Source organism: Mytilus trossulus, chromosome 13 (genome assembly GCF_036588685.1).
Source record: "Mytilus trossulus isolate FHL-02 chromosome 13, PNRI_Mtr1.1.1.hap1, whole genome shotgun sequence".
Lineage (NCBI taxonomy): Eukaryota > Metazoa > Mollusca > Bivalvia > Mytilida > Mytilidae > Mytilus > Mytilus trossulus.
The window spans coordinates 38,178,901-38,250,989 of record NC_086385.1 but is presented as its reverse complement, the minus strand read 5'-3'; the positions used below and the strand labels follow the sequence as shown (position 1 = coordinate 38,250,989).

The 72,089-nt window shown below is 31.3% G+C and overlaps 2 protein-coding genes and 1 long non-coding RNA gene across 6 annotated transcripts; all 3 read left to right on the top strand.

The window, feature by feature from the left end:
• The first annotated feature begins 15,679 nt into the window (after positions 1 to 15,679).
• Positions 15,680 to 19,945, top strand: LOC134694363 (uncharacterized). Its single transcript, XM_063555367.1, has 4 exons — positions 15,680 to 15,770; positions 16,783 to 16,859; positions 18,377 to 18,691; positions 19,743 to 19,945. The coding sequence occupies exons 2-4, from the start codon at positions 16,805 to 16,807 to the stop codon at positions 19,943 to 19,945; spliced, it is 573 nt and encodes a 190-aa protein (XP_063411437.1). The 5' UTR covers positions 15,680 to 15,770; positions 16,783 to 16,804.
• A 363-nt stretch (positions 19,946 to 20,308) lies between these two features.
• LOC134695197 (uncharacterized) lies at positions 20,309 to 32,076 on the top strand. The gene is made up of 5 exons (XR_010102729.1): positions 20,309 to 20,426; positions 22,983 to 23,031; positions 23,633 to 23,658; positions 25,095 to 25,132; positions 31,436 to 32,076. It is a non-coding gene; the product is annotated as an uncharacterized LOC134695197 (long non-coding RNA).
• Positions 32,077 to 37,658: 5,582 nt separating this feature from the next.
• Positions 37,659 to 57,944, top strand: LOC134695175 (uncharacterized). Of its 4 annotated transcripts, none has more exons than XM_063556381.1 (7): positions 37,659 to 37,893; positions 48,967 to 49,123; positions 51,271 to 51,344; positions 54,092 to 54,178; positions 55,394 to 55,810; positions 56,924 to 57,046; positions 57,873 to 57,944. In XM_063556381.1, the coding sequence occupies exons 3-7, from the start codon at positions 51,278 to 51,280 to the stop codon at positions 57,935 to 57,937; spliced, it is 759 nt and encodes a 252-aa protein (XP_063412451.1). In that variant the 5' UTR covers positions 37,659 to 37,893; positions 48,967 to 49,123; positions 51,271 to 51,277; the 3' UTR covers positions 57,938 to 57,944. The 4 variants fall into 4 exon arrangements, with proteins under 4 accessions (XP_063412451.1, XP_063412450.1, XP_063412452.1 ...); XM_063556380.1 differs by having other exon boundaries at positions 53,867 to 54,178; XM_063556382.1 differs by lacking the exon at positions 48,967 to 49,123.
• Positions 57,945 to 72,089: the final 14,145 nt, after the last annotated feature.

Genomic DNA, 72,089 nt, shown 5'->3' with positions numbered 1-72,089 from the left:
GAGTCTTATGTAGACGAAACGCGCGTCTGGCGTACTAAATTATAATCCTGGTACTTTTGATAACTATTTAAACCACTGGGTCGATGCCACTGCTGGTGGACGTTTCGTCCCCGAGGGTATCACCAGCCCAGTAGTCAACACTTCGGTGTTGACATGAATATCAATCATGTGGTCATTTTTATAAATTTCCTGTTTCAAAACTTTGAATTTTACAAAAAAACTAAGGATTTTCTTATCCCAGGCATAGATTACCTTAGCCGTATTTGGCACAACTGTTTTGAATTTTGGATCCTCAATGCTCTTCAGCTTTGTACTTGTTTGGCTTTATAAATATTTTGATATGAGCGTCTCTGATGAGTCTTATGTAGACGAAACGCGCGTCTGGCGTACTAAATTATAATCCTGGTACTTTTGATAACTATTTTAACCACTGGGTCGATGCCACTGCTGGTGGACGTTTCGTCCCCGAGGGTATCACCAACCCAGTAGTCGACACTTCGGTGTTGACATGAATATCAATAATGTGGTCATTTTTATAAATTTCCTGTTTACAAAACTTTGAATTTTACAAAAAAAATAAGGATTTTCTTATCCCAGGCATAGATTACCTTAGCCGTATTTGGCATGCACAACTGTTCGGAATTTTGGATCCTCAATGCTCTTCAACTTTGTACTTGTTTGGCTTTAAAAATATTTTGATATGAGCGTCACTGATGAGTCTTATGTAGACGAAACGCGCATCTGGCGTACTAAATTATAATCCTGGTACTTTTGATAACTATTTAAACCACTGGGTCGATGCCACTGCTGGTGGACGTTTCGTCCCCGAGAGTATCACCAACCCAGTAGTCAACACTTCGGTGTTGACATGAATATCAATAATGTGGTCATTTTTATAAATTTCCTGTTTACAAAACTTTGAATTTTACAAAAAAAAATAAGGATTTTCTTATCCCAGGCATAGATTACCTTAGCCGTATTTGGCACAACTGTTTGGAATTTTGGATCCTCAATGCTCTTCAACTTTGTACTTGTTTGGCTTTAAAAATATTTTGATATGAGCGTCACTGATGAGTCTTATGTAGACGAAACGCGCGTCTGGCGTACTAAATTATAATCCTGGTACTTTTGATAACTATTTAAACCACTGGGTCGATGCCACTGCTGGTGGACGTTTCGTCCTCGAGAGTATCACCAACCCAGTAGTCAACACTTCGGTGTTGACATGAATATCAATAATGTGGTCATTTTTAAAAAATTCCTGTTTACAAAACTTTGAATTTTACAAAAAAATTAAGGATTTTCTTATCGAAGGCATAGATTACCTTAGCCGTATTTGGCACAACTGTTTGGAATTTTGGATCCTCAATGCTCTTCAACTTTGTACTTGTTTGGTTTTATAAATATATTGATATGAGCGTCACTGATGAGTCTTATGTAGACGAAACGCGCGTCTGGCGTACTAAATTATAATCCTGGTACTTTTGATAACTAATTACTTCTACTCAAAATCAAGTGCAAACTATATTTCAGTAGTCGAGATGTATATTTACTGAATATATATTAAGATGATGAATATATATTAAGATGATGATTTATTAAAAGATTATGGATCACCAGTATTTTGATCAGAACAAAAATCACACACAATTGGTTAAAAATTTGAAATCATCACCGACATTTAAAGTATGCATAATGTGAAGGTTGGCCCATGTTAAAACGTTTTAACCTGCTGCATGTGTTTGCACCTTTCCAAAGTCAGGAGCCTGTTGTTTCGTGGTAGTCGTTTGTTGGTGTGGTTCTTAAAGGTTTTTCGTTATCGGTTTTTATATAAATTAGACTGTTTGTTTTCCTGTTTGAATTGCTTTCCAATAGTCATGTAGAGACAATTTATAGCTTTCTGTTCGGTGTGAGTCAAGACTCCGTGTTGAAAGTCATACTTAGACCTATAATTGTTCTCTTTCCTTGTGACTTGGATAGAGAATTGTCTCATTGGCACTCGTGCCACATCTTCTTATTTCTATATATCATAACGGATATGAACGTATACGTAATAAATTATAAAGGTTCACATAACAAGCAGCAATTTGATCAAAAGTCATTAATGACAAAAGACAAAACAACCCAATTTGGACGTATTTACGAGTAGTACGATGACATCTGTCTTTGTTTGCAGAATCTGTTTATACTTTCGGAGCACTTGCTATCATCATTTTTTGGGGGAGGGGTAATGTTGCTCTTTTTTCTTGTTATTTTATGAAGTGTATGACAGATTTGAAGTAAAGAGAAATTGAAATGAGTTTTTATCGTTTGTATTTTTTTATATCCACGTATTGACCTTTTTATAATATTTTTTTACATTAAAAACTTCCTGTTTAAAATAGGTCATCAATTATCTAGTTTGTTGTCAGTTCATTTTCGATTGATGAGTGTGAATGTCTGTCTGGTATCTTTCGCCCCTCAACTTTTCTACTTAATCTCTTCGTAATCTTTACTTCGAAAATACAGAAGCAATTTTGTGATTGCCTTTAAGTAAATGTTTTACACACACTGTTGTTTCCAATAAAGATGCTCGATCCTCTTGGTTTTCAATGTTTGTCAGATATTCAGAATCCTCTGGTTTTAACGTTGTAATGCCATTTACAATTTTGACAATAAAGCCCTACTTTTCTCCTTTTTTTTATTTCATTACATATAAATTAAAAATTGATACATGTATCTGAAAATCTCATAAAAAAGATTTTTCATAGTTTTAACAAGAAAAAAAAGTGCCAATGTTAAGTGTAAGAAAATTCAGAGAGTATCATTTCCAAACAAATTTTCAATGGCCAAAAAACAAGCATACGGATCCTATTTTTTCTTCTTCTGCTTTTTCAGTTTTATAATATAAACAGACTTGTATAATCAATTTAAATAAGTCTTTTAAAAAACCTTGTTATTTTGAATCAGAGAAAACTGTAGCAAAAATCTTTTAAGAAGGTATTTTCATTTTTGGAATACTAGGTGTGTATAATAGAAGAAACTGATAAAATTTCTATATCACACAACATTGATTGGTTAACGATATATATGCGTATGTCTTTGTTTTGAAATCGAAATGGAAGCGAAGTGGTAAATACATTTCAAAAATATGTATTGCACGATATTTTTTGGTGTAAACGTAGTCAAACTGGCCCTATTTTAAATCTGTGTTTTGAACATGATTGAAAAAAAAACCAACTGACTGTTGACTTATTTTCCATAGGAAGTTGTTAATGTAACACAACGATACAAAAAGGTCAATAGGCGGAAATAAAACAATACACAATTTAATTATCAACAAACGACAAAAACTGAATTTTCAAATTCAATATAGTCTGCCTTCGTGTTATGAAAAACCTGTTAAGTACAGTCAACACGGAGAAAATACATAGACGACTAAATGGTAAAGTACATAATATACTAGTTAAATATGGTTATAATATTTATCGAACAATTTGTATTGTGCCGTTGTCCCATTTAATTTACGTCCCTGCATGATATGTTATGGTCTCAGGGGGATAAAAGAGGATCAAAATATACCAGAGGGGCAGCCAAACTCATAGACCAAAAATAAACTGACAACATCATGGCTAAAAATGAAAAAGACAAACAGACAAATAATAGTGCACATGACACAACATAGAAAACGAAAGCAACGCAAACTATATCAAAACTGAGGGTGATATCAGATAATTTTTTCTTGTTGTAAATCTCTAACTAAAAGTTCTTTGACTAGTGAGTAATCTAGCAAATATTTTTAGTTTTAAACCACGGGAGACTACATTTACTGTTTTTTCTTTGTTATTTTTTGTCTAAAATATCTTTGAAGAGACATTGTATGTTTTTGCAAAACATGTAACTGTGTAATTGATTTGGCCTTTCAATTGCTTATATTTAAGTATGATGAAGAACAACTCTAATATTGGCCACTTTGATTCTTCGGTGATATCAAAAGGCGAAATAATAGAACATTTATGCACAATAGACACAACGTGTCGATACAAATACACGATAAGAAGAATATTGACACAATCATATCATTGATTTTTGGATCATGATAATTGCGAAGAATAACGTAATTTAGTAATGGTATGTTTTAACAGTTTTGAGTTTGTCCAATTTCAATACAAATACCTGAAACATTTACTGAAAAATCTTTTACAAATGCACCATGTACTACAATTACTACAATTACTTTTAACTAGCTTGAATATCTTTCTATTAAAAAAACACATATTTTATGGAAGTAGTAACAAAAAAGGACGAAACTGCAACAGTTTAGTATTGCATTAAATACAAATGTAAAATGTGTTGAATACAAACTACTTGATTTGCATGTATTCACTGCTTACCACGTTTCTAATCAAACAGTCCTTCTGATACATATTAGATATTATGAACTTTGTTTTTCTTTCATTTTTGGAATATTTGCTTACCTGCATGTTATAAATACAGTAATTATTGATTCCCTTTTGAAGACATAGCTTAGGAAAAGTGCTGCAAAATGTCATCAATTTTAACTTTGATGATCATAACAGTCTATATGGAAATAATACCAGGTAAATATAACATTAGATTAACATGAATAACATGAACAAGAAGGCAAAAAATTGCAAATACAATTTCAAACAAAATACGAACAGATGCAAAATAATATGGGTGATATTTGGCTTTGTTATCGCGTCAAATAACTTTGAATATCACTTCTTGCATCTCGCGAAAATGGAGATATTCTCTATACATTGCAAATCCGACTTTCAGATTTAAATATTCAATATATGTCAGGCCTGCGTTCATAAAAGTGTTTACGACTCTAATTGACTATTATACATAAACAATACTAACGATCAATTATTATTGTAATATTTTGTTTGTGAAAACGCAGAACCCTTCTTTTGACTATGATCTAATCTAATGATTATCATTGGTGGTTTTATAGGAAAATAATATACAAAGTAGTAGATTTCGACCATTATCCTTTCAGATCTAAAACTAGTGATACAAACAGGTCAATCATAGATTAAGACTAATTGAAAAATTCAAACATAACGTTAACAAACAACACATATACAGAATAGAAATGAACAATCAAACACCATATAACTACAGAGTAAATACAGAGTATTAGAGCAAAATTTAAAAAAAGAATACACACTACAAAAAAAAACATACAAATTCAGCAATAAATGGGGAAACAGTGACAGAGATGTTTTTTAAATGATCAATCAAATTACTAATTTATCATGGCACCCATTTTGAACAGATATATCTTGTTAAGGAGGGGTATTTGCGAAAAATACTAGTCGAGAGAATGTTAAATTTTGCGAGCCGTAAAGCGAGGGAAATTTCATTCTCAAGACTGGTATTTTTCGCAAATACCCCTCAAAAACATGCTATAACTGTTTAATTACACCGAATGTTAACGTTCAAAAACGCATTGATGATCGTGACGTTAAAAGCGTCCGGTCGGATAGAGTATTTTTGGCAAATACCACGATAGAGAGGGTAAAAAAGGCATATCCTTTTTGCATATTCCCCGGCGGCGTTAAAAAATGAACGATATTCATTTGATAACAGTAAATGGGTGAAAAATACACTGGCTATCAACCAATCAAAACGAAAGATTCTTACATAAGGTGTAATTAAGAATGAAATACTTTATAATTGCGAAATGAAACAAGCAAAATAGTTATCAAAAGTACCAGGATTATAATTTTATACGCCAGACGCGCGTTTCGTCTACATAAGACTCATCAGTGACGCTCATATCAAAATAGTTAAAAAGCCAAACAAATACAAAGTTGAAGAGCATTGACGACCCAAATTCCCAAAAGTTGTGCCAAATACGGCTAAGGTAATCTACTCCCGGGGTAAGAAAATCCTTAGTTTTTCGAAAAATTCAAAAGTTTTGTAAACAGAAAATTGATAAAAATGACCATATAATTGATATTCATGTCAACACCGAAGTGCTGACTACTGGGCTGGTGATACCCTCGGGGACGAAACGTCCACCAGCAGTGGCATCGAACCAGTGGTGTAAATAGTTATCAAAAGTACCAGGATTATAATTTTATACGCCAGACGCGCGTTTCGTCTACATAAGACTCATCAGTGACGCTCAGATCAAAATAGTTAAAAAGCCAAACAAATACAAAGTTGAACAGCATTGACGACCCAAAATTCCCAAAAGTTGTGCCAAATACGACTAAGGTAATCTACTCCTGGGGTAAGAAAATCCTTAGTTTTTCGAAAAATTCAAAAGTTTTGTAAACAGAAAATTGATAAAAATTACCATATAATTGATATTCATGTCAACACCGAAGTGCTGACTACTGGGCTGGTGATACCCTCGGGGACGAAACGTCCACCAGCAGTGGCATCGACCCAGTGGTGTAAATAGTTATCAAAAGTACCAGGATTATAATTTTATACGCCAGACGCGCGTTTCGTCTACATAAGACTCATCAGTGACGCTCAGATCAAAATAGTTAAAAAGCCAAACAAGTTACAAAGTTGAAGAGCATTGACGACCCAAAATTCCCAAAAGTTGTGCCAAATACGGCTAAGGTAATCTACTCCTGGGGTAAGAAAAACTTAGTTTTTCGAAAAATTCAAAAGTTTTGTAAACAGAAAATTTATAAAAATGACCATATAATTGATATTCATGTCAACACCGAAGTGCTGACTACTGGGCTGGTGATACCCTCGGGGACGAAACGTCCACCAGCAGTGGCATCGAGCCAGTGGTGTAAATAGTTATCAAAAGTACCAGCGTTTCCAAAAAAACAGAACATAACTTGCTTAGAATCAAACTATACAAATCAATCCCAGTATATAAAAAAGAAGATGTGATATGATTGCCAAAGTTCAAGTGAGGGGATGTTGGCATTAATTAACAACCCCAAAGCCTTCAACAATCAGGAAAACCCATACCACGTAGATGGCGATAAAAGTCCCAGGCCTGAAAAATATGAAGCAATTCAATTGAAATTAATCTAACTTATAACAAAACAATTTGCGAAAAAAAACAATGACAGACTCAAAAAATCTTATCGACAATTGCTTTCGTAAATATGTTTTTTTATACCAAAGTTTATAGATAGACATTTACAATTATATACACCTTAACATTATATTCTTATGTTCTTCAATCTCAGGCATTCTGAATGATATAGTCACAGTAAGGGTAACAAAAGGAGAAAGAGTTGTCTTCAAATGTTGCGGTTCTGGAGATGTACGAACTTGGTTGGGACCAGACATCAACAATGCAACGACAGGAAATGAGTTTTACTTTCTAAATAATGACACAAACCCGAAAGTGGACTTGTCCAACAATATCCTTCAGATAAATGACAGAAACTATGATTTGATTATTTTGAATTTTCAAAACAAGAATACTGGTTTGTATGTATGCAGATTTTTGAATAACGGAGGATTTCATGAGACGAAGTTTAACGTCATTTTGAAAGGTTTGTATGCAATATCCATAATTATCGATGAAGTCCATAATATCAGTAATACTTGATTACATTTAATAATTTTACAATTAATTTATGTGTGTAATAAATGTACAAATAATTATAACACGAATATTAATGAGACAGATTCATATAAGTAATTGAAATGTCTCTATACCTTATGTTCCTAACTAAGACTTTACCAAAAGACAACTAAAACACAAACGTATGTTTGTCGACTAGCTTAATGCTTGTCTATTTTCTGAGCTGCTGATTTTATTAAACAAATATGTACAAACATGTAACACCAATACACATTAAAAATTGTGGCAATCATAATGACATCTAATATCTTCTACTAATATCTAGTTGTTTCGTGGCCGTCCAAGAAAAACTACTTTTAGAAACATGTGTCCTTTTGCCAATGCCAGGCGAAATCCCAAGTGTTTGACCGCACTCAAAACACATTTAAGAAAACATTTAAACTTTACTGAAAATTAATCTTAAGATGATTGTTCACATAATTGTTGATCGTTATACGCCAATGCAAAGAGTTAGTACTTTGTGCGCAGTCTCCATTCAAACAGATAACCGCCTCTTAACGTCGTTTGATCCTGCCATAAGTCGACTAGTTTGTTGATAAGGTAGCAGCAACCATTCCTAATGAAGGGCATTGTTTATTTCATGACGTGTTTGAACTGGGGTGTCCTTTCGCGCACTTTACGCCGAATATGCTCGATATGGTTCAAATTTGGGCTACGATCCGTCCAAGGGAGATAAACAAATTCCATTGGAAGAATGGATCTACATACACGATGCTTATTTCCAACTTTTGCGAGCTCTGCACTACGTTGGATACGAATAATTGTGAGTCTGTTCGTAAACAAAGGTCTTGAAGTGGTCTTATCGCACGATAACCAGTAGCGATGAGTCGATCCCAAACAGTTCTTGTTTAAAGGCTCCTGTATGGCCACCACTCTTTATTTGGGATTGTATTGTATGCAAAAAGTTTCCTTCTGACTATCCTTCATTATGTTTGATCTTTCCTAGCAGATAATTTAGAGGGTCTTTTTTTTTTTTTTTTTCTTTTTTTTTATCTCGGAAGGTCTTTAACACCGTGTGTAGCCTGATTTTTATTCTTAAAACGACTTATAGAGGAATTGTGAAATACAACAATACGTGCAATTGTCACAGCATCATACCTGCTTTTTTCATGCTCATATTCTGCCATCTTTGCTACAGTTAATTTGTGAAGGACCTATTACATGGTGTCAATTACATAACTTTAAAAACTTGGTCATTTAAAGTGTTGAAAACAACGAGGATAAAACATCTATTTTGTTGTTTACGGGTACAGTAGCTGCATGTACATATAAGAACTTATCAAGTCGATATGTATTGATTAAACTCAGATGATATTTAAATAACGTTTAACTAGTTCTATTTCAACAAATTTTTTTTTTCAATTTTAATTTGGTGTGGCAATACTTTTTTCCATGTGTATATAACAAAAGGTTTTAACTTTAATGCTAATTTGAACATACTTAAAATATTTAAAAAACGTTTCTTGACGTACAGGTTTTGATTTTAACTAAGGCAGGGCTAGAAATGATCATAAATACATCTATCATTTAACACAATAATTTTTCCCGCCTATAAAATTTATACGCCTTCGAACTACTACGTGAGAAGACCATTAATTTCCGTTACACTACGTGCCACGGCAACTAGGAAATACAAACATGAAAAAGGTTATTGCCATTTTGATATTTTTTAATGATAATTTGTTATATAAGATATCAACTGTTATCTAAAAGACAGAACATATGGTAATTTAAGTTTCAGTAAACATGTTAAATGTTATATCTTATTTTTTTATTTTTTTTACTTCAGATACATCACAAAGTACATTAAGTACAATAGTGTACGACGAAGGACGGAATTCTGTTCTAAAAGCTACTAATGATTGGGAAACAAACACAACACAAATTACAGAAGGTGATGAAAATATTTGTTTCTGATAAAACATACACCTTGAAACTGTTTCTTTGCACTTTACATTGAAACAAAACATAATTTGTTATTTATAAAAAAAACCTCGAGCAACTTAATTATATCGAAAAAACAAATGTTTAATTTTTTGTTGAAATTTTTGTATCCACTAGCCTCCTTAACAGTGAATATGTAGAAAATTAAAGTTTAAGGAAATATGTAAAGACTTCCAATTAATTGTTTTAGTTTCATTTCATATGTTAAATGGTAACACACAAGTGTCAAATGTTGGTCTTACATCAAAGGAAAGGATAAAAAACACAAGAAATAAATGTATTAACAAAACAGAACAAAGTTAGCGGGATTTCAATATTTAGTTAAATGCATTAGAACATTTGTAGAAACAAACTATTAACAAATGATTCTATAACATATATCACAAAAAATTGTTTTGTCAATATGTTTTTTTGATCGCTGTCCTCTATTTTTTGTCCTAAATCTTAAAACAATTCACCCAATTTTTTTTTATAAACCATCTACATGTATATGTATAAGCCATCTATAAAAGTTTTACAAATTTTTGTTATTTTTAATAGTTTTTGAAAACTTACACTTGTCAATGATTACGCTATAAAAATAAAGAACAGACATTTTCCCGCCAAAATTTCAATGACTCAGATTTCAAAAACAAGCACATTGACCTTTTTTTTGGCTCTTTCAGTTCTTTTTAATCCCTTTTCCATATAGACTTGTTTTATAAAAGAGGGACGAAAGATACCAAAGGGACAGTCAAACTCATAAATCTAAAACAAACTAACAACGCCATGGCTAAAAATGAAAAAGACAAACAAACAACAGCACACACGATACAACATAGAAAACTAAAGAATAAACAACACGAACCCCACCAAAAAACTAGGGGTGATCTCAGGTGCTTCGGAAGGGTAAGCAGATCCTGCTCCACATGCGGCACCCGTCGTGTTGCTTATGTGATTAAAACTCCGATAAATAGTCTAATTCGGTAGGTCACATTAAAATGCTTTTTAAATGTGAGTAGCAAACTTCTTAAATTGACATCGGAACTACATTGTTTGACATGTTTAGATGTTTGATGAAAAGATATGATTCGGCAAAATAGTCTTCTTATCAGCTGAGTATTGGTGTGTTTGTTGAGGTTTTGATTTTTCCGGTTTAAATATGCCTTGGAGCTCAGTATTTTTGTGGTGTTACTTTATATAATTAAAATATTCACGCTATCTTCTTTCAGATAATCCTTGTTCATGTAACTCCATACCGAATTATGAGTATTGGAAGGTATCAGGCGGATTTGTAGCAGGAATCATTGTTTGTTTAATCTGTTCAAATATTTATTATTACAAAAAACGTAAGAAAGCATCGAAGGATATATCCGAAGTTCAAAGAGAGGTTCAGTATGATGAAATAGGTTCCATGAACTACAATATTGTTAATATTGGAACGTGGCGTGACGCCACAAGAGATCGTATGACTGTTATGCATTTGTCTGGGATCAACATTGATACACTTTCTAGTAAATCACCAACTTTAAGCTACAGTTCTACCAATGATTCCTTATCAAGGAAAACAGAAAGATCTGAAAACACATACGAATCAATAAATCTCGATGAAAATCATGAGTTCAAAAAATGTGAAGCTAGCACCACAACTTTAACTAGCTTATATGAAAATACTGTGGTTTTTCCTTTAAGAAGTGAAAAAATTAAAGGAGATGTAAATGACAAAACTCCATGGCTATTTATCTACAATCGAATGGCACATGTTGAACATTCGTTATGAGTAATAACAAACAATAACATGTACCAAAAGAGAAAAAGGAAGACATTTTATTATGTAAATTTATATTTTGTTTGCCATAAATGCGTATCAAAAGGGTATTCGAAAAGTCGAAAACAGATCAAAGAGGAAACTTTTGTTAATACGGTTCATGTCAATATATAGACGAGGTTAATTTCTCAATCATTTGTGATGCCACACATTTTCGTTATATAGATACAACATGCATTATATATGAGAGGATCTTTATAGTACAACTACTTTACTCATAAGCGGTTGTTGTGTGTTAATTAAAGTTGGTCTGTGTTGTTAGATTTTTCGTATGTTTGAACGTGTCGTAAGTCGTGTTGAATTCCTTTGATGTATGTTTACACAGTTTGCATGCTAGATCTTAATTATGTTTACGTTTACCTATCATGTTTGTTTGGATTAAATACCCGAATTTGCAAATATAACGGAAATGTAAACAACTCTCATACACATGAGGGTTTTGCTAGCTATAACACCAGGATTAACCCACTAGTGTCTCCGGCCGACCGTTCGAGGGCTGAAAAGCCAATCAAGGTCGTTAAACACTTCCATATATATATAGTGTCTCCGTAAAATACTTGTGCCAATTCTGGAAAATAGCAGACATTTCCATTTGTTCCGTTGATTCAATGCGTTTGAATTTGCCACTTTTTACGGAAGTCCTTTAACGAATATTTTGTATCATGGCAATGCATTTCGTTTATGAGATATCAATTATTGGACGATTAAAAAACACCAGTAGTTTATCGATGTGCTCATCTAACAGATCTGTTGAAAATAAATTAAAACACAACACGATTAGATAAGCATTTACGACTATAGTGGTCAATTTTGTTTTTTTCTTATAATTGTAGTTCGTCTAAGCTATGTAAAGTATAGTTCTCAAAATAACTATAAAAAAGGCAAAACAAATATGGTAAGAATGATAAAAACTCAAAACACTTAGGGAAAGGCATACACTTCACAGTGAGTTGTTATAGAGCAACCGCATATGATGTATGACATGCCAGATGTAAATGGGATAGTGAATGGTGCATTAGAAATCTTGTCTGCTTTGTTTATAATTAGGTCTTTCCACTTTTCTGTGGAAAGACCTATTGTTTTTCTTCTGATTATTTTTTTTTTTTTTTTTTTCTTCCGCCTAATTTTCTTCTTGCGATAAACATTTGTTTCGCAATATGTCGCTTAGATATTTGGTATATGATATCGAACAGTTTATGCGCTTTTGAAATTTACCCTGCGTAAACGAATACTTTTCTTTGTAGGAGTTATCTCCCCAAACACTGTTTTCCTTGTTAGCGCATCTCCTTCGCAACCGTAAAATATTATGACAAATTTATTTTACAAAATTGCTCGTTATATCCTTCGCATGATTTGTCCTATTTTGACCGAAGTGATATGAACGCTCCATATGAGAGTTATTTCCCCTTATGCATTTGATATAAGTGATATGCATTTCTATCTTGAAAACCATAAGTGCTAGAGACCAAGGATCTTTTGATTTGAGGTCCTTGGTCCAAAAAAATAAAAATTAGGTCAAGGTCAAAGGTCAAGGTCATATTCTAATTTTTGAATTTGGCTTATTTCCACTAATTTCCAGAAACCGTATAAGATATCGACATATTATTTTTTCTAAATTGTTATTTGCGACATGTCGTAATACATAAATTTTGATTGCAAGAGTACGTTAAACGTAAAAGTGAGTTTTCTCCCCTCTTGTATTTAAAAATACGGGTTTGGTGATATAACTGATTAACCAAATATTATTAAGACCTATGGTCTTTTGATTTGAGGTCCTTGGTTTATGACCTTGAAATTGATCTCAAGGTCATAGATTATTTTGACGTTCTAGTTTTTGACCTTTGCTTTCAGCTCATATGTATACATGATATAGCCATGAGACTTGACTTTTGGCAAAAGGTATCAAACCATTTAACCTTGAAAAAAACAACCGGAAGTGATCTTGTGTAAACCGGAAGTAGCTATTTTTTGTACTTTATTAATAAAAAAGTATATAGAACCAGATCATTTTGGAATCAGTGTCAATTAAATATTCAAATATTATCGGAAGTAACATTTTTCAAACCGGAAGTAACAAATTATCTCCCTTATTTAAAACAATATTGTATAGAAACCATATATTTCTGGAATCAGCGTACAATAACCTATCAGTTGACGATTGAAATGACGTTTTAAACTTAATTTTACAACTTTTATATTAAAATACATTTTTTTCAATGGAAAGACCTTCAATTGTTCTCTGAACAATTGGTTTTTAATTTCATTTTGTTTTATAAATGATATATTGAAATTCACAATTCCCTCATGTATTTTTTTTGTGACATTAAAGTTTCTTATTATTTCACAGTGTCTTTTTTTTCATAACAACAAATATGTAACCACTGTATCTTTATATATAACATATCATTTAATAGTTGATTCTAAAACCGAAGCGTGTTTCTGCCAATTATAACCTTTTAGACCCAAACCAGGAAATAAAACACAATTTAATTTAGAAATGAAAGCTAAGAGAACTAAGAAACATTTGAACAACTTTCATTGATAGGATTGTTCGCCTGTTGGCACTTATCTAGTGATTAAGGGATGCAAGTAAATCTGAGATAAAAAAAAAAGATGTAAAGGAAAATATTAGTTTACTGTCAAATAACTCAAATATCTTAATTGTAACAAAAACAGTATATATTTATATAAATATATTTATAAGAAACGAAGTTAACAATATCCTTTAACTTTATTTTCCTATATATAGATGCTGTTCTCTGACTAAATAATTTACAATTTGATGACTATGTTGAACGCATCTATCCCATCAAACTAGAGATAAATGATACAAAGTTTGCCTCATATCAGGACTTATTTTTAGAAATTGACAATTAGGGTAGGTTAAAATCAAAATTTACGAAAAAAAGATATGATTTCAGCTTCTCTATTGTAAACTATCCATTTTTATGAAGCAACATTCCAGCAGCTACTGCATAAGGAGTATGCATCTCCCAATTATTACGCTTTTCCCGGGCTTGTATTTCCTATCATGATTTCCCTGATAGAGGGTTACTGATCACAAGAAATTGATAAAACCAGGAGTTCTACATGGTTACGTTGAAATTATCCCTTCGTTAATTTTACGGATGCCAACAGTTGGTTGACTGTTATGGAATATTCGTTTCATAGATGATATCCGATAGTTTCCTTATGTCGTAACTACATATCTGTTCCCTTTTCACAAATGTGACCTACAGAATTAAAATTGAGAATGAAAAGTTGAAATGTGTCAAAGAGACAACAGCTGAAGGCCACCAATGGGTCTTCATTGCCGCGAGAAACCTGAACAAATAATCATACTAGATCAGTGATAATGGACGTCATACTATTCTAAACTCAAAATTATACACATGAAACTAAAATGAAAAATCATACAAGACTACAAAGACCAGAGGCTCCTTACTTGGGACAGGTGGGAAAATGCGGCGGGGTTGAACATATTTGTTTTAGATCTTAACCCTCCTGTATACCTCAATCCAAAAAAAAAAAAAAACAAACGCACATCAATACGCACAGTAAAACTCAGTTTAAGAGAAATCTGAGTCCGATGTCAGAAGACTATTAGAATAATTACCGGGTTTGTAATAACATGAGCAATACGACGGGTGTATTTTTGAAACAGGATCTGCTTACTCTTCGGGAGCACCTGAAGTCACCCAGATTTTTATGGGGTTCATGTTGCTTAGTCTTGTTGTTTATGTTGTATCTTGTGTACTATAATTAGTCTATTTGTCTATTTGTATTATAGGCACGGCGTTGTCATTTTATTATCTATATATAAGTTTTAATGATCCTCTGGTATCTTTTGTCCTTTTTTTATGAATGTTGCCTTTTTGCTTTCTTGATATTGCATATTTGACTGCTTTTTCTGTTACCAATTGTTGGTGTTGTTGTTTTGTCTATAGGCCACCATACGACCTTGAAATACAAATAATTATAATTTAATACGCCCGACGCGCATTGTGTCTACATGTGACGTTCACATAAAATAGTAATAAAAACAAACAAGTACATAATTAACGGCATTGTTAATGTGGAAAACAATAACAAAAAAAAACCCAAACTATTGAATATACATGATGAAATTTCTATGGATTTTATTCTATTGAATTTGAAAATTTTCCATTGATAACTAATCTGTCTCGGAAGTTGAATAAGTGGAAAATGTTGTCACAAAATTACCAATACAGGGAAATTAAGTACTTTAACTATGTATAAAATCGAGTATCAAATTGAACTACACACCTTATTTATCAAAATATAAATATAATGATGTTTTGTATATGCAACCATTGAGAGGAAGACACCTTTATGGTAAAATGTTTAACACGATAAGACACATTTTGATGAGGACAATTTTAATGTATATGCATGCATTTTTAATTATGTGTATCAGTATGTATATTTGTGTGAATGTTATTTTAGAATCTTTCTCTTTTTTAACCGTAGCATGAAATAGCGTATAGTCGTGAAGTTGAACGCATGGGATTTTAACACATAATTGATAAAATCAAAATCGATTGAGACCAGATGTGTTGCAACTACATAACCGAGTTAAAGTTGTCAAATTACAAGTTTCGATATAGATGTCCAAAAAGGGTTTAAAAAACAACATCATTCATATATTGATGTACTCGAAAATCCATACTCATTAATATAGTTCATACAAAATAATTACAACCAATTTACATATATTTTCCAGGTACTATGACATTGTATTTAAATGATTACCACCACTTGGTATTCTTAGATCAAAAGATCAGTACACAGTCTTGCATATATATATATACAACTCGTCTTAACATCAACCCAACAATGTTAGATCTGTAAATTTGCTTTTGCAAATTTTTTGTTCTGCCCTCGCCGGGATTCGAATCCATGCTACTGAGATATCGTGACACCGAATCGCCTGTACTGTAGCCGTCCCGCTAGACCACACGACTACCGGGGCTTTATGCAAATGAATCTTACGGTGGCCGGGTGTTGCCTCTCCACGTCAGTTTTAATCTAGTGTCGTACTACAGTACATGATATATAAGGCATGGAGATGTTATTTTTACAGATCATTTAAATTATCTATAGTAAAGAATCCTACAAATTAATGTAAGATACAGGCACAGAAAATAATTATATTTATAAGTACGTCTGAGCCAGTGACAACTCTACAACAGATTTATCAATCGGATCACCAGCAGTGATGGTGATACAAGAATGTGTACATTATGTATATACAACTCGTAAAATATATATATATTATACGAAAAAAATAAAAACACAGCATAATATTACAAATAAACTGAAGCAAATGATAAATTCGATAACCTCTATTTTGGAAAAAATATAGATAACTCTTTGAAGTGTCACTACAATCATATTTAAAAAGTAATTTTTGGGTTTCTTTTTTCAGACATAGAAGAAAGTGTTGAAATATGATAACAGTGTCAATTTTGCTGGCCATTACAGTTCATTTACAAATAGTTTCAGGTATATAAATAATATAAACTTCGAAAACTAGCGACACACACATGTCACAAAATTACCCAATTTACGAGAAGCCACTAGCACTAGAAGAGAAAATGCATATTTCCAATATTATAGTGTTTTACATATTTTCCAAAAAGAGAAAAATTCATGTTTGTTTTGCTACATGACTTTCAACTTGCATTACTACAGCTGTATGATGTATCTGTACAATGTACCATGCTACTTATCCCGTATGGGTATTCAATTAAAGATATTACGGAAATATTATTTTTAAGGTATTAAACCACTGATTCATAGCCGGATTGCTTTCTCTCTTAAAATATGCAACTTTAATCATGTATGCCTACTTTATCGTAAGTTCAAACAAATTGCAGTTGTTTCATGTCAAAACTATACCGTATCCTCACTTGTGCATACAAGTTTATACCTTTAACATGTTTGATTGCATATTAGAGTGTACTGGTTACGGGAGTTTTATAGTACAAAAAATGTCCTTCTAATTTAAACAACAAGGCAAATGTGTTCTCCTATTAAAATTGTATATACTTTTCTATTATTTAAAAGAAACTTACAACAAGTGTTCTATGGTGTTGCCAAATCCCCAAACCTTCATTGGAGACCAAGAACTACCCTAATATTTTACTTATTGATAAAGATATAGCTCTGCCTAGGAACAATTTTGTATTAAATATGTACTACTCTCTTTTGTGTTCTTTCTGAACGGCCTACATTAGTGCTTCTATACCTATAACGACTTAAAGCTTGAAATGGTGCTTAAACATATGTCTATTGTTGAGCACAGTGTGTAGATCTCTGGGTATATTTGTTTATTGTGCAATCGCTATAGTTTTGTCCATCTTTCTGTTGTAGCATCTGAATATGTTAAAAATATGGTTTCTAGAAAGCAACTATAGTAAAATAAACGCATAGAACCAACTCCAATACACATGAGGACTGTTTTGCGATATTATCCTAAAAAGACTTACGTGACAACTATATTTTGAAAAAAATAAACACATGTCGATTGTCTCCCTTTGAAAAAAAAAATTAATGTACGTATTGTTATACGTTTACTTTTCTACATTGGCTAGAGGTATAGGGGGAAGGTTGAGATCTCACAAACATGTTAAACCCCGCCGCATTTTTGCGCCTGTCCCAAGTCATGAGCCTCTGGCCTTTGGTAGTCTTGTATTATTTTAATTTTAGTTTCTTGTGTACAATTTGGAAATTAGTATGGCGTTCATTATCACTGAACTAGTATATATTTGTTTAGGGGCCAGCTGAAGGACGCCTCCGGATGCGGGAATTGCTCGCTACATTGAAGACCTGTTGGTGACCTTCTGCTGTTGTTTTGTTTATGGCCGGGTTGTTGTCTCTTTGGCACATTCCCCATTTCCATTCTCAATTTTATTCTGTTCTTTATGATTGCATAGTTACATTGTGTCAAATAGTGATAATCTTATCCCGTCGTGACAATTATATTAAAAACATTCGATTTGTGTATTTTTTAATTGCAGGAGTTTTAAATGATATAGTACCAATCAGGGCTCATAGAGGAGAAAAGGTGGTTTTGAAATGTTCCAGTTCCGGAACTGAAAAGACTTGGTTCGGACCAGATCTCAACGATTCTGCTCATGAAAGAACATTGATGTATTTTTCGAATCATCTTAAAAACCCGAAACTGAATCTATCCAATTACTTCGTTCAGGCAAATGAAGGAAACTATGACTTAACTATTTTCAATTTCCAAAAGGGAGGTATAGGTCTTTATCGATGCAAATTTCTAAATAACAGAACGTTTGACGAAACTAAGTATAATGTTTCCTTATTAGGTATGTTTACCATATCAACACGTTATTTGATTTGACGATGCTTCATTATACTGATAATACCAGTAATTCAAATCTTCGAAACAAAATTCAACATGTAAATTACATGTAAATAGCAAATTTACAGCATATCATATTTTAATATATGCATCCGGTACATACATATGTATTGACTAATCCTTTTTATAGAAACAATCTACTATATCAAAGAATAGATTATTAAGAGCAAACACACATACATTAAATCAATCAAAAAAATTTACAAGACAAAAAGTTGAATAAAAGACTTCGGCTTCGGGTCATCCATTCTAAAAAAAAACTATATGATTGATTCGACTTCATTTTTTGGGTATGTTAAAGCTGCATAACGTTACGTTTTAGGAAGCAAGTCTGAAAAAAATGCTTCAATTTCGCTTGTACTTTTTCTTATTTTTTCTGAGGTAGATACAATAAAATTGTGGATTTTGTCAAATTGATAGAAAGATAACAATTTAAGAAAGACAGATTTCCTTTTACTACACTTGCTTAACTTATTCAGATACGGAATTTCTCCTGTATTTCACCTATCAACATACCAAACCACCTACCAAACTTGCTAAAAACTACTGTTCGTTAAACAAAACGATTTGTTTCAATACGCCAGAACATTTGTTAATTTTTTGTTGATTGTTTTAGTACGCCAAACATTTATTAATTCTTTGTTGATATAGTATATATTTATTAGCTAAGAAAAACAGAAATAATTTCTATCCCAGGAATAGATTATTTCAGGTGTATTTGTCAAAACCTATTGAAAAGCTTTGTCCTTCATGTTATTCAACATTGCACTTCATTATCTTTTAAATTCGACCTGATGAGTCTTATGAAAATGAAACTCGCGATTGGTGCTCACAATGTTAAGCATGGTATCTATGAGGATTTTATTTGACCTGGTCAAACGAAGATCCGCGAGTACCGAATTATTACAAGGTTGACACTAAATATCCATGATATGTGATACATATTAGACAATATTTGTATATATTGATAATACATTTACTGCTTTTCGTCAAAGACGACGTCGTTGAAACATCCAAGGACTATGAAGACAGAAAGAATTTAGAAAACACACCAGGCATTCAAGTAAATGTCAAGGAAACCAGTTCTCAATGTAAGTACATAGGAAATATCCAGCAAACACGATACTTTTTCAAAATCTGTTTTGTGTTATTTTCAATGAAATATAATCCAATGTTTCATAAAGCAATAGTTTTATGAAAAGCGGAAGCACTTCATTCTAATACGATCAACGCTTTATTAACCTGTAAAATGATAAAAAGAAGTATTGATTTCTTAATCATGTTAATATAACATGCTACAATCAAGAAATTATTCTAGAGTTTCGTTTGTTTTTTCTGTACATGTATAAACATTTGTATATTATACGAACATGATGGATAATATTGGTTGTGGTTGTTATCGACCAATCAAACATACTAACTCTGTTAAAACATACATGGAATACATTTATTTAGTCTTTATCATGTTTACCACTTTCTTTGTATATTTCCATTAAAGCTGGACTGCACTTTAACCCTGTATTCTTATATAATTTAATACGTGTATGCCTCTATTGTAGTAAGTCCTAGACTTTCAAAACCTGATTCGACATTAACGATAATATTTATCGTTGTATTTCTGCTCGTGATATCCCTGAAAATTCTCGGAGTTACTGCTCAAAGAAAGTGGGGATATTTAGGTAAGACAAACGAATACGAAAACAGTGCTATAAAATTAAAAAAACAAACAAATGAAATAAATAATACGGATACCCTTCTTAAAATATTTTAGAGTATATACAATCTAAGACTTTTTCATCTTGTAACAGTATTAAGAACATTTGACTTTTCTAAATTTTACACAAGTATTCCCCATTCTAAACTAAAAGCAAATTGAAAAAAGTTGGTATTGCTTTGTTTCATAAAAAAGAATGGCCATTGTAGATACAAGTATATTTGAAGGGAGGGATAAATCCTACTGTGTAAGGTATCACTCTGATTCAAACAAAAAAATCACTGAAACTGGCATTATCAAGATGCTTGATCTCTTGACTGACAACATATTTGCTACCTTGTAGGACGTGTTTTTCAACACACTATCGACATTCATATGGGAACTAATTATAGCCCTCTTCTTGTCGACTTGTGCCTGTATTCTTGTGAGGCTTATTCAATACAGGAACTTTAAGTAGGAAAGGAAAGAAGTTAAAATTCAGTTCCCGTTTCGTGAAAATGACCTACCGAATAATATTATTTATCGGGTGTGTATGTATGTATTGTGTCTTGTGAACTATTATTTGTCTTTTTTCTTTTTTAGCCATGACTTCGTTAGTTTGCTTTCGATACATGAGTTTGAATGTCTCTCTGGTATATTTTGCCCCTCATTTACTTATCATTCCGTACGCAAGATGGGTGTTGTTTAAAATATTTTAGAATATTTCGGGCGTAAATATTGATATATGTTTATTTGACTAATAAAATCCATAAATATGAATATTTTACACCAAATTACAGTAATATATTATTATAAAACATCAAATTGATATATGGTTTTACTAATAAAAGACACAAATAGAACATTATCATTTACTTATATTATTAATCGTATAATTTAACAAATTTAATTCGTTTAGGGATAGTCACATGTTAAACTATATTTTCGAAGGTAGAGAGAAAACGGCGGATAGCAAAACGCATATTGACCTGCAAAAAGCATATTGCACGGTTATTTTTAGAATGTCTAAAAACCAATATACTTTGTGACGTCGTGTAATGAATTTCAGGATATTGTTTAACGTTTTGAAACACATAATATATCTGGGATCGATTATTTGATGAAAAAAATCTTCAAATACATAAGATGTCCAAAAAAAAAGTAAATGAAATAACAACTAATATTATTAATTCGTATATTTTAACAAATTTGATTCGTTTAGGGATAGTCACATGTTAAACTATATTTTCGAAGGTAGAGAGAAAACGGCGGATAGCAAACGCATATTGACCGGCAAAAAGCATATTGCACGGTTATTTTTAGAATATCTAAAAACCGACATACTTTGTGACGTCATGTAATGAATTTCAGGATATTGTTTAACGTTTTGAAACAAATGATATCTGTGATCAATTATTTGACGAAAAAAAATCTTCAAATACATAAGATGTCCCCAAAAAAAATGGTTAATGAAATAACAACTAATATGTTGTTATTGTCAAGGAGACAATGTAATATATATAGAGTTCCAACAAACCTAAATGACGATTTTGATACAAACATGGTCGGAAATTAATAATATAACAAATATAGCCTTTGTATGAGGTCAATACAGGATATATCGACCCAAAGAAGTATATCGACTTCGGACTTCGTCCTCAGTCAATATACTTCTTTCAGGTCAATATATCCTTGTATCGACCTCATACAAAGGCTATATTTGTATAATAATGCAAACTAATTTGAAAAAATAAAAACATAATCGGTTTTATCACTATCTGTATCGCTCTACTCAACTGTTCGTGATATTGCATATCATGATTTTGTGACGTCAACTACCTTTACCTCGCTTTGAGAGAGTTGATCCGGTCATATTATCGATGTCGAAATGGATGAAATGACGTTGATAAATTGATAATCATTTCTTTTTCAATTAAGTATCTAAGTTTTGTGTAAAATATGATTTTTTAAAGTGTGATGTTAATGTGCTTCTATGATGTCTATGTTTGATATATATAAACCCTTTATTCAAATTAACAATTGTTAAATAATTTGGAGACATTTTCAGGTCGATAGTACTTTATCAAATGATTGTTGTACATTAAAGTGATTATACAATCTTTATCAATGTTTCTACTTTTTCAATTCATGGGAACACACAATGATTCATCTATCATAATAACATTAATGGTACCAATTTTCCTGCACCAGATGCTCATTTCGACAATACATGTCTCTTCAGTGATGCTCGTGGCAAAAATATTTGAAATCCAAAGCTTATATAAAAGATGAAGAGCTATAATCTTAAAGGTCCAAAAAGTAAAGCCAAATCCGTGAAAGGAATCAGAGCTGTGCATGAGGGAGATACATTCCTTAATTTATAATAATTTCTAAAATTTTGTAACAGCAAATTTTAATAACACAAAAAAATCCGTATTTTCATGCCAGTACCGAAGTACTGGCCACTGGGCTGGTGACATAACTTATCAGAAGTCATGTTATTGTTAAGTACATGCTTTCAGATTATTCAATATACTTATAGGAAAAAGAATGAATTCCGTCGTTGTGTCATTCAGAAAGGATGCAGAAAGGTAAAATTTCATCTTTTCAAACCTATGATCTATCATCACAAACATGATATAAAATTTTGTCAGACTGATGAAACCAAACAACAGATGGCATATACAGAATGTTTGAGCTCAAACGTCCTCAATATAATTGTCTTCGTGAAGTTTGTAACATTTGTATTTACCTATAAACAGTGACTCATCATGTCTGTAATTTTCAAGCAAATGACTGTTAGCTACCCATAAATAGGGACCAGTTCTGAATAAACTCATAAAATTAACAACTGGACGTTTGGCAGCATTTAACACACAAAAAGATGATAGGTGGTTTTTTTTTAAATATAGTACGCCATTTATCTGCTTAAAATTGTTATTTAACACGTTTACAAAATAAGCCGTCCGTTTGACTGTATCGGATGATTAAATTAAGACATGTCCGGTCAAAATGAATATGATAAATCGGATGCAATATCCAGGGAAAGTAAAAAACATAACAGAAACTTGATGATACATTTTAAAGGCTGTAAAGTGTATGGAAATCTAATATATAATTTTACTTGAAACAAATCTACTGAGATTGAACAATATCTTTTACTAATAGAATTAACAAAAATTTATATTTTAGGATTACGTTAGCTGACGATATTACAGGTAAATGGAAATTTTATGCATTCTTTCTTTTTTTCACCTATAGCTAAGTCATATTGGAGCATAATTTGTAATTTAGTCATAAACATGATAAAATCTTAACTAAATGACTTTAACTTTTTGTTAAATTAACTTCATATGGTTGTTTATTCCAAAATGATTATTCATATTATCAAATTAGAGGCTTTTCAATAATTACTATGACAATAAAAAGATGTTGCATGCTTGCAAAAAACCTGGGAGGGTGGTGTACCAGTACTACATGAGAACACACAATAAAAATAGTTGAGAAGGGCTGAACTCATCAAATCAAAACAAACAATGAAAACATCTACCAAAATAGAGGAAGGACATAGCAGGAGTTTAATACATCTCCACAAAAAAAAAGTACAGATCTGAGAGTAATCAAATTTCCTGACAGGTAGTTCAAAGCCACTAACCACTCAAAAAAAGAATGCATCTAAAACAAAAAATCACATTTTCTTGTTATCAAAGTTTCTTACTATTTTCATTTTTCAACTTTATCAAATGTTTAATATTTCTTATTGGCCGTACACAAGCTGTCAGTAGTCAACTTCCGTCTTCATTTGAAGTCTATAATGATCTCGACAATCTTCATTGACGAAAATATTAAAAAGTAGTTGCTGTGCACGTGGTACATAACATGAAGTTCATTTGTGTACCAATTTTCCCACTGAGTATTAAATAAGGATTGATCAAATCGAAAATTAACGTGAACTATGAGAAAGAAAAAAACCACTTGGTTTCTATAATTGAATTATCGCCCCTTTAACATAATGACTTTTTACTCGTTTGAACACTTTCTTATGTAGTGGTTTCGTCAAATCCAATCTATCTATTTAAAGGGAGAGCTCTAATATAAGATTATGAATGTTGGGCACAAACGATAATTTATTATTAAATATCAGCTAAAAAGTCAAACAATAAGAAAACTAAGTCATTTTCAGTATTTCTGTCAATTCTAAACTTATCTACTACGGTAAATTAGTTCTATTTCGACTATTCGCTAACAAGCCATTCAGTTCTGTTAAAGAAGTTTTTCTGATCACACAAACCGTTTTAGTTTGAAAGTTTTCAAAGTTGCACACGAGATCTCCGTTTTGTCAACGAAAGAATCAGCAGTGACACTCGAATCAAACAAGTTAAAAGGCCAAATAAAGTACGAAAGGGTTATAATATAAAAAGAAGAAGATGGAGTATGATTGCTAATGAGACAACTCACCACAAGCGACCAAAATAACACAAAAATTAACATCTATAGGTCTCCGTACAGCCTTCCACAATGAGCAAAGCCCATACCGTATAGTTATTTTAGTATATCTGAAACAATTTGCCTACAGAGCCATCAACGACTATTGCAACGTAAGATGACAAGGGGAACATACCTTGATTATATGTTTAATATTTCTTTATTTTAGAACAGCCTGGTCTTATTGATGAGTCAGTGGAGCCTACAGTAAGCACACATATGTTATTTAAACTCAATTGTTTTAAATAACATAAGAAACTAAGGACCCTGTGTGGGAAATTGACAAAGAGCAAGATTTAATTTTACCTGCGACAGACAGAAAAAACTGTTGAAATGAATAAAAAGTAAAATCACAAATAGACTAAACTCCAAGGAAAATTTAAAACGGCAAAAGTCCGTAATCAAATGGCAAATTCAAAACCTCAAACACATCAAACTAGTAGAGATAAACTGTTATATTTCTGATTTGGAACAGGTTTTTGCTTATGTGAAAAAAGGGGGTTAAAACTTTTTATAGCTAGCTAAACATCTAACTTGTATGACATTCGTATACAACTCCATTATACAAAAAAAAACGATATGTGACCAAAACAAACAGACATAATACATGTAATATGTTAAAATGTAAGATGGGAACAGCAGTCAAACTTCTGTTATTATATAAATCACTACAAAAATAAACACATATAGAAACATAAATTAACCACGACCCAATAACACAATGGCGGGATTTATAAGAACAGAGCCACGTCAGATGTAAGAAAAAACACAAAAAAGGCATGAAGACAAAACATATGAGCAAAAAGTAAAGACAACAACACAGAAGTTATCATAGAACGATAATATAATTCCGGGATGTAAAAGTACACAACAACGTAATGTAACAAAGTAATACAACAAAAAAACTATAACACATCATTAAGAAGATAACCTACGTCAGTACCCATAATCTGTACATCAAGACCATCGTATATTATTTAAGAAATAGTTGATACGGAAGATTTACCAACACATTATAGGTACCTTCTAATGAACTGCATTGAAATACCCCTGGTGCTTCTTAGCTCGTTTTTCATAGAGTCTGGTACTGAGATGATCATAAATACCAAATTCGAGGTAAAAGTCTAAAAATGAGGCGGCGGAACCTATGTCTGTTGATTTTTAAAGTTTTATTTCCCGGGATTGCAGTTTGGATTGTTAATGGAAAGAACATCCTCAATCTATGTAAATCTGAAATTAAATGACCTAGCTTTTTTTTTTTTTTTATCTTATTGTGTTTAACAAGTGTCTGAAGGAACTCTGATTCATATGAATTAAGAAGAGGTCTGCAAGGAGAGACAGAAAGTTCATTCTCAAAGGCATGCGGAATCCACATATGCGGGTAACAATTTCACAGAATTTCCAAAGCCCCTCTTTCATCACGAACAGAATTTTTGTCAATCTGATGTACAATTCTTTATTCGAAAATGAAAATGAACCGGTAATGTACCATTGTTTGTACGGAGTATTGTGATATTAAGGTGTCTTATACAAACAAGGTAAAACTTTCGATGTCTTGTTCAATGTTATATTCATTGAAGCCATGTAATTAAAAAAAATGAAAGCTAAATGTTATCATACATTCGAATATCGGATGATAGATTGGATATTCGTCAAGCAGTAGAAAAAAAGACCAATCGAATAATATGAATGTGGACATGATATTACAAAAATTCAATGAAGGTCAAATAAGTCCTAATGCAAAAGGGGATATAACAGACTACAAGCATCCACAGATAACTAACGATCGATAAACAAGAAGCCTAATGACTATTTTGGAGGAATGCATTAGGCCAGAAATATAAGCAATTCCTAATTCTCAACACAATAAATTGAGATATTTACGAGCATAAAATTCAAGAAAATTTAGGCTACAAATTTACGTAATAACCTTTGCAATTCGACGAAAAATTTCTTAATTTAAGTTTTGTGGAAAGACCACAAAAATTGACATTCTTACCTTTAGTTCACAAATCGATAGACCGAAATAAAGGTATCTTTATTTAGTCTCACTAAACAATTGCATATCGTATCTATCGTTTATCGTAACATACTAGAATATACTTTGCATTTGTAAAGTGATCCTATCCCTGATTGCGACGTTCTGAAAGAATGTAGATTTACAAGGAGAAAGATGAATACATATCACGAAATGCTTTGTCTGTCAAGACACTCTGTCTGGCTTCATTCAGAGTTTATGCGATCAGTGTTTGATTTTATCTTTATGTTCTAAGAAATTTAACATCTGTTATCTAAGTTCAATTGATTACGTAAGCTTATATTTACCCACTCTTAGGAAATGTCCCCATTCATTCTTTCTCAGAATCTAAATAATACGTGTTTATTTTTTAAGTCCAATACAAAGCTACAAAGTTTATATTCAGAATTTTAGTTACACTTTATTGCTTCCTAACCAACTACCAACGTGAACATAAATTATTGAAATATTATGAGCTTTTTAAAACACTGCACATGAGATGTTTAAACTAGTTAGTGATGACAGGGTTTAGTTATAACCAGCATAAACACCTTGCTCCTTTATAACAATTTGCATCTTTGAAAGAAAGAAAATTGTAAACAAAGCAGGTTAAGCTGGGGTCACATATTCACGAATTTTACTGCCGTCCTTGACATGACCATTCCCGATGAAAATTTATTAAAGTCTGCTCAAGATCCTGTAAATCGAAATTCAGACTTTAATAAAAATTGGTAAAAAAAATAATGTAATCACGACAACAATCAGATATTGTTCAGGAAGCGTCGATATTCAACCGTTTCCAAGCGAATTTATCCCGATAATCCCGTTCTAAGTCCGTTTCAAATCCGATTTGTATCTTTCGCCTGGTAAAATTCGACCAAGTCTGTCACGACTACGTCCGATTCTACTGAATGTAATCCGACAGCGATCAGACAGTGACCAAACAGTGAACCGACGCTGACGGAAGTTATCTGTTCGAAAACTGTCGGGATGATCAGTTACTGTCGGAACATAATCCTATCACGGTCTGCTCTATCGCATTGCAAACGACTTTGTCGGTCTCAGTTGTATTGTATTCTGTAATTTTCGGGTAATTTGACGAATCTCGAATTAATAACGAGACTGTTTCGGAACGGTTTCGGAAAAAAAAACGGTTCGCAATCGACAAGATCTGGATGCAATCTGGATTCAATCGGCAGAAAATCAGCAATGAAAAATTTCTCCATATCATTCCCGTTCAACAGGACCCCGTCCAGAGTACACAGAACATTAATAGGAATCGATCCGATACAGCAGAATCTGTCACGACATAGACACCATTGTAATCCGACTAGACAAAATCGGCTGAGTTTCCCCGAATGTTACGGGACGCACCTAACTGTCGGAGTGCTTTCGGACCCTTCTTGACCCGTAGGAATCTGTCACGAACTTAAACGACTGCGTTCAGACTAAAATAGGGCATTCCAGATAGTTGAGGATAGTAATCCGACTTTTTCATTTTTCGTGTCGTATCGCTGTCTGATCTCAAACGGGAGCAATACTCGGCAATGTGTGAACCCCGCATTAAGTTGGTAGATAAGACACTGCTGTATCTCAGTTACATAACTGCAAATAAATTGTTAAACCTAATTGTCGCTCATCAATACCATTACTAGTGTTATGATATGTGTACACATGAAATTTATAAGTGTTTTTTTCCTTTAGCGCTGGATCGATACCACTGACTTTCATTCATCTAGGGTATTATAAGTTCAGCATTCTTTATGGCAAACCGTTTTACTATTTATTCGAATTTGATGATATCTCCTTTAATTTATAAGATATCTAAGAGAACATATAATATTTCTCCTTAAATATATAAGATGTCTTATATAGTTTCATTTTATAAGATATCTGATATATTATATGAGATATAATATAAGAAACTATTAATGCTATAAAGGATATCTTATATATTATAGTAGATATCTCAATAGTTTATAAGATATCTCAATAGTTTATAAGATATCTCAATAGTTTATAAGATATCTAATAAAGTTCATAAGATATCTAATAAAGTTAATAAGATATCTATATTGTTGTTGTGTTTTTAAAAGTAATTAACTCCGTTATGACAACAATAACAACTTGTTAGCTTTATATTTTATGAACTTATTACCCCATTTTATCATCAATTTCTTCGTCTATTGAATCCTTTCAATTTTTCTCCAAAACGCTGTGTTGTATTTATAAAGGGTTGTGGCATCTATTATGTTTTAAAAGGGACGTAGCTCCTTACTAACCTCATATGGTAACTAGCTATGTATGGTAACTTACTCAATACTATTTAAGACAACCTACATCAGATATATAGTCAACACGTGTAGTCCTTTAACCAATCATACCTCTTTAAATCTAAAGGAGGTAAGATAAAGAAAACTATATAAGATATATCATAAACTATATAAGATATCTTACAAACTTTCTTATGAACTTTATTAGATATCTTATAAACTTTATTAGATGTCTTATAGACATTATTTGATATCTTATAAACTTTTTTTAGACATTTTATAAACTTCATTAAATATCTTATAAGCTATAGTTTATATCTTATTAACTTTATTAGATATTTTATAAACTATATAAGATATCTCCTATTATATAAAAGATATCTCGTATAATGTATAAGATATCTCCTTTAATATATAAAAAGAGGGACGAAAGATACCAGAGGGACAGTCAAACTCATAAATCGAAAATAAACTGACAACACCATGTTTAAAAATGAAAAAGACAAACAGACAAACAATAGTACACATGACACAACATACAAAACTGAAGAATTAGCAACAAGAACCCACCTTAAACTAAAATATATAATATAATATACAAGATATCGCCTCAAAAATATATAAGATATCTTATATAATTTCATTCTTATAAGATATCTTATATAATTTCATTCTTATAAGATATCTTATATAATTTCATTCTCATAAGATATCTTATATAATTTCATTCTTATAAGATATCTTATATAATTTCATTCTTATAAGATATCTTATATAATTTCATTCTCATAAGATATCTTATATAATTTCATTCTTATAAAATTTCATTTTAATAAGATATCTTATGTACTTTCATTTTAATAAGATATCTTATGTAACTTCATTTTTATAAGATATCTTATGTAATTTCATTTTTATAAAATATCTTATGTAATTTCATTTTGATAAGATATCTTATATATTATATAAGATATTAAGATATCTAAAATATAATATAAGATATTTATCAGATATCTGATATATAATATAAGATATTTATAAGTTATTTTATTATAATATAAAATATGTATAATATGTTTTTAATGTTATATAAGATATCTCATAAAGTTTATAAGATATTTTTCATACTTAATAAGATATCTCCTTAAGTTTAAAAGACATCTCATGAACTATATAAGATATCTCATAAACTATATAAGATATCTTTTAAACTATATGTATATAAGTAATAAAATTAACGGTACCAATTTTCTTGCACCAGATGCGCATTTCGACAATACATGTCTCTTCAGTGATGCTCCTGGCCAAAATATTTGAAATCCAAAGCTTATATAAAAGATGAAGAGCTATAATCCAAAAGGTCCGAAAAGTATAGCCAAATCCATGAAAGGAATCAGAGCTTTGCATGAGGGAGATACATTCCTTAATTTATAATATTTTCTACCATTTTGTAACAGCAAATTTATAAGATATCTTAATGGTTCATGTGATATCTTGAAGTAAGTATAAATAGCAAAACGGCTTGTCATAATTCTTGACCTTTACATTTCTTAAACTATAACTTTTGATACATATATTATCATGAGACCAAGATTGCAACTCCCCTCGGATTGGTTTTCGCATATGGAATCGAGTATTTAACTACATTCCTTTTGGTCATACAATTCTTCCACGATTTCGATGCTTGAATATCAGTGCCTCTAAAGATATATATTCGGATTAGGTGAAGATCAATCCAGAGACACGATTCCACACAAGAAATATATGAAGTGTTTTTTTTTCTCGTTGTGTATGTGTGAATGTGATTTTTTAAAAGACATTGTCAATGTGTGTAAACGAATACGGTATAAACAAATCTTCATTGCCTACATCATGTAAATAAATACCGAGAACGGCTGGGATTAATTTTCCCATAAGAGAAACAAAACAATTACCATGAATAGTTGTTTACTACCACTCGTGATCAATTTAAAAACCTTGGTATTAAATCAATTCATAATGAATCTCCACAATACAAATTGTAATCTTAGGTTGTTACGAAGCAGCTTCAAATGCATATTTTATTCTTTTTTATCACCCTTATGAAATAAGCAATTAGCTGAAAGATGAATGTAATTGATTTCCTCAAATAATTTATTGGACTATTTCAGTTGTGTATGTTATTGCATGTATATAGACATTTACTAAAAATTGAAAAAGCATCACGTGATTGTATTACAGGATGGGTTGAATTATGTGGAGGTTTTGACAGAGCCACTAGCATCAAGACAAACTAGAATTCGAGGAATAGAAAACAAAATAATGTATTCAGAAATTGATCATTCATTAAAGGCATAAGATGAATAATCAGACATTAATAAATGAGGAGCGAAAGATATACATGTATAATATAAAACATGTTTTTTTTTATATTATCAATGTTAAAAAAATACTGTTGTTTATTTTTTATGTTCTTAATCTGAATATAATTTCGATTCTCGTGTGTTATTAATTTTCATCTAATTAACTAAGGCAAACAAGACCCGATGATTGAACATATTTCCACATTTGAATAAAGTAATAGATTGGAAATGAAATAGGCATTTTGTATTTGTAGACGACCTTTGAAAAAATCGAAAACGTCCGATAGCAATGGTTACAGGAGGTGTGATGAGATAATTGAAGCTGTTAATTTTCTCCTTGATAATATTTATGTACGTTTCGGCAACAAAGTTTATCGACAGGTTGTAGTTATCCCCATGGGCACTAATTGTACCCCTTTAATAGCAGACTTGTTTTTGTACTGTTACGAACCACAGTTTATGACTAAACTCAGTAAAGACCCGTCGAAATTGCATTTAATTGATAAATTCAACAACACTTACCGTTATCTTGATGATATTTTTTCGTTAAAAAATCAAGAATTATCTCAAAATACTGCTGAAATTTACCCTCGGCTAAGGAATTTACTTAAATGAATCCAAATTTATTCGGTAATAACTGTCCTTTCCTGGATTTAGATATTTCAGTTTTAAACGGGAAACTCCACACTAACATTTACGACAAAAGAGACGATTTTTCGTTCCCAATTGTTAACTTTCCATTTTTAGATGGTGACGTTCCTTTGACACCATCTGACGGTGTTTATATTTCATAGCTTGTTCGCTATGCCCGTGTCTGTTGTGACGTTTTAGATTTTAACGAACGCAACCTATGTATAACTGGTAAATTATTAAACCAGGGATATCGTTACCATAAACTTTTACTAAATTTTTCCATAGATATAAAGATTTGGTTTTGAAGTTTGGTTGTACCTGTAGAAAACTTATTTCAAACGGGATAGCACATCCTCATTTTTACGGAAATGTTGTTAACCGTGCCCGGAAATTTAGAAATGATCCATGTAAACGTGTCGCTCAATAAACTTATTCTAAAAGGTTACCTATTCAACACTGTTATAAGATCATTGAATATTGTTTTTATTTGTATAAATATTGATTTTGTTATCAGTAAATTAAAAGCCAACTAAATATTACTAGTATGTTATATACATATACATATACATATACATATACATGGATCTACAATCGATACTTGTAACTTGGCATTGCACAAGGTCATGTTTTTCTTTGGCTGTTTATGACGTATTTACATTAAATCCATTGGATGTTGGATATGTACGGATTGATAATTTAATTTCAGATGCATGATTTTTTATTAGTTGTTAGTGGCTTTTAACTAGCTGTCAGATAACTGCGAGTACTCTCAGATCTGTTCATTGTGCCTTTTTGTGTCGGGATGTATAAGTACCCGGCCATGTCCACTTGTATTTTTGTCCATCTGATCAGTTAAGCCTTTTCAACTGATTTTTATAGTTCGTTCTTATGGAGTACTGTTATACCACTGTCCCAGGTTAGGGGAGGTTTGGGATCCCGCTAACATGTTTAGCCCCGCTACATTATTTATGTATGTGCCTGTCCCAAGTCAGGAGTCTGGAATTCAGTCGTTGTCGTTTGTTTATGTGTTACATATTTGTTTTTCGTTCATTTTTTTACATAAATAAAGCCGTTAGTTTTCTCGTTTGAATTGTTTTACCATGTCTTATCGGGGCCTTTTATAGCTGACTATGCGGTATGGGCTTTGATCATTGTTGAAGGCCGTACGGTTACCTATAGTTGATAATGTCTGTGTCATTTTGGTCTTTTTTAGATAGTTGTCTCATTGGCAATCAGACCACATCTTCTTTTTTATATTACACACTAAACAAATCAAATGTCATATTGTCTAATTGAGATAAAATTTACACAGAGGAAACAAAAATTATTATTAGAAGAAAGTAATTTCGTTTTCAGTTTTAATTTTAAATATTTGAGAGGTAAGAATTTGTAAATCAATATTTTAATCAACTTATATAAAAAGATTCAAGAAACAAATTTTAATCATACTTGATTTAATATCACGCGGACATGTCATTTTAAATGAATGTCACTAACATTTAAATTATAGATAATTAAAACTTCGTGTGGTAATGACCCTTTACTTAAGAAGATAGTTTTCACTTATATTTGAATTATAGAAGTGAAGTAAAAAAATGATGAGTAAGAGTTCTTTGTTTTGTATGGAATCCAAGTTCATTTTGATTGTAATATGAAGTTTGGTAACTTTTTAAGATTATTACATGTAGCATTAGATTGATAAAGACTAATAAAAATTATGAACATCCAGTTACGATATGTTGTTTCTATATTTACGAAGAATACAGATACACAAAATAATGATTTGTCGACAGTGCTGTCATTATGCGATTATTAATTGTTTACGCACTTCATGCAGAGGCATGTGCATATGAGTTTGTCTTTGCTTTATGTCTTATACCTTTGTATTTGTCTCTTATATATTGGTTATTGCATTCGGTATAAAACATATCATTGAGCATGAAATTGAGAATGGGCCAAAGAGAAACAATCCGAGCAAAGGGCATAAAAAACAGCAGAAGACCTTATGTGTCTATAACACAGCAAGAAAATCCCACAACCGGAGGCGGGCTTCTGCTCGCCCCATTTACACACAACTGTGCTAGTGCAATGAAAATAGACGTCACACTACACCAAAATCATTCAACATAAAAGAGGTAACTGTCTATGGACAAGCGCAAAAATGCGACGGGGTTACACATTTTTATTAGATCTCAACCATCCCCCTATACAACTAGCAAAATATGTAGAATAAACAAACACACAGCAAATATAAGCAGTTAAAACTGTTTATGACAATCTGTTTTACTATTTATTCGAATTGCAAAAATGGATAATTAACAGTTGGAAATGAAAAATTATATCGTTTATCATACATTTTAGTTTTAAGCTTTTAAGAATAAGAAATAAGATTAGTATATGAGATAGCTTTTAAACTATATAAGATATCTCATATACCATATAAGATATCTCATAAACCATAAAAGATATCTCATTAACTATATAAATTATCTTTAAAGTTTACTAGATAGTAAAACTGCTTGTTGTAAATTTATACTAAAATTAGGCAATTTTCATATAATATGTCAAATATGTCAATAAGCAAAATAATCCAGGTATATATAGTATATGTCAAGGTAGTAATTGGTTTAACGATGTTTCAGAAGTTTTATTTTTCAATCATATCTTTGCACCATTCATATGTCTATTCAAAATTGTGTTGCGACTTCTGCTCCTGGATTAACGGATTTGGAGAATTTTATATTCTCGCTTATTATATGTTAATGCATAATATGAATACAAAAAGTTTCGACAGATTTATATCAAAGAATAACTGTAATTACTAAGGAAATACATGATTTGAAAAACACAATTGAATCGTATTTCAGTGATCAGATTTATACCATCCAATAATTGACATACAGTTTGTCAGAGAAGATGACAAAACATACTTCGTTAAGCTCGGAATGTTCACCCACTGGTGTGAAATTCCTAAAACGTGAAACACCTGTCCAATCAATTATCTAGGGCAGATTATTTGTCAATAAATAAGTGGTTTGAACATGTCATATCATATGTCTCACCTTTTCAACTCTAATACATTTTACGCAATTTGTTACAGATAAAGGGTTAATTAACATGTTGAAAGTATCAAACCACCTTGCGGTTGATTTTTTATTTTATATTAGCGATCGATTAAATTTTGTTTGATAAAGGCAAATTAGTATAAGGTTAAGTGACGTAGATTTTTTCTTAAATTGTATTCAATGACTTACTATAATGAGATGTTTAACGTTGTAGACAATTAGTACAATGTCATTAGTGATAGCTGACAAAAAGTGAATTGATACCCGGCCACGTCCACTTGTATTTTTGTCCATCTGATGAGTTAATAAAATTGAGAATGGAAATGGGGAATGTGCCAAAGAGACAACAACCCGACCATAGAAAAAACAACAGCAGAAGGTCACCAACAGGTCTTCAATGTAGCGAGAAATTCCCGCACCCGGAGGCGTCCTTCAACTGGCCCCTCAACAAATATATACTAGTTCAGTGATAATAAACGCCATACTGATTTCCAAATTGTATTTTTCAACTGATTTTTATAGTTCGTTCTTATGTTGTACTGTTATACCGCTGTACCAGGTTAGGGGAGGGTTGGGATCCCGCTAACATGTTTAACCCCGCCACATTATTTAAGTATGTGCCTGTCCCAAATCAGGAGCCTGTAATTCAGTGGTTGTCGTTTGTTTATGTGTTACATATTTGTTTTTCGTTCATTTTTTTTTATATAAATAAGGCCGTTAGTTTTCTCGTTTGAATTGTTTTTCATTGTCTTATCGGGGCATTTTATAGCTGACTATGCGGTATTGGCTTTGCTCATTTTTGAAGGCCGTACGATGACCTATAGTTGTTAATGTCTGTGTCATTTTGGTCTGTTGTGGACAGTTTGTGTCTCATTGCCAATCATACCACATCTTCTTTTTTATATGAGTTTTTTTTTACGTCAATAAGGATAAGGATATAGTTATTTAAGCATTAAACACTGATAAAGCTCATTACTAGTTATTTAACCTCCCCCAACTAAAACATTGAAAGAAAAGTAAGTCTTTTGAATTAGTGTGTTCCTTTTTAATACACCTTTTTCTATATAGTACAAAACTTGCAAAATCCTGACTGACATAAAGGTACTGGATTTAAAACATAATGAGTATGAAGTCATCACTTGAAACATTGATAAGATATCGTACTTTGTTTATGTTATTTTGAAAAGGGAATTTTAAAATACTGACCGAATTCAGTGTCGTTACTATGATATGAATTAACTGTTGTTGGCATGATATATCATTTATATGTTAAAATCATTAGAAAATTTACTGTTTTCAAATTATTCAATTATTTGAAATACTTAAGTTTATCTATCTAATTTGTTGACTGCCTTTCCAAAATGTAAAGTTTTTAAAGCATGTCAACGTATCTGATTTGGTCTTTCAACTCTTTTAATTTGATCACCAATGATTAGACTGATGTTGACAAAACATGAGTCGTCTAGGGTACTACATTATATGGAGGTATATTTGATGTTTAACACATGCCTGGTCAATGCCTCTTCTGGATTAAATTTTGTGTTGTCCTGATATATCATTGATATTTACATGTTCTGTAAATAAACAAAAAGTACATAGCAGTTTCAGAAATAGGGTTTCCAATCCTCGCTGTAAAGATTGCATAACTATATGTGACACCACTTTTACGGAAGGTTCGTTATTGAAAGATCTACTTTCAAAATTTGTATTTTATTTGGTCTTCCTACTGCAAGTATTAAAGCGCTAGTGACGAGTCTACTATAATCAAAACGCGCGTCTGGTGTTTAAAATTATATGCCTGGTATGTTGATACGGAATATGATATATATATATGTTAATTTTATGTACATTTACTGAATATACAATTTCCCGTGTAGAATAATGAAAATGAAAAGACAAAAAAAGAAACGCAATTATTTCATTTTTTTTTAAAATCTGCTCGCATCACAGCAAAATTCTACGATATAGCTTAAAACATAGTTTAATGTTTTCTCAATCTATTCCATAATTTAAGCTAGTCCTTTGAATTCCTAAAATATCGTACAAAGATGTGAAAATATTTGTGTCGGAAATTGTCTTTCTTTCGTAATATATATTGACACTTATATGTTACTTATGCATGTTATAAATTTTTACGTTTTAGACCACTAGACAAGTAAAACCATCTTAACATTTAGTTTTTCACCTACGACAGATTCACTTATGCATAACTTAATTATGAAACAGATGAGATTCTTTTTTATATATGAATCATATCCTTATATTTAAATAAGTATCAATCAATTTCTTAAGGGTATCTTCTTTGTAAAAAATAAACCAAATTACGCAATAGAGCGATCGATATTGTTCATTTGAAACAACTTATAATTTGAAGTGATTTTATACCATTAACGACATAAAGGCTACAAATAACCAGTAAATACTGCCATTTCAATGTTAACTGTTCATTTGGTTATAGATCGAAAATCATCTTTTCGTTTACAACAACTTCTACCACCTCGTCATAACACATTTTAAACGCTCCATTTAGATATAAACATACAAAATCATTTATCTTTAAATAGCATCGAATGATATATATACATTGTATTTGCAATGTGGATACATATATAGCAACATCTACGTAAACTACACAAAGGTAAGCACGCATTACGTTTTTAAACCTATTTCAATTTAGTATATTATATTTATTTCTGTTTTTGTGCAAAATGTGTACATATTTCTTTCCTTTTTTTTTATTTTTGTTTGTGCGCGTGGGTGAAGAAAACAGGGGGATTTTCAAATGTAAAATTCAAAAAGATCTGACTTTGACTTTCTTATTTTATTTTATATAAAAGAGGTTTTGTTTTACGTTATTTCAGTCTGATATTGACATATTCAAGGAAAATCATGAAAATTAAGATTTAATCTATGAAAAGTTATCATGTTTATTACAATCCTAACAGTTTAATCGTATTTGATGATTTCTTCTGAATAACGCATTTCATTTATTGCATTTATTATTTTGATTGAAAATGTCACCAAAAGTTATAAACATATTTCAAATTCTTATTTTATGAAACAACATATACTAGTGATTCTGAGGTTACTATACATAAGATGAAAATCTTTATAATTATAGACAACTTTGATGAAACATTGTTAGTGAAATGTACACATTATCACCTTTCATTTGACAAAATTACCATAAAAGGGAATTTGATATTTGTACGCAATGATGTTAAAATATTTGTAATTATGATATTTCCTGTTGCTTTACAGATGTTTATCAAATAATATTATAATTGTTCAGTTTATAAATTACAGAAATAAACATAGACACTGAATTAATGATTAAAACTTTCTATTGGACTTACACAATGATTCCATAAAGTTATATACTGAGGAAAAGATGTGTCTGGATACGAAACCCCGACGGCTGGAGGTCGTTGATGTTTCTTATACTGACACGCCGTATCCTGAATTGACTAACTAACTTACACTCGATGCTTAACCCTATATTTGTTTTAAATGAAACAAAGCGTATAGTGTTTTTACTGACAATATCATACCGAGATTAAAAGGGGATTTTTTTTTCTAAATGAAACCCTACTTGTAATCTAAATTTGATGACATTCATTAAGACTTTTACTAGTGAGTACATTTTACAAATGTCAATCTTGCCGTTTGCCTATCCCCATTAAAACCATGTGATGATAAGGATAAGCAGGTCAATGTTTAGCGTATTAGTATTCTTATTACAAAAACCAAATACAACATACTCATTGTATGCAGTTGTCAATATGGGAAGGTATAAGACAGACGACATTTTTGGATTTGATAGAAGAGACTGAAGATAAAGCAATGGTTTAACTGAAAAATATTACGTGTATCAGTTTAATGAAGGTAATCATTAAAGAATTGTACATGTAACTGCTTAATATAAAAAAAAATCCTCTCCTTCTCAACATTAAACAAACATTCATATTCGAACATACCGAGGGTAAAGTGTGTCTTGATTAGGAACCTGACGACAGGACATTCTTTTCACAAAATTACAGATTGCATATGCAGTAACCTTATGTTGTGGGGCAATCAAAGGAGGTTGAAACTCTACTTTCTGAAAAATGCTTTTGAAATGGAATATATAGTTGAACTCTCCTTTATCAGGGATTTAAACTACCATTTAAAAGTGGCTGGATCCGCCCCTGGATGGTAATGTTTGTCAACATTCCAAACATAAATAATTCAGACCAAATAAAAACTATGTTTAAATGACAAAATCAAATAAAAGTTTCCTATATGTGTTTTCTTTACGACATTGCGATATGTGATTACAATTGTAACTTCATGCAAAGAAGTATTTAATTGATTTTTTTTTATTCAAAATAGATTCTTAATATTTTTTTACCTGTAGATATCCTGAAATATGTTTATTTAAATATGTTTTGAAACAAATAGTTGTGAACATCATTATTAATCACTTATGTTCATGCAATTAATTATTTTTCTTGTGATAAATACCAATGAACTGGGTTGTCGTGATATAGAAGTGGTTATTAAAAAAAACCCGCTCGTCATCATTTATCTTTAAATAGCACTGAATCTATTGTTATTCGTAATAATAGATTTATTCAATATACACTTGTTTCAGAAATAGAAACTATGAAAAATGATAATAGAACTGGGGTGTTAAGAATTATCATTATCTTCATTGTGTAATATTAACTTCTACTATAATCGAGCAGTTTCTGTTCTACAACAGTTTTCTCGGAGTTTCCCTCCTACGGTGAGGTTGAGGTTTACGTGACAGCTTTATAAATCCAAACCTAATTTGGAAAATAGACTTGGATTCCTAGAAGTTCTTTGTATTTGTTTGATTGACACTTTCTTTACTATAACTACATCATACTTGGTTGTGAATTTACTTGGCATATTCAATAACAGATTGAGAAGAATTCTGGATAAAAAAGACCAAGGTTCGGACTTATTTTAACAGTTAAGATTTAACAATCTTAGAAGTTTTAGTTTGTTTGTACTACATTACCAAACTATTCTCACTTAGTTGAAAAAAAGAGTTTGTAACATATGTAAGCTCTTTTGCAAATACAAAATTTCTATCCTGATATATAATATGAGAATATTACTAGGCGTTCATTTTGATTTTTGATTACTAAAAAGGCTTAAACATCATGTAGTTTCAATTTTAGAACTAAAACTTGCAAGCATAACATTATTTTTATTATATGATTTTGGTATTTTGGTCAAACATATTATTAAGTTAAACACTTTAATTTCAGAAATTTCAGATGGAAAGCTTATCATGCTATTGTTGAATAAGAAATAAAAATCGGAAAATTTCAAACTGCATTATCACTAAATCGACATTGGATATATAAAATCTGCTAGATCTGCAGCCATTTTAGGTCCTATCAATCTTTTTGTTCAAATAATCGTTGTTTAAATTCAGATACTTTTGTATATAAGCCATATTATCTGAGAGGTATTTTTAGTTTAAAACAAAACATTCATATTGTATCTATAAACATATAGTAGACCATGTAACGCATTCATAATGTATTTAAAATTAATCGTTAAGTCAACAACAAACAGGTAAAGTTTACACTTTGATGCACAAAGCAACGAAAACGATTTTAAGTAATAAATAAGTATACAGAAATAGACGTACTTAACATAAACAGATTTCTGAATGATATGTTTTCCTATTTTTACCTTAGATTAAAATATCAATCAAAAATTAATGGCATTCGCCTCTCAATATTGTCATTAAAATACCATCGAGCTAAAAATGGATATCCTGCATTCAAATACTTGAGTTTAGACAACTATTTAATACAAAGGGATTCAATCAACCCTTTTTTTAAGAGGACCTTTTATTTGCAATACTAACTTACCATTGAATAGTAACTGACTTACATCATGTACAAACCATCAAACACCAGGAAAAGTACAAATTAAACTACCAGCTTGCAGAAGCTTTGCATTCATAAAGTTGGAATCAAATCGAATAAGCTTTCTATAATAAATAAACAATATAAGACATTGTAAGCTATAAAGACACAACGTTAAATTGATAATCAAACGGAGGTGTACCTTTTATTTATATTCTTGTACAACTCTAACAATTGAAGATTGATTTTCTATCTTACAAATGATTTTCTTTAAAACACTAAACATACCTTTAATAGACTATAAACAGTGACCTCCGGGTGCGGGATTTTTCTCGCTGCGTTTCAGACCCATTGGTGGCCTTCGGCTGTTATCTGTTCTTTGTTCGGGTTGTTGTCCTTTTGACATATTTTGTTAAATTAAGGTAAGGTTTGCATACACAGGGAGATAACTCGAATTCAAATAATTGACAAAAAGGAGGGACCCGCCATTTTGAATTGCTTGGATCAACCAATGTTCGATTACTACAATATTATCGAAAATAAAACAACACCTACCTCAAATTCAACGTTTTGATGTGATTTTATCAAAATTTTAATCGTGGAAGTAACGTAATTACCTTCACTTTGTTAGTTTTCATTTATATGACGTCACGTTTAGCCATAACGTCTTTGTGCAAAAACCATTCATGAAGTTTCGCGGAATTCTATTTTATTTCAAATTTATACATTTTTATGCCCCTGCCGTAGCAAAAGGGGGCATTGAGTTTTAGCCTTTTCTGTTTGTACGTCCATCCGTACGTACGTATCATAGTGTACGTTCCTTTGTCAAAAATTGGTTTCCGTTCTCTTACTTTTGTTTGCCTCAACCAACTGATATGAAACGTATGCACAATGCTTATAACATGTTACCACAAAACACAGAATAAATTTGAATTTTGATGTCATTAATTTTACCGTTCTAGAGTGATGAGGGGTCGGAGAAGGGGGTACCTTTCTCCTTCCTCCCGTCCCCTTTTCCCCCTTTTCTTGTCTACCGCCGTCAAACATAAAAAACTAATGTATGGGAAGCTTATTTTAGTAGAAATCGATCTAATGTCTTGTTGTCATGGCTTGTCCCAGTCTTGTCCTTTCAAAAGATAGAAGTGTTGTTTATCCTGCTTCAAGACGTAGAACCTCACCTTTTTCACTGACTGTTAAGTTGTCTCTTTCATTTGATTTGTAAGTCTAGATCTGATGCACGCCGTTTCCCAATGTTTTTTTTTTTATAAAGTATAAATGTAAATTATAGAAACGCAGGATTAAGTGAAAATACGGCACATTTTTGGGACACTTTTGGTGAATTTCGTTAAGAAACCCACTCGTTTTAAAATGGTCTGACCGTTCATAATACGCCGAGTGTTTTACTTATAGAAGATGCATATATTATATTTTCAGGATATTTCAACGAATGACAGAATGTTGAACTTGGTCTTTTCAAATGTACAGTTTGCAAGGTTTGTCCACAAATACGCACACTACCCACACGTTTACATCATTCAAAATATATGATATTTTATCAATCACTTTTACAACTGACATAATGTTTCTAATAGTAATTGTTTTATGGATGCATTACAAATGTGTCTTTCAGACACCACATCTTCCTATATCTATCTACAACTATTTCAAATTGTATTGTATCGTCCTGAACATGCCTGAAGTATTTGCCACCGGACATTTTACAACCTCTAATCAAACAATTAATAATTTATAATGTTTTATGTTTGTGCTAGAGAGGACATATCTGTAGACACATTCCTCATTTTTTTCAAGCTCTGACGTATTAATAATACTGTGGTTGAAGAGTATCCATGGCACAATCAATTTTGATTTGACGGTCGCAAATTTTCGTTTTACTGTCTCCGCTACGCGTCGACAGTAAAACAGCTTTTGCGAACATCAAATCGTCCGTTGACAGTGAGTACTCTTCAACTACAGTACCGTTATTCCTGTGAACTTCATTGAAGTGATTTTAATTTATTGAAAGTATGTGAAAGATTTTCATATAACAGGTCTACATTACTAAATTTCTTATTCTATATATGGACAATACGTATACGACTGGTCATTTGTATTCCCAGGCCATCTTCTGTTTTGTTTATCTCATTTATAGGAGCGTGTAGTTTGTTTGTTTGGTCAAAAACTCCAAATGTGAACATCATATGTAACAATTTGACAAATCATACCAGTAATTTATCTTTCTCCTGCAGGGCTTTTTCCTGCTTAGTCCTAAATATTTGATCATATTTGAATAATATGTGTTGGTGTCCAGATTTAAATGAATGAAATAAACATGGCTGCTTTAAATGACTTTCCTAGTCAAAACTGATGTCTGCATACAAACAATTTACCAAACACGAGGCAATAAAGCAATTTTCATTACTTTTAATGGCAATCAGAATGCTATCCTAAGATTCAAAATATTACAGTTTGAAGCACGGAAAGAAAATAAGTGTTTTTAGGCACCTTTTTATGAACTTTTGAATTGAAATTTATTATTAGTGAACGGACCACAATTATTCATATATGTTTTATTCAGTTTTATATTTTTATAGTCTCTTGCATACATTATTATTTTAGAAGAATTCAAATACAAATTTCCCTAAAAAACGTCAAAAATCGCAATTTTAACTTTTCACCTTAAAAAACGGGACGGGCGATGTTCGATTTTTTTCATCAAATGATTGGGTACTCCTCCCTGAACAAAATGATGTATCATATTGGTATAATATCACTTAGAAAAAAAATCCATGTATCATGCAAACCTTACCTTAACTCCTCACTTGTTAAGGCATGGAGCGTGTCAGAGCTTGATATTTAGTTTAGCCATCTACTCGATGTCTACATATTTATTTGGTATTGACTTGGTATCCTATCAAAGTTAATCACATATTTCCCCTTTTCAAACCCCAATAATTGACTAGTATTTATAAAGATATTTTCATACCTAGAATTCTGCTATTTGACAGCTAATCTTGCTAACTTGGAGCGGTTTGTTTTGTAGTCTGCGATGCATGAATGTGCAGCAATAGGGTTGTGGAACCTGATGCCTCGTAAAGCGAGGATGTCTCTTTCTCTTAACTGATAATAATTATTGGAACCTATTTTTTTAAATTGTATATATATATAAATAGAAACAATGTATTTCCCACAAGGAATCTATTTATGATTAAATATTTGCCACTTTTACATTGAAGGTTCGTAAAAGATATATCCTAGAATGGAACATTCATATGCACTACTTTATTTCATAGGTCAAATATCGGCATATGGAGCCTATTATCGACCTTCACATGCCTCGAACTTCTAAAGGTTTAAACACAAATATGAGTCTTTATGAGATAAAACATGGAAATCATATCTGCGAATCAGTATGAAAACAAAACAAAATTTCTCTGAATATCATATATTGAAAAGGTGCGTAGTTTGCGAAATAGCTGTCTTTATAAAGTGCACCCTATAATAATACATTTTTTCCAAAAGAAAAATCTTTAAAAAAACTTTCTCTCACAACAATACTAGTACAAAAAAATCATAGCCTGAAAGATATCATTCTATGTACTCCTACTTTTCATTTACAGAATATTTAAAATGCCCGCCCTTGTTTCGTTTTATAAGAAAATTGAGAACTATACTTTAATAACTTTCGGCTTACCAATTGTCGAGTTTCTTGCGTAAATAGAAACGTTATATGCACTTAAAAATCAAAGTTTAACATATAGGGTTGTGTGGCATATTTTCAATATTTATCATCGAACTTCTCAAAGTTATAACTCACAACTTTGGAATTTTATTTATTTTTGTAGTACTCTTCACTCCACTTTTTGTTTTTAAGTTTCGTCGCTATCCTTGTGAATTATATTTGTTACATTCACAAATAGTTTCTTGTTGATATGCAAGATAGAGATTATATCTTTGAACCAGTATGCAAATAAAACTAAATATGAATATTTCATATCTCCCCAAAAAAACGTTGTTTATGAAACAGCTGTTTTTATAAAAGTGCTAATTTTATTCAAAATTGAAAAAAAAACTTTTTCTAACAACGATGCTTATTTTTCAAAATCATATCCAAAAAAGAAATCATTCCATGTACTTTTCATTTATATAATTCAGTTTGCCGTGGTCATCTATATTCGCACTGTTAAAATTCCAAAGTTGTGTGCCTTTCAGTTAAAACATAAGTATAATATCTGGGAACTAGTTTGCAAATACAAATACAGTATATCTATTTATATTATATATCTCCCCAAAAGATTCATTATTCTTACGTTGAAAAGCGTAATACAACTGTTGACTTTATTTATGAAACAGCTGTATTTACAAAGTGCAACCTTTGTAAAAAAAATTTAACTGATTCAGTACTGAAAAAATAGGAATGTATATCCATTATTGAGAAAAACTTTACCCCATAGAGTCTTTGTATAATTTAAAACTAGTTTAAACAGACATATAAAAAAAGAGACGACATCGTCCTAATTTGTTTCATTATCAAGAATATAGATGAAGAGACAAATACCGTATCAAAAAATGTATAAGGTTACATAACAAAACAATCCTGACTGAATACTTCTTTTTGTTAATTTATACTTTATACACACGAATAACAATAAAAACGTAAAAGACGAGAAGCCGTATAATGAAACTAACTTTATCTTTAACATTTTGGAAATTCGTCCACATTTTTCTTCATTTTATAATTTATTACATAACAGATTGTCTTCTTATACATGTACATATCGTATATCAGCACTGTCTTGTGCATAGGTAAAGTATAAGGGTCAACATGCATGTATAACATTATACATTGTAGTTTAAAAAAAAACACCTTAAGAGTTCGATTTTGTTTTTTTTTATTTCTTTTTCTCTAATACTTAGCCGATGTATTCTTTTCCTATCCTGTTGATTATTATATTTAATAAATGTGTTGTTCGTTTCATATCATTTCTTGACTGGTCACATTTCAACTATGATGTAAACCAGATACCTCGTGTAGGGAGATTGTCAAATTCTCTGCGCATTCAAATCTATTTAGCATTTAGCTCTTTCATGGTGCCATTTTATTTTAGAAGGCAACGTTTTTTTGAAAATTTCCACGACTTTTATTCAAAACGGTCTCTATTACATAACGGAGATTGAAGTAGTTTTTTACTGAAGTCATCCAAAAAATCGGTCTTTACAAGCTCTTTTATGTTCAGATGAACATTTTAACTAGTGTTAATCCCGTTAATAGCCGTAAAAAAATAGGCCCAATAATACATAAAATATTTGGCACTGGACGTTATGTCTCTTGTTCGTGCGTCTTTTAAATAGTGATACTCGAAACCTGCTGAAAACCCGCCGTGCAATATTCGGATTAGTAAACGATTAATACCCTCACGACACTTACCAAAAAGGAAATCCTGGATAATCATAGGTGTGATCTATGTTCCTTTAGAATTTCAACCAAAGATGAATAACTGGATCTTCCATCACTATATTCGATACCTAAACTACATAAGTGTCTTTACAAACAACGGTATATTGCTGGGTCCTCCATTTGCTCCACGAAACCTCTTTTAAAATTATTAAGATCTATTTTCTCAGCGTTCAAAGACGGGTTTCAAAGTTATTGTGAAACTGCCTATTCTAGAGGTGACGTGAATCAGATGTGGATAATATTACTTAAAAATTCCAAAGATCTGTTAGAGTACATACAATCTAACTCTCTTTCATCTTGTAATAGTATTAAAAGATTTGTCTTTTCTGAACACTGCACAAGTATTCTACATTCCAAACTAAAAGACAAATTGAAAGAGTTGGTATTGCTTTATGGATAACGTAGATACAAGTATCTTGTCTAAGAGAGGGATAAATCCTACTTTGTAAAGGATAACTCTGATTCAAACAAAAAATTCTCTGAAACTGACATTATTAAGATGCTTGATTTCTTGATTGACAACATATTTGTTATGAGGCTGACTTCATACAGGCATTTCTTAGAAAGAAAGAAGTAAACAATATCCTTTAACTCTACTTTCCGCTAAATAGATTATGTTCTTTCACTAAATAATTTAAAATTTGGTGACTATATTGAACGCATCTATTCCATCGAACTAGAGATAAAGGATACTACAGATACAGTTAAGTCGGCCTCATATATTGACTTACACCTAGAAATTGACAATGATGGTCGGTTAAAATCTAAACTTTATGACAAAAGAGATGATTTCATCTTTCAAATTGTGAATTTTCCATTTTTAAGTAGCAACATTCCAGCAGCACAAACATACGGGGTATATATCTTCCAATTGATAAGATATTCCCGTGCTTGCATTTCCTATCATGATTTTCTTGATAAAGTGTTGCTGCTCACGAGGAAGCTAGTAAACCAAGAGTTCCAAATGGTGAAGTTGAAATCATCCCTTCGTACATATTACGGGTGCCATCATGAGTTGGTTTAACTTTATGGAATAACCGTTTCACAAATGATATCGGATATGTACCTACCTATTCGCCAAAACGTGTCCTCTGCTCTACGCCAAAACGTCCCAAGTCTTTTAGCGCTAATACATGTATGTTCTAAATGACATCAATAACGTTTATGTCAATTCTATGATTGGGGATATAGTTGATGAAGTGGTCATTTATTAGCATTAGTTAGTTAAATACCGGTTGTAATGATTACTAGTTTTATAATTGTAAATTCAATCTGTAACATATCAATTTACTTTTGTCCGTATTTGCTTATTGTCCAGTTTGAAGTATGTTATGCTCATTTAGAGCTAACATACAAATAATTCTAGTCCAGTTAAATTAAAAAAGAGTGACGAAAGATACCAGATGGACAGTCAAACTCATAATACGAAAATAAACTGACAACGCCATGGCTAAAAATGAAAAAAAGACAAACAGAAAAACAACAGTACACATGACACAACATAGAAAACTTAAGAATACGCAACACGAACCCCACCAAAAACGATCGGTGATCTCAGATGCTCCGGAGCAGTAAACAGATACTGCTCCAAATATGGCACCCGTCGTGTTGATTATGCGATAATTAATCTGGTAAATAGTCTAATTCGGTAGGTACTTTGAATGCACGAAATTTAATTTCTAAATCCACGAAAATTGGTACGGTCTAAATTAAATAAATAAACAGTAAATGGATTGAAGAATTGCTTTTGTATAAAACTTTAAAAGAATATTTAAGATGAAAAAATGTATGTATGGCCACAACACATAATCGCTTTTTGACGAACTGTAGATTGCATTGTAACCGTGGTAAATTATGAAATAACACAGGTCATAATATATGTAATGATTGAACCACTTCTCAATGACATTTGGTAACATCCGATCTGATTTCCAAAACGAATAACCTATGGTTCTGAAGGTAATATTCGACATAGGCATATTACAAGTCACAAACTTCTATTCATTAATCCACATAGATAAACCCCATAGAGAATGATAATATTCGGTATAGATTAATATGTAAGAGTAAATACATTTTTAAAAAGTACAACCTGGCATGAACAGCACACATTATCACAGAATAATTAATGTTACATGCTAAAAAAAAACACACACATACAAAGATCGATGTCGAATATGGGGTGAATCGCGATTGTATCCTTTTTTAGTATCCTACGCATGCATATCATATACATTTTTTTTTCCAATTTAATCATTGTTTAATCCATCTCTAATATTGTCCCTTTTTGTAGAGAAAAAAATAACAGCGTTAGCTTTACATTTGTAAAACTATGCATGAACAATATTTTCCTATATTCCAGGGTTATTATAGAGGTGAAATAATCGTTTATAGACTTGACGTATAGAAGGATAATGGTAAAATTCAACAACTATTGGACAGAACACACGATTACTATATGTTTAATCAAATAAAATTAAATGTTATAACAAACTACAGTAGTTGGTATTTTAATCAATGTAAGTAATGGCCGGAAACATAATATAAACCTATTATATGTAACACTTTACATTAAAATATGGAAACATTTGGGGTGTTAATTGAAAAGAAAAACATGTAGTTTTGAAAGAGAATAACTACATTTGTACTTGGTGTAACTGGTTCAGACAACGTTTAAAGTAAAAAAAAACACGAATAAAATGTTGCAGCTGTTTCAAAAGTTGTTTAAAATTATGTTTCTCTTTTGATCACTTTTGTCGGTTAATATAAATCTCATCAATTGGTTCGTTTATCTAGATATGATTTTTTAATAACCCTTTCGTACAATTCGCCTCTTGTTTCAAACGAGTTAAAGATGAGTGATAAAAAATTGACAAAAAAAAACCGGTGAAATTGTTTTTAAGTTTCACCACACGCCATAGAAAGTAAATTTAATACGTGTTAGTTTCAAAAGGTGCGTAGTGAATATCAACACATTGGTCAAAGAAATGCAATGATAATAATTATTACGTTTAAAGCCGAACATCCAAGAACATTTCATTTCTGCTGTTAGCAAATCTGATAATCTAAATCACTTAAAATAGATTTCAGAAATAATTTTAACTCCTTGCGTTGCAATTTTGACAACATATTTCAAAGAAGACGAAATTAATGTCAGTTGAATATATTTAAAACACACTTATTTGATTTATTTGACAAAAGCCAAAACTTGTTTATGAATTAAAACAGGTAAATCAATTCATCCAGATGTGTTGATACAAACCTGAATTTATTCCCATGAGAAAAGCTTGTTAAATTACATAATTATTCAGTATTAGTTAAAACTTTTCACACCAAATGTTATGTCAACTGCTCTTTAAATTGCGATCAATAGACTAGTATACTAGTCATTACGGGGCAACACTTATGTAGTTATTAATGTTGATACCAGCTGGTGCAATGCATTCCAGAGTATAAGTCTCAACCGTCTCAATCTTTTGATTTTTTACATGTTCTGTAAAGAGAATTTTGACCAGGACTATTTTACTAGTTAATTCACCATATTGATTTGAAATTAAAATATGTCACTAAATTTTTATCTAAAATTGTTGTTTTTTTTGTTATCAATTATTCTTAAACATATTTTGGTAAAAAAAATTCTCTAAAATATTTGCCAGTTCTATGCAACGGTTTACGTTTCAGCTACGAAATACGAATGGAGCTTTTTCTTCCTATAAAGACACTTTTGTGACTTTTTAAATAGGAATATTTTAAGGTTTAAAAGAATTTAGTGTCTTTGTATTTGAATTTGTTAAAAGTATAACAGAAGTTCTACTTAGAATTATCTTATATCCTGTTTTTAAAATTGACATGTAAATACTAAAACTCCTAATTTAAACCTATTGACTGTCTTTTAATTTTATGTCGACTCTCCTCTAATAAGGAGGGGGAAATTTCTTAGTTTTGATATAGAAGCATTTTAAATTAATAGCTCTTCATTTTATTTTGATTAATATTTATTTCATAGATTTTGATGGGTTTTCGTTGTATGAACTATGGATCAGCGTTTGTATGTTCAATAATACAGCACAAACCCGTATGTTTATGTGGTAGATTTTGAATAGGTTTCACAAAATGGCTCAAGTAAAGATTTTTAAAAGGCCGTAATGTTTTGTTTATAACACATCAAACGCAATAGCCATATGTCACTTTATAATAGTTACAGTAATGTAAGTGCTAAATTCATACATATGGGGGTCATCTATTTAATGAAAGATGAATAATTGTATTCTATCATATACTTCTATATCGTATGACAACAATCCATGACATAAAGGAGCAACCTTTGCCGTATAAAATTTATTTGAAGTTATATCTAAGCCTAATAAATTTATCAACTAATTTTTGGTACTGTTTGTTTGCATGGTGCAAACAACTCTGTTTTTTTAAATCTGTCATAATTCATTCGAAAAATAATTGAGGCTTATATAATTGGGACTGAATAGAAACTACAGATTGTTAAAACAAATATGTTAACAAAGGAAACAAAATATGTCATGTATAACCTGACAAATAAATAAATTCATCATCTGGCAGGTAAATAAAAATTTCTAGGTATCAACACGGAAGAAGTTGTGAAGACGATATATAATGAATTGATAACAAACTTGTATAAATATTTTTGTAGTTTAAAGATGACTTTAGGACAATATTACAGACTAATCCTGTGTCTAATGGGATGCAATGCCTGTGGGGAGCAAGGTTATTATGATTTATTATACTGCATACAGATTCATGATACCTTAAAAAACGGAACTGCAAAAAAATATTGGGTAGATCAACAAACAAAACCATCACCATAACAGACATATTGTAAAAAAAATACACATGAAGGCAATAGTATTAGCGCATTGCAGTATTTTACCAATATAATAAATCGATAACGAAGATTCAAATCATCATAGAAAAATGCATGCACCCCAAAAAGAGCTAGAAAGGTTGCGGTGACAGAGTATGTTTTTCCTGTCACCGCCATGCAAATTTACACTCAGTTAACATTTTCAAAATCGGGGATGGAACATAATCCATAAATTTTAGTTTTAAACGAGTATTCTGGTATCTAAAGATTATAGACTGCGAAATTGTGAGCTGAGACACAAACACCGTTCAATTAGTATAAGACTTCGTAAACCGCAATTGGCCGCAATTTATCATATTTACATGCTTATACCTATGAAATGAACCGCAAACCTATCCCAAATAATTATGCTTCATTTGTTTTAAGTAATTTTCAAGATAAACTATGTATTAAGTATCACTTCCGACATCTTTTCCTTTTGAGCTAAAACAACACATTATATGATAGTCAATCGCCGATAAGACTTCAATGACCACATCATGGGGGACAAAGCTAGGGAAGTATTTTATCTATATTTTATGCACGTCTACTTATTAACCTAATGAATAAGATCATGTCTTTACATAACATTAACTTTAAAGGAAATGAAATGTTAAATGTAGTTAAATCTGTTTTCTTTGATCTTGAAATAACACTTTCTGCAAGCATCGTTTTATAATAACATCTTATTTTGTTATAATAATAATTACATTGCTAGTTACATTAAAACGAATAATTACAGTCTATTTTTTTTGTTGTTGAAATTTTCGATTTTTGATACTCCTGTACCTTATTTTGGCCTTCCAGTTGTTTCGGTGAAAATACACCATAGATTGTCCCCTATTAGTATTTGTAAAAGTAATGTGCAGAGTTTATTTTTGTTTTGAATGAAGAAAGACAAAGCTACATCTATTGTTATATCCTATGCAGTATAATATATAAAGTTTCATGAAACGTTTCCTTGCATATAAAAAATAACCCATTTGGATTCACTGAATTACTATATACAATATTTAATCCTCGTATCTATGATGAAGTTTTTTTTACTGCAATGAAATGAACGATTCAGTTCCTACTACTGTTAACTCAAGTGAATATTATAAATGTTATAAGTTATCTACGTTCATATCCGTAGATATGGATATTTTAACACCCTGAAGTACCCCAGTACCCCGTGAGGCGAAGCCGAAGGGTGTACAGAGTACTGAAGGGTGTTAAAATATCCGTATCTCCGGATATGAACGTAGATAACGAATAACATGTATAATATTCAGCTAGGTCAGCAGTCCCATTCCTTCAAAAAATGTGGCAGTCAAGTGATGCATTTAATGAAATGAGTGTAAATGATCGGCATAATAGGACAAAATCGTTAATGACTTAAATATTTAATTACAAACATCATGGATAGTCTACAGAATTCAATATTTCACAAGGAGCAATCATGGTACTAAGGAAAACTTGAGTGAAGTTCCCCGGGATAATGGTTAGCAACGTCTGGGGATATGGGTTAGCAACACCCAGGGGCTATATCCCGTTTTGTAACGACGTGGGTTAACCAATCAAATTCCTAGATATAAACTAAGCCGGGGATAAGTTTTTTTGACCAATTTTTATATTACACCTTTTGATTAGAGCACCACTCTTAAGTCTTGAATGAACGAAAAGAGTGCGTGAGGCAAAAAGTTGTAAGTCTGGTATTTCTGGTGACAACAACTAGAATTTATTGTATTTTCTAAAAATAATAAAGGTATTACACCTCAGGACAAAATGATCCATAGCTGTATTAGACAAATCTTTACGAATTTGGGTCCTCAACGCTCTTCAACATAATACTAATGTTGACTTTTTAAATGCTTTCATTCGAACCACACTGATGAGTCCGTTGAAGACAAAACGCGGCTGACGTACACTCCTGATATCTATGATTAGTTTATTCTATAATCGAGTTGACGTCTTGTGTAATACGCAAAACCAAATTGGAAACCAGCAGGAACTGACTTGAAGGAGACACACTGAATAAAGAGAGAAAAACTGACTAAAGGGAGGAAAACTGACTAAAGGGAGAAAAACTGAATTAAGGGAGAAAAACTGAATTAAGGGAGAAAAACTGAATTAAGGGAGAAAACTGAATAAAGGGAGAAAAACTGACTAAAGAGAGAACATACGAGTACAAAAATTCTTATCCGATCTAGCATCTGTATATCTTAGCGACTCAAAATATTTATCTAGTCATATGTACGTTTCAAAATAAGAAGCAGTCCAATGAGAGAACTTATTCTTGCATTTCTATTTTATAAGGGCAAAAACATTTCAAAACTTAGTATACAAGAATTCATTATTATCATAACTATTATCATCAATATTTTGATTTATTTTCATGTTTTAGTTTCATTAAACCTGGTAACAAATTATATTACGATTTGACAAGATGTTGTACTAACTTGCACCGTCCATGGAATACAAACAATTGATAGAAAAACAACCAGACAGTGGTCCATGGGAGACGATGACGAACTTATATGTTATAATGGTCGTATAAATAATCTTAGAAAGTATGGCGAGAAGGTACTTTTTGGAAATGCATTTTATCTTACAATATTCAATATTACAGAAGAGGACCTCAACATAGTTTATCAATGTCGCTATGGATTCGATGCAGCAAGTAAATTAATTGAGGCAGATAAACCCACATCAATTTGTAAGTATGCGGTTTCGTATGATTATAAATAACAAAATTCTGATTGTGCGTGTCAACAGACTATAGCTTGTGATTCAGTGGTTATCGTTCGTTGCCTATGAATATTTGTGTATATCTATATATGCCCTTTCCTCTCGCGGTATTATAGCTGACAATAGTCATCATTCGTTTTGTGAGTCATTACCCTCTAAGGATGACTAATTACGCAGTAGTTTTACGTTTAATGGAATGATCACCTTGTCAACTCTTTACTTTATAATTGTAGGATGATGTTGTAATTTTAGAAGCATACTATTCTCATAAAAGTATAGGTATAAATGTATTCCTATGTGTAGTGACAACTGCAAATTATACCTTATCCATTGACTTATGATTGGATCATGTGGATTTCTTGCGATTAGAATTATTATAAAGTGCCCAAAAATCAATCAAATATTGGTAGTTGATCTGATTTTTTATCTCTTTTCCAACCGGGCTGTAACATATACATTTATATAAATATATATCCAGCATGTTTAAATTATATTTTGTGTGGTTGTTTTACCCTTTCGAGTAAAGTTTGATTAGCCCGCAATATTGCAAAATAGTGGATCTGAGTGTTTCCGATGAGTTGAAAGATTTTACAATATCCCAAGGCAAAATGAAAGTTTTATATTTTATATCAGATATTAGGACGTATTTTAGTTCGTGAATTTAATTTGTGTGTAGTCTTAATGTTATGCTCATTGCATTTTCGGTTTTTATTGGTTAATTATTTGAAAAAAAATCAACATTTCTGAAATTCTTTTTTTTTTCATTTTTGGTGTTGTTTGTCATAGGAACTGTGGTAACTCATTCTTGTTTGGCATATGCTCTGTTTCACACTTTCAAGTGAAACACTTCCCAAATATGCGTTCGAAGCGATTTTCTGGATTTACTTAAACCCTGAAATTGAACAATGTGAAAATACAATGACTAAATACACGTTTTACTATAATGACTCTGGCATCTACCAGTTTGTTAGATACTTTGATTTAAAAGGGGTTCGCGTTTGGTTTTTATTTAAGTATTGTTTTGCATAAAAAAAGATTCAAGAAATTATGATATTCTTGCTATTAATGATATTTAGTTTTGACTAAGTTCCACTTAGGTTTGCTTAAGAATATAGACTCATCCTATTAAATGGATTGAAATTATTGAAATTATTAAATTTCTTTGATTTTGATTGTATTTCAGTATCATTAATATTGGAAAATGATCGCATTACATTCGGAGGAGATATCATATTGACATGCATCGTGAATGGCATTAGAGCACTAGACAGCGACGTAACTAGGCAATGGTCAAGTGGAAATGAAGATCAACTTTTAAGTTACAATGGCAGAATAAATAATCACAAAAAGTATAAAGAAACTATTCTTCAAGGGAATGCATTCAGTCTAAAAATATTAAATGTAACAGTCTTAGATGTAAATTTAACTTACCGATGTCGATATGGTTTCGATACAGCCACATACATCATCAAAATAAGCGAAAGTGCAAGTCTGCAAAAAGGAAACCCATGTTATCATTCTTCAAATATACCATGTCGTATTGCAGAAACACAAAAATACAAAGGAAATTTAACACGTAATGATACAATTTCCTTTACAGGTAAGCTAAATATCAGAATTAATTCATTTTCTACAGTAGTCGGATTCAAGAGGCCCTTTTGGGCCCGCCCTCTGTTTTTGTGGTAAAAAATCTGGTTAGTTATATATGGAAACACTGATGCATGGCTTGAACTGCCATAAAACCCTTTTGATCATTCAGTGGATCTGCCCATCTATTGAAGGTTCATTTATAGGTATAATGTTTCTAGTCCGTTCGTCCGTCCGTCCGTCTGTCCGTCAGTCCGTCTGTCCGTCCGTTCGTACATTTTTCCATTCGTTCGTCCGCGTTTGTCCCGCTTCAGGTTACATTTTTGGTCGAGGTAGTTTTTGACAAAGTCCAATCAACTTGAAACTTAGTATACATGTTCCCTATGCTATGATCTTTATTATTGTAATGACAAATTAGAGTAAATACCCCATTTCCACGGTCCACTGGAAATAGAAAAGGATAGAGCGAAAAGAGCATCCGTACGCGTGTACTGGGGACACATTCTTTCTTTTTTCTTATTAAATTGTCAATTCTTTTTAATAATTTTCATAAACATGAATTATTTTTGGGAGCAAAATTCAGATTAAATTTTAAGATTTATTGGAATCAATTATTAGATAACGAACTAAAAAATGTAACAGGAGTGTATATAGTTATTTCTTTAATATTTGGGAAGGCCGGAATAACATGTTTATCTTACTTTCCTGTTTTTTGGGATTTTTTTTTTTTTGGAGGGGGGGATTAAATAATCTTCTTATCTATTGCATCATTTCTTACTGTCAGAAGCTTTTCTACATCGGTTTTATTTGTTTTAAAAGATGACAGGTTCATACGAAATGTAAGCAATACATTTTAGTATGTTCACGACTGTTTTGATACAAGCAACACTGATAATTCATAAATAAGTGAAACGCTCTTTTACATTTCAAAAATAAAATTCGTAAATTTATGATGCGTTCCTGTCAATCGCATTGAAATTGATTGCATGCATAAATTAAAGCTTAAATCTTATAGTTTACGATCCATTTAAAATGAGGTTAAATTCCCCTATTTTATCTCAATGGTGGCCGTTGACCGTTTGTTAATTTTGATGTGCTAATTTGTTTTGTATTTTCTTCTTTACAGAAAAACAGGGAACAGATACCAATGTGCCCTTGCCAGCAACACTGATTCCGTCAGCTATAATTGCTATAATAGCAGTTGCTGTAATTTATATTGTTATTGCGAAACGAAAACATCAACGAAAAGGTAATTGAAAAAATACCTGAATAATTGTTTTTGGTGTACCAGTATGTACTAAACTTTCTATGTATTTTATCTTTTATAATATTTCCTATAATATGTCTTAATGTTTTAAGGCAGAAATATGTTTATGTGTTTTGTGTATAAATTATAGTCAGTAGGTTTGTGAGATGCAAACCTCTTACATTATTATTAGGTATACAAACTTTAGAAAAGAATTCTGCATTATCTTCTTTTTCGTGGATTTCATAGGTTCAGGTGAACCACGACATTAAAGGTACAACGGATAACGAATTTTCCGTAGGATTGTGTGCGCACTTTGTCAAAACCACGAAATCAAATATAAACGAAAATTGATACATACGAAAATAAATAAATCCACAATTTGTAAATGAGCTCGAAAGTCTTGTCACTATTACTTTAAAAATTTTGACAAGTTGTCTAAAACTGCATTTAAAAACATGTACCAATCTATTTGTATATAGGTTTCATAAAATTAAAAAAATCTTATAATATTAATTAAAAATACCAGAAGAGCTAGATAAGAAGGATGACATTTTAAATAAATGCAACTTAACATTTGACAGGCATTTTGAATTTTTCCAGTATTCTCATGAAGGTTATTATGAGAAATGTCAAGCACAGAACCAGAAATTTAGGATTGGAGATATTCACCTACAAACAGGTTTCCAGTGTAATGTGAACAATTTGTACATGTTGTATAGGACTTGAATAAGTCGAAATAAAGGGAATATATGGAATATATGGTTCAAAAACACTTTAATCTCTTTGGCGTTACAACATGCCTTTAGTTAGACTAATTTCTATTCAGAAACAAAGAACAAGAACAGAACAAATGACAAAAACATACAAGAAGATGAACCATGTTTGCCATAGACGAAAGGCAAGTCATATGAAAAAAAAAATAAAATACTATGTCATTGATCTACGTACATTTTGTGTTATAATGGTACACAAACTACATTGCGCTGGCAATGATCAAGGTTTTGGTATAATATACATTTCGCTATAAATGAATCGATACAAATACGATTTGGCTGAAACATTTGATACACATATGGCCATTCAATGTTGAATTAATTATAATAGACTAGCCAATTAAGTGGTCGTGCTCTTAGGAATGTTACAGAATGATATCAATTTCTAACATTCAATCAGTCTCAACTGAAATTGGTGTGGAAGTAATACTTTGTTTAAATCTCAAACCAAATTATTAAACTGAAATACTGTTGCCGAAATTTCACTAAAGGTGTTTAGAATTAATGAGCAGTTGATATCATTAATGGCACTAATTTTACTGCACCAGATACATATTTGTACAATTCATGTCAAATCAGTGATGCTGGAGTCCGAAACGTTTGAAAGTTCTAAAACTAATCTAAAGGTTATATTGCTGATAGATCCACAAAGGAACAAAAGTAAATCTAAAACCTAGAAATTGGTTGTATGTACAAATAAATTGTACATTCCTTAATTTAAAAAAGAATGCTATATAAATCAAACAATATAATTACACAACCTTATACTAAATTCTAATGATAACGATTTGTGTTTCTTTTCAGATAAATGTTTGTGAAATAAAGTAAATTCTAAGATTGAAGCTACTGTGTAATGGTATTATAAAAAGTATGACGGGTTCTAACTTATGAATGAAGGAAGCATACTTCGTTGACAAATATTGTCAGTGCTTCAACCAAACGAGACCAAATGACGTAACAGTGTTTACCTAAGCTTTATATGTATCTCGAAATACCACAAATAGTCCATTCAAACTACGGTTTTACTAAATGCAACAAAACATGTTTTAGTTATAGTTTTTTTGCAGACTGTAAAAGTGTTTTAATGTGTCTAAACATCAACGAATACCTTGTCATGATTAAATCACAGAAAATATCGACATTGTCATAAAACACTATATAGTTTGTTTTTTAATCAATCTTTCAACCATTTTGAGACATGGTCATATATTATGCTCTATGTTAATTATTTAATTAGAAATTCTGAGTGAATATTTTTATGCGAACTTTTATGTTTAATCGTGCTCGTCACTTTGACAATAGTTAGATCAGTATGCCTGATGATGGAAAACTTATATTTATGTTCAATATGAAGATATGCAATTTTATACTGCCAAAATCTGCCATAATTATATTATCAAAAAATGTTTTATTTGTTTAATGATTGTTTATGAATTACTTTTACATGTTTTATGTCAATATGTTTTAATCTCTCTTTTTTGGGTGTTTTATGTATAAGCTGAAATTAACGTTTTATATAGGTCGATGTAACATAAGGTTTGATACGTGTATATATATTTTTTTTTATGTATATGTGTTTTAATCATTCTCTCATAACTCTTTTTAGAGTGACGTTCATAAAATATTCGTCTTGTCTTGTGAAACAAAAAACAAATGTAATTATAAAAGTGAAGTTAATATTAGTTAAAGCAAATATTAAACGTCATCTCGGTTATTTCATCTTAGAGGAAACACAGAGTGTATACCTTCAAACCCATATAATTTTAAAATGTAATAGTTGTACTGAATAGACTTTTAACTTGATACTTAAATTCAATATGTATACGGAACAGTAATTGTATATTGCCTAAAGTCATACATTCACGGATCACTTTGTCGAATCCACTACGGATTTAATCTTACGTATGATCCCGGAAATTCTGTTTTCGTAGTCTGATACGGATGTACAAAGGTACATGGTATGACTACGAGTTTTGACGACATCAGTAATACTCTTACGGTAAGTCACGGTAAAATACGGAAATGCCATGGTTTAGTTTGCAACGACATGTGTCCTGACGTAGTTATTGCGGATACACAACGGTTTGCTGTATAAGTTAGGGTAAATACTAATGAGAACGGTCTGAAACGTAATTATACGAAATGTCACATTTTTTTAATGGGCTTGTTATTCGTCATTTCTATATCATTGCAGTTAATCGTAAATTATTTTGCATTGTTGTTAGATAAATTATGTATCTGTCTGTCTGTAGTATGCGATGATTCTTAATCCTCGGACCAACGACAAGTAGTAGTTCTTGAAACATATATGTGGACTTTTCTTTTAAGGTTCTTAAATTTAGTTGAATTTTTCGCACACAATTCAGTCATCAGGGACTCAAATTGGTCATGGATAGGGAAGTCAGTCCCTAGTCCACCATCTTCTCTACGTCTGTCATTATTTCTCGCGACCCTACACTGTCATGTTGTTTGATATCAATATCCAATTCCATCTAATTAGTTGCAAGCAGCAGTTGTTGATTATTCATGATGGATATTCATTGTTGTATACCTATACACCAAGATTCTGAAAAAATAGGGCCCTATAAGTATGGAGTATTTATACAGAAGCCTTATGTCACTTTATCATTGTAATACTGTGGACTGATTATAATTCGTCGGAAACCCATATGCATGAGTTTCGTTGGTTTTGTGGGTAAAGGTGAATTGCGAAATTTAAATGTTAAACGAAAGAACAAATTACTTTTAAATTGAATTTGACAGAACCACGAAATCAAATATCCACGAAAATGCAAGGTTTTGGCAATCCACGAAATGTGGTACCATCAAAAGTGTAAGAATCCACAGTATTACGTATTTTGTAGTGTTGTTACACAGTAAACCGTAATAGACTTTCAATTTACGTTTGATCATTTGTCAAAACAGAATATTATAATGTTAATCCAAGGCAAACAATGTGGATTTCGATTAAAAATAATGTATTAAATGCACCGAGTTATAGTTAGGAATTCGAAGAGACAATTAATAATGGGGAACGAAACAACGTAAACCATGATGTTTATATCCCACCATATAGAAATATTTTCCGATGTCTCGGATAACCTTTATTTCCGTATCAATATTTGTACTTGTAACTTTTGAAAAGAAAATAAAGAAAATCTGCCAATCAGTAAAATTAATGGACTTAATGGAAGTGATTTTGTGTAATTTAATATTTCGAATTAAAAGAGTTTTTGAATTGTACTGGTTTGAAACACATATACGTAAAATATTAAGACTAAAGGTCGTTTTTATAAAATAAATGTACAAAGGGTTGAAGTTTATTTCTAAATTTACCCAATCAGTTAACGCTTCAAGTAAACGCGCGTTTACTTTCAAGTGCACGTAAAAATACACTTGTAAAATATGTAGTAAACGCCCGTTTACTTTTAAGTGCACGTTAAAATTAATTTGAAGAATTCTGAATTAACGCCCGTTTACTACTGACTAAACGAACACAGAGTAAACGCCCGCTTACTAGGGTAGAAATTAGAAATTTCCATTTCGACCAGGTTAACGTAAGTATTGTTAAAGTGCGTTTACTAGTAAACGGGAAATTTGAAGTTAACTAACGAAATATGTGCACGCGGCGTTAACTTGCGTTCACTTTATGTAATGCTTGGTCTGCACCCAACTGTAGTGTTTCAATTGCCGAGACTAAAAAGTTAACGAATTCTAGTTAACTCTGGTAATTTTTGAATGTTGATTTTGTCTTGAAACTTGCTCTCGTTTACGCTATGTTCTCTTAGTATATATACTTAGATTCAACTTTTGCAAATAAGAAATGTGATTTCGGTCTAGAACATGGTAGAGTTATTGTTCTAAACGAAACTGTTCAGTAGTTTTTCATACGATTTACTTTGATCTTCATGTGTACGAGTTAAGCACACTTCTGCTTATATAATGAACAGACCTGTATTGACTGCATTCAAACTTTAAGGGCAGCACTACATTTAATCTGATTATTAATTTTAAAAAAAGTGATTGTTTATGCCTTTAATAGTTTTTCAGAATAAAAATGACGATACATGTAACTAGTGTTTCAGTTGCCGAGACTAAAACGTTAACGAATTCTAGTTAACTCTGGTCATTTTTGAATGTTGATTTTGTCTTGAAACTTGCTCTCATTTACGCTATGTCCTCAAAGGATATTTACTTTGATTCAACTTTCCGTTGATGAACATGTTTGCGGGATAGTAAAGTCATCAGAAATCTGCAGAAAGAAACTAACCGTTGGTAAGACAAGATAATAACGTCATGATTAGTGTATTCCTATGGTTTATTTTTGATATATAGATAATACTAATTCCATTATCAACAAACACATTGTCAGTATCAAAAGTGTTTGCAAAAAGATTGCACGAAAAGTCAATGATTCTTTCATGAAAAAAATAGAGGTCTTATATGTTTCAACTCCCTCAGGCAAAGTCGACTTGAGATGAATTTGGCTATTTATTTTAGGTTTTCTTTGTCATATAGCTCTTCAACGGGTTCGGTTCTTAAACCTCTTCGGATTTCAAATGTTTGGCTTCGAGCGTTCCTGATGAAGGAAAATCCAGAAAAGCGCTTCGGACGCATCAAATTATTACTGTTTTCCATTTTTTTTTATATATCTAAAATAGGATTCCAAGCAGTTCTATCGACTTGATTTATTTCTGCGTTGTTTCTTTTAAAACATTAAATAGAGCATTGATCTAAAAATGTCACTTCATGAACAAATTGTTTGGGTTCGTGTTGCTACAGGTCTTTAGTTTTATATGTTCTGTTTCATGTATTGTTGTTTTTAATTCATTTTTACCCATGGCGTAGTCGGCATATTTTCGACTTGAATTTGAGTATCCCTAATCTTTTTTCAGACAAACTTATCTACAATCATCGTAATGACAGACATTTTAGTGTAAGCGTGTTGTTTCGTGGTACCGTAGTCGTTTGTTGATGTGGTGTATAACCGTTTCTCGTTATCGGTTATAATATAAATTAGACCGTTGATGTGTCTGTTTGAAGTGCTTTCCAATAGTCATGATAGGGTCATATATAGTTTGTTGATCGGTGTGAATCAACTTCAGGCATAGATTACCTAAGCTGGATTTGGCAAAACTTTTAGGAATTTTGGTCCTCAATGCTCTTCAACTTCGTTCTTTTTTCGACATTTTTAATATTTTTGGATTCGAGCGTCACTGATGAGTCTTTTGTAGACAAAACGCGCGTCTGGCGTGTACATGTTGCGATTTTGTACAGGTTATAACATGTACAAAAGTATTGTAGTGTTATAACTTGTATAATGCTAAAATACAAGTTATAACATGTACAAAAGTACCTCATACATGTTACAACATGTACAAAATATTGCTTAAAAATGGTTTTAGCTTGTACAAAAATTAAGATAAATATAATTAAAGTCAAATAAAAATCTAAATTTATTAATGAACAAAGAAAAACAATCAATAGTCCATAACGTGTTTTTTTCTTTACAAGAAAATGATCACAAAGTTTCAGAAATGCATGCTTCATGACTTATTTTGGTATAATGTGTTTTCATGTAATTGTATGTTTTGTGCAGTCCATCATGGCTTACATCAGTGTGACACTATTTACTAAAAGCATATATTTATTTTTTTCTTTTTTTACTAAAAGCATACATTATCTTTGAAATTACTAAATGACAATACACATGATACACTAGATACTAGTAACTAAATTCATCTGAAATTTTGCAGAACACTTCTTTAACATTTTACGTAATACTCCTCCACCTCGTTTTAAAGCATGCAAAAACTAGAATTATGTCTCTTATAATTGCTCTGTAAAAGCAAGAGAGAGCTGAAATTGTTTTCATTGGAACACGCTTCATTATAAATATCTTTGAATCTACTTTTCAATATTTTTTACCTTCAGCATGACTTGTGTAAATTTATACCTCAAATAATTATATTTTTTTGATAAATTGTAAGCTATCATTGCATGAGGTAAATGTCATTTTGATTTTTTAGATATTTATTCTCTACTTTAAAACCAGGTAGTGGTGGCCCTCGGCTGTTGCCAGCTCTATAGTCGGGTTGTTGTCTCTTTTAAACAGATTTTATTTGTAGAGAAATCTATCCTGGCTATCCTCTTACGTCTTTTAGCGTCAGCTAGAATGAAAGTATTTTACTATTGCCTTCAAAGTAGACACTCACTATGATATTATAATTCATCAGATCAGAATACTGAATGATGTTTGTTGAATGAACGTGTGTTTTGAAAAGGTACAACAAATTGTTCAAACTATGCATCTGTTTCATAAAAGCTGTCTTAGGACTAACCCAAGTCTTAGGATGGTCATATGACATATTTTTGGCCAAAGTGTCACAAAGTATTTTTAAATTAGAACATCTCTCAAAGAGGAGGATAGGAAAGGTCTTCTGATTCCGAAATCCTGGGCCTAAAAGCATGAAATCCCGAGGTCCCGAACTAAAAGATATGAATACTGACATCCAAAAATTAAAAAAAAATGCAGGATTCTGATAGGATCCTGATAGGATCAATTCCGAAATCTAGAGCTTAAAAATACCTGATCCCGACGTTCCAAAAAGGTCATGTCCCTCTTAAAAATGGACACAAAGTCAGGAATACAAAAGAGGTGTTTAATGAGGGTCTAAGACTAGTCACAAATTTATTCTCATTTATTATCTTATCAAGCTAAGATCATCAGAAGACAGCTTTGAGACGAGATATAAGATATGTCCATATATAGTCATAAGAGGATCATTGGACATGTCCTAAGATATATTTTATGAGATATTTTAGGAATGTTTCGTAATACAGACCCCTGGACATTAACTGATTATCTAGGTTTATAACATCTGTTGCCATAATAGAAGCATATCTTTATTTTTCAAATTTGTATAAGTTAAAACCATTTTTAAGCAATATTTTGTACAGGTTTTAACATGTACGAGGTACTTTTGTACATGTTATAACTTGTATTTTTGCATTATACAAGTTATAATATGTACAATATTTTTGTACCGGTTATGACCTGTACAAAATTGCAACTTGTACACGACATATATACAAAATTTAGTCCTGGAATCTATGATGAGTTTATTCAAGACTCCGTCTTGTAACCCATACATTGACCTATAATTGATTTTTTAACACATTGAATGTGGATGGAGAACTGTCTCGTTGGCACTCATACTAAATCATATTATATCTGTATATCATAACGGATACGAATATATAGCCTTAACTTTTAGGATTAACCATATACACAGCCATTTGATTAAAATGTATGGATGACAATAGACAACAAAAAATTTTCAGAGTCATACGATGACATCTGTACATATTAAGCAGGATTTATTTAACCTTTCGAATCACATACGAACATAATTGTTTTTTTAGGCGAGGTTGGGCAATATTATTCAGTTTTTCGTTTTCTATGAAGTGTTTGACAGATTTGATTTAAGGAGAAATCGAAAATTGATTTTTTTACGTTTGTATTTATCTATTCCGCGTACTAACCCTTTTGCGACATTTTGATACATTAAAAACTTTACGTGTGAATAGGTAATCAATTAACTGGTTTGTTGTCAGTTCATTTTTGAGTAATGAGTTTGAATGTCCCTCTGGTATCGTTCGCCCCTATTCAACATTTAAATTTTTTTTTACATAACCTCCTCGTTGCCTATAACCTGTAACTTCAGAAATACATGAGCCTTTTTGTATACGCATTAAACATTGTTGATTGAATTAAAGAAGTTCACTCTACTTATTTCGATGTTTCGACATATATTCGGAATCCTCTCGTTTTACCTATGTAATTAAGTTTCTTTAACATTTTTATCACATCTAGGTTAAAATCCATTTCTGAAAATCTTATTAAACTCTTTTTTACATAATTTTTGCTTGAAAAAAAGATGCGAATGTTTTTTTTTAAGTATATGAAAACAAAAACAAGCACAATGACCCTTTATCCTTTTTCTAGTTTTTTGGTTTCCTTTTTTATTTATACTAGCTAGTAATTTCAATGTAAACATGGGTAACCAGTCTTTCTTAAACCAGTTATTTTTAAACTGAGCAGTATGCATTTTGTTTTATTTTTGGACTTCTAGGTGTGTATGATAGAATTAACTGATAAAATTTTAAATGACATAGTAGATTCTTGTTTACAATTCATAAGTATACATGTTTTGTCTTTTATGGAACCATTAACGTTTTAATGTACTAATGATATTGGAATGGAAGCAATATTGCACGATATGTTTTGAGGTAAACGTAGTTTAAAACGTAGCAAAACGGCATACATTGTATTTGTGTTTTGAATATGATTAAAAAAAATAGAACAGACTGTTGACCAATTTTCAATAGGAAGTTTTTAATGTAACACAACGATATTAAAAGGTCAATAGGCGGAAATAAAACAAGACACATTAATTCATAAACAAACGACAAAAACTAAATTTTCCAATTCACTATAATCTGCCTTTAAGTTTGTATTATGAAAAACCTGTTAATTAATAGTGTCAATGTGGAAATATAATACACATATATCTAAATGGTAAAGTTCATTAAATGGTATTAATATAGAATTATAATTTATCATGCAATTTTTTTTGTCGCATGTCCATTCATTTGAGGTTGTTATTTTATAGTTCCAGGAGCTTAACTTACTTTTGGTATTATACTGCTCTTAATTGTTTAATCTAGCAAAAGGTCGAACAAACGTACATTTAAATTACTATGAAGCATCTTTACATTAAAGGATAAAATTCTAAAAGCAACCCATATACACTGTGATACCAGGTATGATATCTTTTAAAGCTATTTGACTCTCGTAACTATTTTTGAGTTAGCTCTTCCACTTGCTCTGATGTATGGTGAAGACTAATCGCGCGTCTGATGTTTTAATATTGTACTTCTTTTATTTTTGATGACTTTAAAAGTCTTTTAACTGTTGATAAAACGGTATGAGCCACGGATCCGTCTAGCAGGCGTTCGGTGACGTATAACTATTAACATTATACACATTGTGACTTGCAATGCTGTCTCATAGACACTCATCCCACATCTTCTTATTTCTATTGAAACACTTACTGAACAATGTTGTTATAAAGATACACAATTGCAGGCTGTTATACAACTTCTTTTGAATAGCTTAAACATCTCTCTGTTGAAAGAACATTTACTTTCGGTTATCATGGTTATATTTTAAGTCATTTACGATAAAAAGAAGTAAAACTGTTAATTAAGTACATTTGTTATCGAAAATCCCATTGTAAAATGTGTTGTCTTTATTTATTTCAAACGGCCACTCTTACGCTTGAATATTATGAGAAACTAACTTCCTTTTTTTCTATTTTAAATATAAAAAAAACTAAATGAAATGACACTTCGTGATATCTACAGTTATTCTTGGTTCTCATATTGCAGATTTGACGAATGAAATTTGTCACAAAATGCCATCAATCTTCTCTTTGATCATAATGATAGTGATTACAGTTTTTATACAAATGGTGCCAGGTATATATTAACATAAAATCATATGAATAAACAGCCTGTGAATGACAAATACAAAATCAATCAATATATAAAATTACGAAAACTAATAGATAGTATTTGACGCGTCTTATGACTTTGAATATCCCTATTTGCATATCTCACCGAGGAAAAAAACTAAATATAGATGAATGCGTGCTATTCTTACTTTCAGATTACATTGTTCTACCTCTTTCTTGTTTGATTTAGACAATATCATCCAACATCAACAGTGACTCGGTTTACTTTTATAGATTATCTGTGAATGCATGCCTGTTCTGTTGTTAGTACACATTATATTATTATTATCAAATTATTACTTATGGTGATTGTGGACGAAAATAATCTTAATTTAATTAAATATGATTCTTAGAAAACCTGTATTGTAATATATATATATTGTTTTTTAATAAATAGAACAACCTTTATATGGTACGCGCAAAAATGATTGTTCAGAACATGAAAGGATCTTTAATCTCGTGGACCAAAAACGTGAAATGAAGTTGTAAAATCATATTCGGTTATCTTTGCACTTTAGCACGACTTAACATTTTGTTCTTATATTTTTGATTTTCAGGCATCATGAATGATGTAGTCCCAGTAAGTGTTCAAATAGGAGAAAAAGTCGTCTTGAAATGTTGCGGATCTGGAAATGCAAGATCCTGGCTAGGCCCAGCTATCAACAATGCATCTAAAAAAAGTATTGTCTATTTTTCCAACAATGACAAAAACCCAAAACTAAACCGGTCAAAATACTTCATTCAGAGTAATGACAGAAACTATGATTTGAAAATCTTTAATTTTCGAAACGAGAATACTGGTTTTTATGTATGCAGCTTTTCAAATAATGGAGGATTTCACGAGACTAAGTTTAACGTCTCTTTGAAAGGTTTGTATTATATCTTAAATATGCTTGATTATACTCGATTATACCAGTAATGCAATACGACAAATAATGTCTTTCAACCATTAATAGGGAAACCTCAAACTCCTATTCCTGTAAACTTATATAAGGTTGCTTGATTACCTATATATGCATGCAATAAAGTTATAAAGAGTTGTAGCATGAATATTAAGAAGATTCTTTCCATTACAAATTAACCAGCTACACATTGAAATGTCTGAATTGCTTGTGAATAGTTGAAGTGCGTCTGTACGTAATATCATTCAAACTGCACGGTTTTGTATTCATAACAAGAAAATAAATGTAAAATAATTTAACTTAACAAGACGTAACTGTTTTATGTTTCATATGCTTTTTTTAGAAGTTGTTAATATCAATATTACCGTTAAAGGCTAAAGTTCAACTAAGTATTTGCAAGATATTGTTCTCTTTGCATGTATATTATTTTTTTCAAAACGCAGTATCTTTGTGCCGATTACAATGCAATGTATCAAATGAACTTACCGATGTCTTTAAAAAAACACATTATTCGATAAATTGACATTTTATAAACAGTAATTCTATACAATAAGTGAACACTTCATTGAGCGTTGGCCACTGAATTGTCGATACCACCGGGGATGAAACCTTCTAGCTGGTGCAATGGAACTATAGCTTTTTAAATAAAAGCGATGTTTTAAGTACATACATACACATTGAGATTGGGGTTGGTTATCAGACGGTTTCTCAGAGCATAAGAGGAAGAAATATACTGAAGAAGAAATGATTTTTCAAAAATGGTATCTGTATGCTGATATATTGTAAATAAATACATAGTTTTGTAGAATATAAACTCCATGTTGTAAGTGATGACACTCTAATTTTATCTGATAAAAAATTATTATAAAGGGTATCAATTGTTATCCAAAAGACAGAACTATATTGTTTAAGCAAGTTACAATGAATATGATATAAAATACCTTTTTCGTTACTTCAGATACGTCACTGAGAAGTACAATAATGTACGACGAAGGAAACAATACTGTTCTAAATGCTACTACAGATTGGGAAACAAACGCAACACAAATGACAGAAGGTGAGCAACAATTGTTTCTGATAAAAAAAATATCATGACACTGTTCCTTGGCATTTTACATAGAAACAAAATGTTATATATAAACGTGTTAATCATATTAACACCGAACACTGCATAAAGACAATTTCAACACATTAAAATTTTTAAGTTTAAAGTCTTTAAAACAAAATGTTCATCTATTCATGTGTATAACAAATCTAATATTCGGATTGGTTGAAATAATTAATTTTCTGGGTGCCAAAAATATAAGATAATTACCATACAAAACAGTTTATGGAAAGAATTGGTAAACACAGTATTGTGTGATCACAATAAACTTTAAACTAAAAACACTATTAACATGTTTCAACTTGCAACGTATAGAATTAATGAACACTGTGATCGATTGATAATGTCATCAGTGTTTGACTATTCAGTTAACATAGAACATGTAGAAGTAATGTACATATAGAATTAAAAACAAATAATTAAACAAGTATATGCTCTGTATCCCCTCGAGTTAATACACACATCACAAAGCGTTACTGTGTATGCATCCACAACTTCTTAACAAGGTCACTAATAATAAAATCGAGATATCATTTCTTGAACTCTGGTTTCTTTGGTGTGATGTTTTTTTAATAAGTTAACAATGAATCTGTAGCAAATTAAAGTTAAAGAAATGTGTAATGACTTCCAATTAATTGTTTTAATTTCTTGTTATATGTGATAAGTTAACACAATATTTTCAAATGTTGACCTTACATCAAATATAATGATGGACATGATAAGTAAGACATTTAATAAAGTTTGATTGATTTTAATTTTAAGTTACATGCATGAGAACAAACTATTATCAAATGATTTTATAACATATATCACATTAAACGAAACTGTTTTTGGATATTTTTTTTTTTTTATCGCTGTCCTCTATTTTTGACCTAAATCTGTTTGATTGCAGATACGTTGTAGGATGTCCGCCTGTCATGTTTGGTCATTTTTGTCGGATTTTCGAATCCTCTGGTTTGACCCCCACTTTTGTTTTACAAATCATTTACATGTATAATTATAAGTCATCTTTAAAAGTCTTACAAAATGTTGTTATTTTTTTTTTTGAGAACATAAACCTGTCAATTATAAAGCTATGGAAAATCAAGAGAGGACATTTTCTCTCCAAAACTTTAATTGCTAATATTTCAAAAACAAACACATATATTTTTTTTCTCTTTTTGTTCCCATTAATCCCCTTTTAATATATACTTGAAATGCTTGTATATTAAAACTGAGTAGCGAACTTCTTTAATTGACATCGGAACTGCATTGTTTGGCATGTTTAGATGTTTGCATGCATGATTAAAGAAGATGATTCGGCAAATGTAGTCTTCTTATCATCTGAGTATTGGTGTGTTTGGTGAGATTTTGATTTTGCCATTTGTTTAGGGATTTTCCGTTTTAAATTTGCCTTTGGGCTCAGTATTTTTGTTTTTTTCTGTATATAATTGAAATCTTCACGTTATTTTCTTTCAGATATTCCTTGTTCATGTACTTCGACAAGGCATAATGACTTTTGGAAGTTATCAGGTAGTTTTATAGGAGGAATTCTTGTATGTCTAATCTGTTCAAATATTTATTGTTACAAAACACGCAAGAAAGCATCGGAGGATTTCTTGGACGTTCCTCGAGAGGTTCAGTATGATGAAATAGGCATCATTGACTATAATGTTGTTAACATTGAGACCTTGCGTGACGATACAAGATGCCGAACGTCTGTAATGAATTTCTCTAGGACCAACATTGATACAAGTTCTACCAAATCACCAACTTTAAGCTACAGTTCTACCAGTGACTCATTATCAAGGAAAACAGAAGGATCTGAAAATACATACCAATCAATAAACCTGGATCAAAATCCTACTCAGGAACATAGAAAGAATGCTGGAAATACCATGCCATCAGCTAGTGTCTATGACATTGATACACATTCAATCCAATCAGCAACTTCAAGCATCAGTTCTACCAATGACTCATTATCAAGGAAAACAGATGGATCTGAAAATACATACGAACCAATAAACTTAGCTCAAAATCATATTCATGAATTAAAGACATGTAACGTTAGCACCACATCTTTAACTAGCGTATATGAAAATACTACGGTTTTTCTTATTACAAGCCAAAAAATGAAAGGTGATCAGGGTGAAAGAGCCCCATGGCTATTTATCTACAATCGCATAGAAAATTGAATATGTATTCACAAAACAATAACATGCACAAACAGAGAAAAAAGGAAGTCAGCTTATTATGTAAATTATGTTTTTTTATATTACAAAAGGAACATTAGATTGGTATTCCGAGAAGTTAAAAACTGATAAAAGGGGAAACCTTTGTTGTATATTGTGTTTATGTTATTCTCATGTATACCGTGTTAATTTTTTTATCATTTGAGATTTAAAACACGTGCACTTTCATTAAAAAGAAACAGATTGCAATACAGATGAGATGACGTGTTAACATAGTCACACAATATACACTTTCTTTATCAAAGTTGGTCTGCTTTGTTCAAAATGGTTCGTCAGTCACGTTAAATTTCCGTGATGTATGCTTACATAATTTTAGCCTCTGGATCCCAATAATGGTCATATTAACATATTGTTAGTAGATATAGGAAGATGTGGTATGAATGCCAATAAGACAACTCTCCATCCAAGTCACAATTTATAAATGAAAACCATTATAGGTCAAAGTACGGTCTTC

Excerpts from the sequence above, each read along its gene's own strand:
- LOC134694363 (XM_063555367.1), top strand. The coding sequence starts at position 16,805 with ATGATAACAGTGTCAATTTTGCTGGCCATTACAGTTCATTTACAAATA. Across the intron at positions 16,860-18,376 it reads TCATTTACAAATAGTTTCAG|GAGTTTTAAATGATATAGTA; the intron begins GTATATAAATAA and ends TTTTAATTGCAG. Across the intron at positions 18,692-19,742 it reads GTATAATGTTTCCTTATTAG|ACGACGTCGTTGAAACATCC; the intron begins GTATGTTTACCA and ends TTTTCGTCAAAG.
- LOC134695175 (XM_063556379.1), top strand. The coding sequence starts at position 53,977 with ATGGGAGACGATGACGAACTTATATGTTATAATGGTCGTATAAATAAT. Across the intron at positions 55,811-56,923 it reads TGATACAATTTCCTTTACAG|AAAAACAGGGAACAGATACC; the intron begins GTAAGCTAAATA and ends TCTTCTTTACAG. Across the intron at positions 57,047-57,872 it reads ACGAAAACATCAACGAAAAG|AAACAAAGAACAAGAACAGA; the intron begins GTAATTGAAAAA and ends ATTTCTATTCAG.